Source organism: Cupressus sempervirens, chromosome 8 (genome assembly GCF_028749045.1).
Source record: "Cupressus sempervirens isolate cs-2001-9-10 chromosome 8, ASM2874904v1, whole genome shotgun sequence".
NCBI classification, from domain to species: domain Eukaryota; kingdom Viridiplantae; phylum Streptophyta; class Pinopsida; order Cupressales; family Cupressaceae; genus Cupressus; species Cupressus sempervirens.
The window spans coordinates 184,131,959-184,204,047 of record NC_143125.1 but is presented as its reverse complement, the minus strand read 5'-3'; positions in this window follow the sequence as shown (position 1 = coordinate 184,204,047).

The following is a 72,089-nucleotide window of genomic DNA, read 5'->3' as shown; positions in this document are numbered from 1 at the left end:
ACTGAGTTAAGAGAGCATTGGTCGATGGTGGGGCCGGTCTTAATATTTATATACTCAATTTAGTGAAAGCCCTTCGGTACACAAAGGATGTTTTTGACCCAAGAAAAAAGATTACCATCAAGGCTTATGAAAATGAAGAAAGATCCTCCAAAGCCATTGTCATATTACTAATTAGAGTAGGACTAGTTGTAAAAGAAACTATCCACTAGGTCTTAGACCTACAATTAACTTATAACATCCTACAAGGAAGACCATGCATTCATGACATGCAAGCTATTCCCTCCACCTACCACCAGTGCCTTAAATTTCCTTACATGGGTCAAGAGGAAACCATACCTAGAAATCAAAACATTGTCTAGTATTGTAACTCACTTGTCCCTCATAACAAAGAAGAAGCTAACACACTGATAGATGACATCAACCAATCCATAGCTACAAGCACTTCACACTCTAATAACCAAATGAGAAACCATTCATCAACATCAACTAAGGGTAAAGAGAAAGTGGTTTGTTTAGATCCTTTCACTCCTTCACCGATGCCATCATCAAAAGATCCTAAACAGCTACACTATGAAGAAATGGATAAAGTAATGAAAGAATTTTATAGAAAGTGTAAGCTACACCATAAAGGGGTAGGCGAGTACTCATTCTTCCTATTTGATCCCCAAATTTCTCTAAGTTCTCATGAAAAACCATCACCCACCAAGCCATATCATGTACATTTTATTAAAGCAAGTGGCATACCTCCAAACTCATTGGAAGACATCAGTCAATAGAACATTGACATCTCCTCCCACCTACATAAGAAATTCTTTGACCTAATGAAAAAGATGGGATACATGACAGATGGTCCCTTAGGGAAAGGTATAGGCATCATCGAACCTCTGATGGCACAGTTCAGGTCCAATAAGTCTAAAACAGGGGTAGGGTATGATGGACAAGACAAGGCACAAAGCTCTTCTGAAGCTTTCCCAAAGCATAATGATCCTTCCTCTCCTACCTTGGTGTGGGTACCCAAAAAAAAGTAGAGTTATACCCTGGCAAAAACTGATATCATAAATGTGAATTTGCTCCTCTCAAATTCACATTCTACTGAAGAACCACCCATAAATAACCCCAATAATGAAGGCGATGATGATTTTTCTAAATGGCAATTTGATTCACTATTTGAGGAATCTCTCCATGATAAAGAATGTGATGTTGTCCACATACCCACCCTAGATAGTTTGGCTACACAAAGAACAACTCATAGTTCAAGATCAACTTCCCCAAGAAATAGAGTACATCGAGGTGGCTTAGGAGATGATGAACACGTTGAAGGGTTTCAATTTCAAAACTTATTTCTTGACTTCTTTCTAGTAGAAGCTAAAGATTATTGCTATGAGCCTCTCACAAGATCTACTTTCCCTGACACTCTAGAAGAAGTTCATGTCATAGATCTAACAGATACAACATATGAGCCATCCAATGAAATTATGTCTTTAAACCCCACTAAACCCTTTCCATACTATGAATCACTTTCCTTAGTCCATCCTGAACTCATTAACTAGGATACAACTGAGCCTCATCACCTCCCTCATTTTGACACTGACCGTGAAATTATCATCTACCTTAACAAAGTTGAACCATCTCTTCAATGAAGAAAGGAAGAAGAGCATATGGTTGGGTCAAGTATCAATCACCTCAGTCACACTAGATCAAGGTAGACATCCCACAACCTTATTTACCACCAAGAAGTTGTGGCTAATCTTGATAAAAAAAATGGAAACAAACAAAAGTGATGTATCCCAAGGTGAAAACCCAACCATGGCACCCGCAGATGGGGTAATTGTTACCTTACCTAAACATTTTGAGGAGCGATCTTCTATTTTGATTGAGCTAATGGAACCGGTCAACAATAGCATAGAATGAGAATCAAAGGTCATTTATTTGGCACAGTCCTTGAACCCAGAAGAAAGGAAGGTATTCATTGAATTCTTCAAATAAAGATAGATAGACTTTGTATACTCTTATGCAGACATGCCTAGCTTAGACCCAACCTTAATCCTCCATCATCTTAACATCTCTTTGAAGGTCAAGCTAGTAAAATAAAATATCAAAAAGATGCATCCCCACATAGCCCTATTAGTCAAAGCAAAATTGGAAAAGTTAATCAATACCAATTTAATCTGGCCCCTAGTGTATGCATCATGGATATCTAACATTGTCCCCATATCAAAGAAGAATGACAAGATACACATCTATATTGACTTCTGGGATCTAAAAAAAACATGTCCTAAAGATGAATTTCCCCTCCCTAATATCAAGACCATTGTTGATCTCACGAAAGGTCATTCCATGTTTTCACTCATGGATGGGTTTTTAGGATATAATCAAATCAAAATAGCACTAGAGGATCAAGAGAAAATAACTTTTACTTGTGCATGGGGCACATTTTTTTGCAATGTAATGCCCTTTGGGTGAAAGAATGCTAGGGCTACCTATCAATAGGCCATGACCACTATCTTTCATGATATGATGCATATCTTCATGGAATATTATGTGGATGACATTCTTGCCAAATCCCATAGTCGAGAAGAACATCTTCGCATACTAGCCAAAATATACACCCGCCTAGAAGCATTCAAGGTCAAGCTCAATCCAAAGAAATGTGCTTTTTGCATCAAATGAAGCAAGCTCCTAGGATATATTGTCTCAGCCAAAGGGATAGAAGTTGACCCTAAGAAGGTACAAGCAATAATGAGTATGAAACCTCCAAAGAACCTGAATCAATTATGCTCCCTTCAAGGTAGGATTCAATCAGTTCATTGGTTCATTTCTTAGTTCACAGAAAAGTGTATACCTTTCACACTTGCTACATAAAAACATAAATTTTAAGTGGGATGATCAGTGTCAAAAGGCTTTTGAAACACATAAAACCTATTTGATGAATCTGCCTATGTTGGTACCTCCCATATGACACAAACCACTACTATTGTATATTTTTGTAATGGATAAATCAATCGGAGCCCTCCTGGTGCAAGAAAATGACCACGGAAAAGAACGAGCCATTTACTACATTAGTCAGACCTTGGTCAACTATGAGCTTAATTACTCTTTCATCGTAAAGGCTTTCCTAGCCATAGTTTTTGCTTCCCAAAAACTATGTCATTATCTCCTCACACACAAAGTCAAGCTCATATCAAAAATTGACCCTCTCAAATACCTTCTCAGCAAGACAACATTAAAAGGTAGACTGGCTACATGGGTGATGATCCTAAGCCAATTTGATATTGAGTATGTCGATACAAAGGCAGTAAAAGGATAGGCCATTGCCGATCAATTGGCAGATGCACCTATCAAAAGTTCCAATCCTATCTTAGTCAACTTCCCTTATATGCACATCTTTCAGATAGAGCTAATAACATGGAAATTTTATTTTGATGGTTCCTACACGCACCATGGGTTAGGTGCCGATATTTTGTTCATCATGCCACTTGGTGTTAAGATCCCTAAATCTTACAAAAATTTCTTCCATTGCACCAACAACATCATTGAATATGAAGTTTTGGTCTTGGGTCTCAAGCAAGCCTTAGAATGGAAACTAACAACCCTAGAGGTCTATGGAGATTCCCAATGAATCATCAATCAACTTATTGACACTTATCAAACCAGAGATGAAAAATTGTTGGCTTATAAACATATAGTTGATACACTCAAGGCATGTTTTGTTCACATTACTTTTGAACAAATTCATAGAGAAAGGAACAGAGTAGCAGATACTATGGCTACCATGGCCTCCTTACTTCAGCTTTTGGAACAACATGAGTGGTATGAGTTCCTAGTGGAGGAGCTGGTTCAACTAGTGTTTACTTAACCCAATTCCCTTATCAATTGCCACCTAACACTCCTATAGAAAAATAGATCTCCTCCTTTATTCTTAACCATATCGTTAGCCGATTTAGCATGCCTCATGACATTCTCACTAATAATGCCTTGTACTTTAAAAACCAAATAATTGATGAGTTATGTGAAAAATTTCACATCATACACCATTCTTCATCAATTTATTATCCCCAAGACAATGGCCAAGCAGAGGCTACCAACAAAACCATCATCAACATCCTCAAAAGAACTGTCAATGATATTGGTAGGGATTGGCATTTGTAGTTAAACCGAACCCTTTGGGCCTATAGGATGAGTTTTATGATGCCTACAAGTACGAAACCCTTCTCTTTGGTTTACAATTGTGAAGTTATTCTCCCTTTAGAGGTTGAGATCCCATCTTTGAGAGTTACTCTTTGAGATGTCCTCTTAGATGAGGATTATAGATAGGCCCATCTAGAATAGTTAGAGTTGTTAGAAGAACATTAGCACACATCACATGAACATCTCAAAGTGTACCAAAATAGATTGTCAAGGCATTACAAAAAAAATGTCAAACCTCATGTCTTTCAAATTGGTGACCTAGTGCTCAGAAAAAACCCTAAGAACCAAGCAGCAGGGGAAAAGAAAGGAAAATGGGAGGCCAACTAGATTGGTCCTTACCTCATCATAGAATCCTTTGGGATTGGTACTTATCAACTTTCAAATTGTGATGGTATAGAATTAGCAAAACCTATCAATAACATCCATCTCGAATGGTCTTACCAATAAAACCTTTGAGAAAAACATCACAAATACCAAAAAAAAATTAAAAAACATAAAAAAATGGTAGAAAAGAAGGGAGAATGCCACTTTTGGTTTGAAAAGGAATGTGAGATAGTGCTTTTGGACTTCCTTAAACAACACAAGTCCCTCAATGCTGAAAAATAGTCAAGATAGCCCTCAAGCAACTATGTTTGGACATATTTTGCTTGTTTCAAATACCACTGAGTTAATTTCACACATACCCAATTGAGAAACACTTATGGGTTACAATTCTGAGGTCATTTTGCATCAAATGTGGTTCATAGTAGTAGAAATAGCCAATATGATAGTAGCAATAGAGTGCGAGAAATAGAGCTCATAATAGCAATAACAAGAACAATAACAAGAGCAAATCAAAGCCCTTTTCCCTGATTGAATGTACAGCCACAATTTTTTTTATGTTCATGCAATAGCCCTTGTTCATACCAAGAAGCAAAGATTGAACTAGGACTAGAAGTGGGAGTAGTAGGATTCAAGAAACACTTGTGGGTCACAATTCCATGGTTCTTTGGCATCAAATGTAGTTCATAGTAGTTGAGACAGCCAGTATGACAACAACAATGGGGAGCACAACAAATTTAGCAAAACAGGGAGTCTGATTATGTATTGAGATACCATAGACATGAATTGCAAAAGAATCAATGCACATCTCCATTATCCACCTTGGAAAATGATCTCCAATATTTATTTTAGCCCTTAGTTAACCCATTTAACATCATAAACTCCATTCATTGTTTCTTTAGGTACCCCAGATGGTCCTGGTTACCCCTGTATTCCATCAAATCTCAATCACATCTTTCGTTTCACCCCCACAGACCAAAAAATCATCCAAAATAACCAAAAGCATTCAAAGATCATCCAAAAATTCCAAAAAAATTCAAAAATAGCCTAAAAATGTAAAAAAGATAAATTAAAAATCATCTAAAAATAGAAAGTTTTTTTTTCAAAACTAGCCTAAAGCATTCAAAAGGGGGTCAGAATTACCAAACATGATCACAAAAGCTTGAAACATTAATAACACCCCACAATTCTTGTCAATTCCTGCCTCACTTTAGCTTAATTAGGCTATACAATAGGACATTAGATTTTTTAACCCAACATGCCTCGTTGATAGTAAGAAGTAGCATAGTAATGTCCTGAAACATTTCACAGGACTTTGGAAAATCTGGCACAACATGGATAGCATAGGAGATGGCCTCATTTCCTTCCTGTTGTCAAGAGCAACAATTCCCCATGGATCATTAGTCTTATTTAAGTTGCAGTGGCCATGGTTAGTCTAGCCCCCCTCAACAAATATATCAATACTATCTCGAAAGCCTAGATATCCATTAGACTTTTTCACCCTTACCCAACTAGAGGCATAGATTAAGTAAGTGTAAGTGTGTGAGCTTGGCTTCCCCCTTTAGCGCCTTTTTAGGCCCAAAGTGCCTTTTTGGGCCCCTCTAGGACCCTTTTCAAGGCCCACACATCCTTTTTGGACCCCTCCAACACCTTTTTAGGCCCAAATCACCTTTTTAGGCCTCTCTAGTGGCTTTCTCAAGGCCTAAGTTTCCTTTCTGGACCCATCCAACACATTTTTAGGCCCAGAGCGCCTTTTTTAGGCCTTCAAATGCCTTTCTATGCCTCTCAAATAACTTTTTCAGCCCAAAGACCTTTTTATAGACCCTGTTTCACCATTTTTCAAGATCCTTGATGACTTTTGGACCCCTAACATGCCTTTCTCAAGTTAAAGTGCCTTTTCAAGGCCATATTTCACCTACTTGAGACCTAAGTATTCTCTTTTGGGCCCCAAACACCTTTTCATATGCCTCAAGAATGTTTGTCTCACCACACACCTAGAGAAACATCCTCACATTGGCCTTATTATTTTTTGTTATGGTTCTTCATATAGACACAGACATTCTCGCTTACCAGTCATGGTTATCCTCACTCTACAAATGGTATTGTTCCCATTTTTACAAAAGTCAAACTGTTCCAACATTTATCACAAAAACATAAAAATATTCAAATATTTACCAAACATCTGAAAAAAAAACATATAAATATTCAACCATCATCAATAACCTACCATCTATTCTGAATCATGATCCATCTACATTAATTATTCACATATATATACACATCTGCATCCACTACCACCATAATCATAAAATAAAACAATCACATGACAACATAAGTCCATGATATAAAAACTATAGACATCTAAAACAACAATAAGCTTGGATGTCTCATAAAAAAACATGACAATCAGATAGTTGATCAAAAGTCTAAAATCACATGAGCAATAGATAAAACACATCAACACACACATCACATGATCATATAACATGGAATACATATATCAAGGATACTCTAATTACATCTACATAAATTTCTAGTGAACATCATGAGAATAATCATACATCATGAAGAATGAGGCCACAATACAATAATACACACTCATCCATGTGGTGATACCTAATCTAATGGTCCCTGATCACTGGGGGCACTTGTATCCTCTCAGGGCACCTGCTCTGTTGCATTTGTCAATGGTGCAATTGGTCCAATAAAACTAGTCTAACTATATGATGCCCCATCTATCCTCGATGGAGGTGGTAGCAGATGTGGCCCTACAGTCATCACTGCTATAAATTTTTGTAAAGTTCTCAACACCTCACCCATCTACACCTCCAAGGTGCTCATCCAAGCCTCCAAATTGATTGATCCCCCTAACCTCCTTGATGGTGGTTGTGCCTCTGGTAGTACTGGCTCCTATACCTGCAACTATGCATCTGATACCACCTACTGCTGTCCCTATGGCTGTGCACCTGGGGATCTTTGATAGGACCATGCACTCACAGCCTCTATCAACAAACAAATTGTACATCCTCTAGCAATCTTTCCTTCACCTACTCTACTCCATCCTACTAACCAACCATCCCTCCTCTCACCTATGCACCACCTTGACCTCAACCAACAACCCTACCTCCACCCATTGGGCCTCATGCCAATTCCCTTTGTGGTAACACCATGGCTATTCGACCTTGTCTCCCTCATGCACTACCCACTCTGATCCTAGCTCATCATCTTCCTCTACCGCTCCTTAGACTACCCTATTCATCATCATCCTCTCCCCCACTCGATGGCTGATCAATCCCTACCATCGACTTGGCCAAATCGGTGTATCTAGGGAAGGGATGATCTCAAAACTACCATGCATAAGCCCCCTCCATCCCTACATCTGCTACCCCATCTCACAAGACCCGAGGCTATGGTGTATCTATCATATATAAATAGGCCTCTAGACAAGCCTAATACTCTAGAGTCAATCCCCACACTACTCTCTCTGACTAAACTTAGGCATAATGTGCATTCCCCTTTAGCATGCCTTGTCATTGACCAAACTGCGTCACCACTCGCCTGAAGCAAAACCACTCTATCATAGAAGGAATTAGACCAAGAAAATACCTCAGGTTGAAGAAATACACCATCTCATCATCATCCTCTACCCATGGCTCTATAAACCTATAAGGTTTCCATACCACCTCATCAATATCATCCATAATCTAGCACCAGTACTTAGTCTTGCCCAAATGGGGTTGCATGATCAGACCAGAATAAGTATACACATATGGCATGCCCTACCGTCACTATCATACAAAAACTAGATGTATAATGGGAAAATGCTCCCATGTCCATACCTGTAACAAAATGACCCCCGCTAATAATGACGAGGCACCATAATAGACAACCTTATGTAAATCATGATATAAATGAGCTAAAATACAACTACCTCATGCAATTCTTTGTAGCTCATCGATCATCTCCTAAATTAGTAGACCATATCCAATGGGACACCCTCATCCTCAGTGATTTGGTAATAAAAAAACTACTATCAATCCTGCCAATATTTCTAGTAATGCATCATACTGCATCATCTGAAACTAGGACATGCTATCATCAGTAATACTATCATCTCTAAACAACTCTCATAATGCAACCCCACCAATAGTTTGATCATAAAAAACCAAATCCCCTATGGGTGGGATGTAAAAAATCCTATATACATTCTCAGGAGTCACTGTCATCTCCCCCATTAGCAAATGGAATGTGTTGTGTTCCAAGTGCCACTGTTCAACTACAACTGTCAATAATCCCCTGTTCACTCAAAACTGGGGCATTTGTTATAAATATGTGAAGCCACACCTATCTATAACCTACCTATCTACATTGGAAAATCGACCCACTTCCTCCAATGGCCATGGATAGAGTCCTTGTACCATGAGATTGCACCCATGCACATATTATTCATCAAACAAACACAATTCATTAGTTTTTCTTCATGAAGTGATCATCAGTATTCAATCTCACAATTACTTCTACCTATCTAGCTATTGGTTCTATCTCAGACCTATTGCTCATCTTTCTCTATCTTGAGTCAGACTAGCTTGTCTTCCCCACCTTGTACCCTGAGTTGGGGCATTACCTATCTCTTATATGATCGATCCTACAACATCACTACATGACTCACTAACTCGTATTTTTTTCCTTATTATGAACATTCCCAGGTGATAGACTGAGAAATTAGTCTTTTGCATTATCTTCCACTCGACTGATGACCTACACCCAATTTTTTCCCTCCGATAATCTTTTGCACCATTTCCTCAACCACATGTTGTCGAACTCATTCAAATGAGTTACAAAATTCAAATGACCTACCACAACATTCAAAAGCACCATTCTATATATCATATGTGTTATCAGATTCCATATGTGCTATTATATCCTACAGATGTGCTATTATATTTGAATGCACTCCAACATTATTTACATGTGCCACAACACCTCTTGTATGTGCTATTTTCTTGTATGTGCTAGAACATTGATTACATGTGTTGTTTTCTCCGTAAGATGTGCTATTATACTAAAATGCACTAATACATTATGTTAATGTGCTATAGAATTATTCACATGCGCTATTTGGTTGATATGCATTATTATATTCTTTAGATGTGCTATGAGCCTATCACATGTACTACTATACCTGAAATCTAGGGTTTTCAAATACTCTAAAATGCCCTATGAATGTGCTATAACATTATTGAAATGTGTTAAAGAATTTCTTATGCTCTAAAAGAACTTTCAAATGCACTAAATCCCTAAAATCCCCACATTTACCCTACAAATCCACACACAACTCCCAAAACATAAGTAAAAATGCTAAATCTCAAATATAGACGATCTCAATGACTTACCAAGGCATTGTAGTCTAATGGATTCTCATATCAATGACCCTTCTTGAATTTATGCTCACGTAACAGAACCACCATCCTCGCTGAATTAGAGCTCCAAATCACCAAATACAAAAGGTAAAAGTGAAAATGACAAGAGTAAAAGGTATTTTTGACCTATTTAAACCCCCAAGTAGAATTTATATCACCTTTTTGGATTTTTTACCCCCTATTGGTACCTCTTTGCTCACCAAAGCTGAGTTGAGTATTGGATGAAACCAATCTATCTTTTTTGCCAATCTCCCACCATGTCAGAAATAAAATTGGACCCTACTCAATGTTCACACTTTCATTCTTTCTTCCAATTTTATTTCTAAGGGGGTAGCATATCTATATCAAGTTCAGGCATCCCAACTAGGACATTAGAATTTTTGAAATGTCAAAAACATCCCACCCTAGCTAAGAAAGTCCAAACATTGAGTGTACCAAAACAAAGGTATCCAAAAAAAACTATTACAACACCAAATCAACATCACAACCCAATCATCAAATCAACGATAACCAAAACATCAAATCATCAATGATTAAACATCAAGCCATCAATAGACAAAGACCAAAACAATGACAAAATGTTAGAATATCATCGAACAGACATCCAATCATCGGAATTTGGCTTAAAATTAGAAAATCAACATAGTCTTTGAACCAATATGCTTCACATATTACCTCAAAGAGGGGAATTTGTGGACACCCAAAAATTGGCAAAAAGCCAAATCACACAATTTTGATCAATCAATTCCAAATTAAAGAGAAAATCAAAAGAAACATAACATACTTTCAAATCAAAAATAACATCAGGTAATTAATCACCTATCAAATCAACAAGACCTAAATCAACTTTAAAAGAGGAAGAAAACAATTCAAATTCATAAAATGAAATTCAAAAAGGGAGAGAGAAAAAGAAAAGGTGTTGAAAATAAATCATTTATTAAATTAATAAAATCATTTACTCACAAGATTGAAAATCTCCCTTTTACCATCTAAAAGAATTTGAAAAATCCTCATTTTATCCTCAAAACCAAGTCCGTTGGACTTTTCCTCTTGGCCTCTTATGAGATATTTTCATTTTCACTTTCACCCCCAATCAAAATTGAAAATCATGATTCTTACCCCAACCCATTCTAAAATCCTATAAATAGGAGCGAAATCTAAGAGGCAAGGGACCCAAGTTTTTATGCATCTACACTATAAGCATATTTAGACTCATCATTTTAGCATTTTCACTGTAGCAAGTTCATAGCATTTTAGCATCATTTTGTATCATTTAGCATCATTTGTTGCATATTAGTTCATGGCATGATCATTTAAAGAGCATTTCTAGGAGTTTAATTTCACATATAATCTGCATTTTAGTCATAAATCTTGCATTTTTTCATTGTAGATCTACATTTTTAGCATAGTCCCCTTCTAGAACTATCACTAAGATGCTGGTCTGAGAGCTATTTTAGTAGTTGTAGTTAAGGAAACATGAGATGCTTGTAGAAATTACATCTTGATGAGGATATCTTGGGTCTAGTATAGTTTTTCGTTAGTCTATTTGCATTCTACGCTAAAGTTTCATGAATACATGTTCATACTATGTACAAATGCCTTCCTAGGCACCTCAAATATTTTTTTTGGCCCAAACGCATTTTTATAGGCCCTATTTTGCCATTTTTCAAGACCCCCAATGTCTCTTGGACCCCTAACACACCTTTCTTGAGTTAAAGCGCCTTTTCAAGGCCCTATTTCACCTACTTGAGACCTAAGTGTTCTCTTTTGGGCCCCAAATGCCTTTTCATACGCCTCAAGAATGTTTGTCTCACCACACACCTAGAGAAACATCCTCACATTGGCATTATTATTGTCTATTATGGTTCTTCATATACACACAAATATTCTTGCTTACCAGTCATAGTTATGCTTGTACATATTGTCTAATGATATGATTTTCGATAAAATGTGCATGATATGGCTGGGCAGGTGGTGGTTTTCCATGAATACCCAACCTTAATCCACCGCCATCTTAACATCTCTCTAGAGGTCAAGCTAGTAAAATAAAACCTCAGAAAGATGCATCCCCACATAGCCCTAATAATAAAAGTAGAATTGGAAAAGTTAATCAATACCAATTTCATCTAGCCCCTAGCATAGGCATTATGGATATCTAACATTGTCCCGATATGAAAGAAGAATGGCAGCATACACATTTATATGAACTTTTGGGATCTAAACAAAGCATTTCCTAAAGATAAGTAATTCCATGTTTTCACTCATGGATGGGTTTTTAGGGTATAATCAAATTAGAATAGCACCAGAAGATCAAGATAATTTTTTTTTTACTTGTGCATGGGGCACATTTTGTTGGAATGTAATGCCCTTTGGGTTAAAGAATGCTGGGGCTACCTATCAATGGGCCATGACCACTATCTTTCACGATATGATGCATATCTTCATGGAAGATTATGTGGATGACATTCTTGCCAAATCCCATAGTCAAGAAGAACATCTTTCCATACTAGCCAAAATATTAAAAAAAGAAGGGAGAACGCCACGTTTGGTTTGAAAAGGAGCAAGAGATAGTTCTTTTGGACTTCCCTAAACAACACAAGTCCTTCAATGCTAAAAAAAAGTCAAGAGAACCCTCAAGAAATCATTGTTGGACATATTTTTCTTGTTTCAAATATTGCTGAGTTAATTTCACACATACCCAATTGAGAAACACTTGTGGGTTACAATTATGAGGTCTTTTGGCATCAAATGTGTTTCATAGCAAAAGAAATAGCTAGTATGATAGCAATAGTAGAGTGCGGGAAATAAAACTCATAATAGCAATAACAATAACAATAACAAGAGCAAATCAAAGCCCTTTTCCTTGATTGAATGTACACCCATAGTATTTTTAATGTTCATGTGACAACCCCTATTCATACCAAGAAGCAAAGACTAAACTAGGACTAGAAGTGGAAGCAGTAGGATTCAAGAAACACTTGTGGGTCACAATTCCATGGTTCTTTGGCATCAAATGTAGTTCATAGTTGTAGAGATAGCCAGTATGATAATAACACTGGGGAGCACAACAAATTTATCAAAACAAGGAGTCTTATTATGTATTGAGATACTATAGACATGAACTGTAGGAAAATCAATTCACATCTCTGCTACCCACCTTGGCCAATTATTCCAATATTTATTTTAGCCATTAGTCAACCTATTTTATGTCATAAACTCCCTTCATTGTTTCTTTAGTACCTAACATGGTCCATGTTACCCCTGTATTCCACCAAATCTCACTCACATCCTCTGTTTCACCCCCACAAACCCAAAAATCATCCAAAATAATAAAAAACATTCAGAGATCACCTATAAATGCCAAAAAAATTCAAAAATTGCCTTAGAATGCCAAAAAATTCAAAAATAGCCTAAAATTATCAAAATAAATTTAAAAATTACCAAAAAATTATCAAAAAAATTCAAAAATTGCCAAAACATTATTTTAAAAATTCAAAAATTGACCAAAATTATCAAATTTTTTTTTTAAAAATCTAAAAATAGCAAAAAAGAAAATTCACAACTAGCCCAAAGCATTCAAAAGGGGGTCATAATTACCAAATATGGTCATCAAAGCTCAAAACATTAACAACACCCTGAAATTCTTATTAACTCCAATCTCACTTTAGCTTAATTAGGCTATACAATAGAATGTAAGATTTTTGAACCCAACATGCCTCATTGATATTAAGAAGCAATGCAATAATGTCATAAAAATTTTTGCAGGACTTTGGAAAATCTAGCACAAGAGGTGCCCTCATTTCCTTCCTCTTGTCAAGAGCGACAATTCCCCATGGATCATTAGTCTTATTTAAGTTGTAGTGGCCATGATTAGTCTAGCCCCCTTCAACAAATATATCAATGCTATCTCAAAAGCCCAGATATCTGTCGAACTATTTCATCCTCACTTAACCTGTAGTGCCAGCCCCTGGTTCACATTTTGTTATCGTTGCTGAACTCTTTTAGAACTAGTTTTATGTTGTTGGTTAGCAACATTCTTTTGAGATTATCAGATATTGTGCTATGAATTCAGTTTATTATGTAATGATATTACTTAGACACTACATTTCATGTATGTATGATGATTATTTTTAGTGTTCACAATTATTGATGATGATTATTACATTGCTTTCAATTATTAATGATGATTAGTAAGATGATTTATTATCATATGTTCTTTCTTATGGATACTTACCCCATACTTGCATGTGTATGGTGTGCATGTTTGCCTTGCGTGTTTGCTTTTGTATGGCGTGTCTGATGTGGTTAAAGAAGGGAGTCGTAGTCACTTGCTAGTCGAGGTCTACACGATGCACCACTTCCTACCATTGTCTATTTAGTTTAGTATATATTGTGTTTGTACATGCATGGTTTTTATGCAGGTTGCAGGTATCGAGTATCGACTTCTCTGAATTGTCAGGATGAGCGTACCCTATCACATTATCTCAATGATAAGAGAGGGGAGATAAATTCTCAAGTCCAAATCTCAACCCTTTGAGCCATTTGTCCTAATTGGAAAATTAGGACAAGTATCTGAGTTGAATACCCACCAAATGTGTCGGATGACATATTTCGTGATTTTTAACCCTTTAGATTTATTTTGTATGATTTGTTCTATGATGGGTTTTCATATTTTATATTTGAGGTCTATGGTGAATTTTTCATTAATTAAGTCTTAATAAATAGATTTAATTAATAAATTATTTATTTGAAAAAATTAATAAAATATCATGATCTTTGATATTTTGATTGTAATTAATTAAATGTGAATTATTGGGGAAAAGGAATTAGATAAAAGAAAACTAGAAATTAAAATTAATAATAATTATAAAATAATAATAAAGTAATAAATAAAATAATAATAATAAAATTTATAAAAAAGTAAAATGAAAGTTATAAAATTTAAATAGAGATTATTTAAAAAGTAAATTGGAGTTATAAGCTTGCATGGGAATTAACATGTGTCAACAACACGGGGGTTAGTGCATCAATTAAGCACAAGGTGTCTACAACTCTATGACTCATCAAAAAGGTTGGAAAAGACCCATGCTTAGTTGGTGACACTTTTCAGCGGTTTCAAAAAGCAATCCAAAGTTTTCTTGAGAGCTCTTTATATTCAGACATTCATAGAAGCTTAGGGAGGGGGGTGGAAAGCAATTGGAGCATTGGAGGACTCAAGAACTCGGAAGAAGGGAGCTTGCTTTGCAGATTTTTTGAGGAAGAGCGAATTAGCATCAGAATCTAGGTAGATTCTTGTGATTTTTTTTTATATTATTTCCACATCATGCATTCTTTTCTTCTTCGTGTCTTCCATATGTCTTCTGAGGAATTTCATATTTTTATTGTATGCATTTTCAATTTGGGCAATTAATTTTATTTGAGATTTTTATATACATGGATTTTAAAAAAAGAGAAACGAGTTTGGGTTCGAATTAGAATCAAATTGAAATAGATTTGAAAATAGTTTCAAGATTTATGGCCAAATCCATTAGTGAAATTATTGGATAAATTTAGAGAACAATTACTTTTTAAGAAGAAATCTTTTAATTGTTCTGTCGCTGCCCTTTGGATAGACCCAAATTCAGTCATTCATAACTTTTTATCATGATCAAATTTATTCAATCGCTCCTGTCAGAATTGGTGCAACTTGGCCCTCTCTAACATATTTAAATTTCAGCCCAATCCAACGGTTTATTAGGGAGATATGGCCGTCGTACTGGGACTGTTTTATTCAAGGACAGATATTTCTCCATTTCTCATAACCAAGAGTTCTTTATGCTTAAACTTCACAAAAATAATATATCAAAGCATGGAATGAATTAAAGATATTATTGAAATATTCCCTTATTAGAATCTTATTAATATGCATTAGTTTTATATGGTTTATTATCTAATCTAATTAAATCAAATTTAATTAAGATTAATTAATAGTATTAGTCAATCTAAGTAAATGGATGAGAGAAAATTAAGAGAAAAGATATTTTAATATAGTTTATATAGTGAACTTTTTATAATGTATATTGAATACTATTTAATATATATTAAAAAATTTTAGAGTTGTTTAATGAAGATGATAATGTTAAGAATTTGGAGATTATTCATGTTAAAATCTACAATGAGTCTTATTGGTTTGTGATAGGGATCTCTTTCAAACAACATTTATATAGACAAAATATTATTAGAACAATTAGACAATGGAGTCTAATAGTTGATTTTAATATTGATTAAATAATTGTAAGATGATAATTTATATTATGTTGATTTAAATTTAGAAACTCTGAATGATATTGGATTAAGACTGAATTATTATGTTATTGGTTAATACGTTTGAATACCTTAATGGAGTTAAGAGTTAGCCAAATATGAACTAATGAGTTTATGGAAGGATTCTATAGATCGAGTATGTATAGTTTGAGGAGTTTATTATTTATTAATGTTTGTAAGGACTAGAAAACTATTAATAAATAATGGTTTAAATAGATATCAACAAATTTGATTAGAGTTAATCTAGTGGAGATTATTTATTGATTGAAGTTTGGTGAAAGATAATAAATTTTGGAGTTGGATTATAATTAATTTTTAATCAATTGATATTTATTGAGTTGATATTATAACTATGATATTAATAATTAAGTTGTGCAATAGAGTCTTATTTGAAAAGATTAATGATAATACGAATTTGTTAAGGGAATGTTGGTATTCTTTGAAAGATGACGAATATGGTCATTTAAAATTTTCAATAATTATTATTGAATTATTAATATGATCTTTTGAGTATTAAATTATAGTTGACTTTTATCATATAGAATTATAGTTAGTTATTAGTCAACTTATATTAATTGGAACATTGCTATGATTATGTAATTATTAATTAAATCAATCAATGAGAGTTAATTAGATTTAATTAACAATTAAGTTAAGTAATGAAGATTTAATTGATATAATTCTTTTAATAAGATTGTAGAAATATTGATATCAAGTTGATAGGTCTTATTCTTATGACTGAATGATGACCTTAGATATTTGATGGTGAAGACTTAGTAATATTTAATTGAGGACTATTAGAATATGGACCTATGTTTGATGTAATTGATCATTTTAATAAAGTTATAATTCTTAATAGTTTGATAATTGGTCCTTATAATATAACGAATAATGATCCTAAAAAATTTGAAAGGTTAATCAATTAGAATATGGATCATGGTTAAATATAAAAGACAATTTAATTAAGGTCAATGATGATCAGTTTAGTGAATATTTATCCTTAAGTTATTCTTAGAATGTAATTCTTAATAATGGAAGGGTAATGCTATCGGAGAACAATTGGGTTGACTTGTAGGTCAAATGATAAAACTTAAAACACTTGAAGTATACTTGCAAATAGAAAATAGAAAACCCCTACACATTATTCAACTATGTGAAATTTACTAAACCAAAACATGTGTTTGCATCGCGTATTCTATATGCTTCTTGTTTTGAGTTTTGGGTTGACTAGTGTTGACCAGTCCTAGGATGTTACCAGAGGCTCAGGGGTTATGAGATATGATGGCATGTTGATCTTATTTGATCTCGATCTTTATAAGCCCCAACTATGGTAATGTGATCGTATGCTCTGTGAAATGTTTGTATTTACTGATTGTTATTGTTCATCAGTCTTCATGTGTGAAGCTGAGAGGTATGTGTATGAGACACTTGAGCTAATCATTTTTGAGTCATCGATCAGTTATCCTTGGATTATTTTCTAGTCGCCATGATGGAACTGAAATATGGATTTATTTTTTTGATGATGTCATGTTGTGACATGTTTGACTCAACCATTTTGGAGTCTTCGATCAGTATGATTTTGATATATTCTTGGTTGCTTGTTGAGAACCATTTATCTTGAGATATATTTTGGTTATTGAGAACCAATTGATACTTATTATTATCAGTGATGCCTTCAGTTGCCAATAGAGAACTGTTGTGGTCATGATTTTCTAAGGATATTTTTTCAGATGCTCATGGGGATTTGATGATTCTTATCTTAGAGATTTGATGATTCTTATTATGGATATTTGATGCTTTTATGCATATTTGATGATTTAATTATGAATTATCTTTTATGATTTTGAGATTTATGATTCCATGAGCTTAGGGTAGGTAATCTACTTGTAGTGTCGAGAAGTGGCTTGCAATGGGGGTCGGGGCCCTAAGTGGCTGCCAGGGTAACTCATTGTAAGTTTGGTTAATAAGTGATAACATTTACACACTAAATGGGGATTAAATGAACCTAAAAAGATAATTTTTTTGATGTTCTCACCCATGCCTTGAGTGCTTGTACAGGCTAGGATGGGAGTAGTGAGAACACATGGTTGCAACCATGCATTCCGTAGTATGCCTTGTCAGTATGAGAGGATACTAGTGGCCGCATGAGATCAGTATGGACCTATGGAGTTTAGCTAACTGCCAGGGTAACTTGTATGTGATAAATGTGATAACACTTTTTCACTTGCAAAGTAGGTTTCCTACATGTCTTTGTGTGCCTCTGGGAATTAGATGTCGATTTTGTATGATGTAACCTTTGAGTTAGTATACTTTTAGTATTTCTGAACTTTTTATGCTATGTGTATTGATATCTTGTTTGGGACTTGAGATTATCTCCTCAGCATGGTGGGAGTGGACCACTTAGGTTCCACGCGATCGGGTGGTAGTCTATTTTCACTCTTATCATTTGAGATCCATTCGAGATACCATGGCTGGAGTATCCTTGGTTGGTAATTATTCTTCATTATGTTCTTTGAGCATTATGATAGATAATATACCTTATGATGGATGTATGTACTGGTATGTTTTTTATATCGATGATCTCTTCGGTGCTTTGGAATGTTACGCACGGAGGGATGGCTAGGATCCACAATGGTCTAATGATGCTATTTACGGTTGGGAGGAACCGTGCACTTAGTTATTTATGTTTGTGATATATGATTATATTTTATGATGATGTATCATGTATGATATGTGGTTTCATTTATGTTATTGCATCATGGATTAATATTAGATGATGATGATGTACTTTATTTACTTGGATGTTTATTCTTTTAATCTTTTCATACCCTGTGATATGTATAGTGGATGATTGAGCTAAACTAAAATATAATTACAAAAGGACACTTGTATATTGTTTAAGTACATTGGATGTATCATTGTTATTTCATAAGGATGGGATGTTAGATGAATAGTTAATTTAGATGTGATACAATGTTAAAGGATCTTTAAAGAATGTATCCTGTTATGTATATATGTTATGTTTAGTTTCATTTGAATTGTTGCTATTGCTTCTGCAAATATTATGAATGGTTTTATCTTTCATGTTTAAAAAAAAATTGTTTGGCAAACTTAGTAAAATTATTTGGATCCCTTGGCGGGGCATTACATAACCAGAGGCACATAATAAGTAAGTGTAAGCGTGTGAGCTTGGCTTCCCCCTTTAGCACCTTTTTAGGCCCAATGCGCCTTTTTGGGCCCCTCTAGCACCTTTTTCAAGGCCCATGTGTCCTTTTTGGACCCCTCCAGCATCTTTTTAGGCCTAAAGTGCCTTTTTAGGACCCTTTAGTACCTTTTTCAAGCCCCATGTGTCCTTTTTGGACCCCTCTAGTGCCTTTTTCAAGGCCCACACATCCTTTTCAAACCCCTCCAACACCTTTTTAGGAACAAAGCATCTTTTTTGGGCCCCTCAAGCACCTTTTTCAAAGCCCATGTATCCTTCTTGGACCCCTCAAGCACCTATTTAGGCCCAAAGTACCTTTTTTAGGCCTTTCAAATGCCTTTCTAGGCCCCTCAAATAACTCTTTCAGCCCAAACACCTTTTTATAGGCCTCGTTTCACCATTTTTCAAAACCTTGATGTCTCTTAGACCCCCAACATGCCTTCCTGTAGTTAAAGTGCCTTTTCAAGGCCATATTTCACCTATGTGAGACCCAAGTGTTCTCTTTTGGGCCCCAAACACCTTCTCATATGCCTCAAGAATGTTTGTCTTGCCACACACCTAGAGAAATGTCCTCACATTGGCATTACTATTATCTATTTGGTTCTTCATATATATTAAAGTAATGCATTACAATCAACATTAACTATGTTTTTGATTGCCACAACAACAAGCACAAACTTTTTATTCTCCTATGATGGCAATGACAATATTACATCCCAAAAATGTCTAGTGGATTATTTCTTTTGGCCTCCTAGGGGAGGTGGCACAACACAATTTTCGGTCAATGGTGTTTCTTTTGGGCTAGCGCTTGATGAAGAAGTGCCTAGATTCAACACCATACATGTCCACACTGCATCCATACGAATTGAAAACGTTCTGCCACATAGTTGTGTGTTCAACAGATGTGTAAATTCCCTATCTATGAACCACATCTCTCGTGGATCCTCATTTTGGAATGCCTGATAATAATGTCCCATCTAATAAGTGGCTTCTCAATGTACCTTTTCTATTTGGTGCATTTCCATGAACACATTCTCCACCAACTTGCTTACCCCTTATGCAGTGATCGCTCATTGGGTTGCGTCCCACTCCTATTGTATTTGATCAGTCATCATTCGCCAACACTCCATGCCCACTTTTTGCTCAACCAAATGCATCTTTAGTTGCCTCACCTTCCCCTTACTTAATGATAATGGCTCCTAGAACTTCAATGCCAAGGAGTTTTCCTTCTCAATCACTTCCCTAAATGACTCAGACTATGACTATAATAACACTAGCTTATTCTATGTGCTCTCCAAACCCACCTACACAATCTTCATCAATTCTTGCAATTGCTTAGCCCTTGATTGTTTGGCTTGTATTCCTACATCACTTTCTTCTACTTGTGCATGTTCCACATGTAACTCCATCTCTAGCCAATGCACCGGCACTCACTCTGCATCTACCATCACCTGCAGACATTTTGCCTCTATTTGTGCCCATTCCTCCCGAGCCTTCTCCATCAATCCTAGAAAAAATGTGACCTCCTATTCTTAATTCTCTACTCACACTCTCTCTATAGATAACAGATTCCATAATCCTTCCACATCCTATGCTGATTGATTTATGTCTCCCATCTCTAGTTGTGGCTCCCCCACATTTACACCACTTGTTCCCCCTTCTATTGAACCTTGTCCCGACATCCCAAGGCTAATCCCCTAACATGTCCCATTCATTACTTTGCCACCACTACCACCCCCACATCCTTCATAGTTTCTCCCACAAAATTTTAGAAGATTTTATTTCCCCCACTTCCTCCTCTGCTTCCAACATACTCTTTTTCTTCTCAAATAGACTATCCTCCACCTGCATCATCAGCCTGTCACCTGCTACCACATGCAATTCCTGTTGCACTATAGTCCTAGATGACATTATTAAAGTTGACAAAAGCATTTCTTCTACCTCCATCCCCACCTCTTCAGGTTTTGCTAGCCCTTGTCCTGGCTGGCTTGTCTCATCTGAACCTAAAGCTAACACTTGGAGTTATGATTGATCGACCCACTCTTTGAACATTCACCTAATGTGTTTCACTCTCTACCCTTTCCCCCTCCACCTTCCTTGGCTAGCATCACCCTCCTACTATGACTAATCTGGTGAACCTAACATACTTTCATTTGCATCATTCCTACAACTTCTCACTATCTCCAATAATTGCATTCTACTCCTCACTTCACCTTGATTCATTAACATACTACTCACCTGCTTATAGCCATCATTTTATTCTAGTCTTTGATTTATCCACTCTTCACATCCTACTACACTGGTACCAATTACACTTGACCCTTAGCTCTGACATTACCTCAACCAAATTTTTGCCAATGCACACCAACCACTAGATTCAACTGCTAAATCACCATTGACACATCCCACACCTTCCCATCTACCTGGTACAACAAATTACTCCCTAGAAGACCTGAACAAAAAAAAAAAGCAACTCGATACTATCACACACAACTGGAAGCACACCTGGTTTGCACATAATTGTTTTCTATCTATGATACACTTTTAGTACCTCAATGATGTGTCTGATTGGAGGTACCAAGATGAAGTCATGATATATATATATATATATATATATATATATATATATATAGGTTCTTCACTATTTAACTCTTGTGATCCTTTGGTTTTGCACATTACTGGTGTCCACTTATAAGAGCCTTCTCTTAGATGGAATGCCATGTGTACCTCAACCAATTTTGTGTGCTACCTTAGGTGAGGTCTTTTATCTGACTTATTACTAGGAGGCGTGCCTATTTTTATTATCCTGTAGCTATAACTTATGTTTCTTAGTGTTTGTCATGTTTTCTTGTACATTATTCCTATTTTTTTGTACTTCATGGCATGCCATAGTATTCATATCACTATAGCTGAGCTAGTGGTGGTTGTACTTAGTCACTTTTATCACATGCTCTATGATCACAATTAGTTTGCATCTCTTTAAAAAAAGGTGATAGTTAGTTGCACTCATCTAGTTTGCATTTTTCATCTTGGGTTCCTTGCAAAATGAATGGTTGGCACATAAGTTAGGATATAATTCACCAACATTAATCAATAATTTCATGACCGGTTATCACCGAAACAAACAACAACATCAACATAAACCTCAAAGTGAGCTTATGAGCACTCATGGACTTTGTTTCTTCATCCCATTCACACCAGCATTACACTTCATGAATTCACCATTTCATTCCCCTCATTGTGTTATGTGGCCTCTGAGTCTCTGACACTTTTATCACTATCAGATTGGACCACCTCATCTACTTCCATGTGTGGCTTTTGAATCACAAACAATATAATTTAATCACCTTCCATTTTATCTGATTCATTGCATCATCCCTTCTCGTCATCCATCTCCTTCATTTCACCATTTCATCCATTCATTTAGTGGCTTTTGAATATCAAAAGTTGACACTCTAACTCAAAGCCTTTGAATCTCAAACAATTTCATCACATTTCCTTCACATTTCACCATTTCTCTGATCATTTAGTGTAGAATGCATCTCATCATCCATCTCCTTCATTTCACCATTTCATCCATTCATTTAGTGGCTTTTGAATCTCAAAAGTTGACACTCCAACTTAGAGCCTTCGAATCTCAAACAATTTCATCACATTTTCATTTTGTTGCATACATCATATCATTTCCTTTCATTTCCTTACATTTCATATTGTATTGTTCCATTTCATTATATTTTCATTCCATTTCATATTTCATTTCATTACTCATCTTATTTCATTTCATATCGTATCATTTCTTTTCATCACATATTCCATATCATTTCATTTCATTCTATATTCCATCTTGCTTTAATTTTGTTACCTATCTTATTTCATTTCATTTCATAACATATTCCTTTTCATTTTCATTTCATATCATATCACTTATTTTTATCACATATTTCATTTCATTACATATTCCATCTCCCTTCATTTCGTTACCTATCTTATTTCATTTCATTTCATATCATATCATTTCTTTTCATGACATATTTCATATCATTTCATTTCATTCCATATTCCATCTTGCTTCATTTCGTTACCTATCTTATTTGACTTCATTTCGTATTCCATTTCATTTTAATTTCATTACTCATCTCATTTCAATTTGTTACATAGTCCATTTCATTTTCATTTCATTACATATTATTCCATTTCATTTCATTTCGCTACATATTACATTTCATTCCACTTCATTTCATTTTGTTACATGTTACATTTCATTTAACTCCATTACTTATTTCATTTCATGACATATTACATTTCATTTCACTTCATTACTCACTTCATTGCATCTTCATTACTCATTTCATTACATTTTCATTACATTCCCTATTTCATTTTATTAAATCACATTGTATTTCATGATATATCATTTCTTTTCAACACGTTTGATCACATTTCATTCCATTACCATGACACTCACCTCATTACATTGTATTACAAATCATTTTCATTACCTCATGCTCTAATTTAGTATATCACATTCTATTTTCCCATTTCATTCAATTTCATTACATCTAATTTTTCTATTCATTTTATTGCATTACATTACATATCTTGTTATCACATTTCATGTCATTAGATTCATATTACCACATCACACTTTCATTACATCATTAGTAACCTACCATATATTCTAAATCATGATTCATCTACATTAATCATTCACATATATATACACATCTGCATCCACTGCCACCATAATCATCAAATCAAACAATCACATGGCAACATAATTCCATGATATAACAAGTGTGCGCATCTAAAACATCAATAAGCTTGGATATCTTATAAAGCAACATGATAATCAAATAGTCGATCATTAGGCTAAAATCACATGAACAACAGATAAAACACATCAACACACACATCACATAATTATATAACATGAAAGTACATATATCAAAGATCAACTAAGTACATCCACATAAATGTCTAGTGAACATCATGAAGAATGAGGCCACAATACAATAATACACACTCATCTATGTAACGGTGCCTGATCTGATGGTCCCTGATCCTTGGGGACACCTGTATCCTCTCGGGGCACTTGCTTTGTTACATCTATAAGTGGTGCAACCACACCAATCACACCAGTCTGATTGATGATGCTCCATCTATACTTGGTGGTTGTGGTGCTGAATATGGCCCTAGAGTCATCATTGCATAAATCTCTATAAAGTACTCAACACCTCACCCACCCGTGCCTCCATGGCATTCATCTGATCCTTCAAATTGGTTGATCCCCCTAACCTCCCTAGTGGTAGTTGTGCTTTTGGTAGTACTGGCTATTATACCTATGTTTGTGCATTTGATACCACCTACTAGTGTCCCTACCCGTGCATCATCTTGACCTTTACCAACAACCCTACCTCCACTTATTGGTCCCCACACTAAGCCTCATGCCACTCCCCTCTTTTGTAACCCCATAGCTATTTGGCCTCATCTCCCCCATGCTCTACCTGCTCTAACCTTGGCTCATCATCTCCCTCTACCTCTCCCCCATTCGATGACTCATCAATCCCTGGCATTAGCTTGACTAGATTGATGTACCTAGGGAAGGGATGATCCTAAAACCACCATGCATAGTCCCCCTCCATCCCTACATCTTCTACCCCATCTCACAAGGCCCAAGGTTGTGGTGTATCTATCATTTGTAAATAGCCCTCCAGACAAGCATCATATTCTAGAGTCGATACCCACACTGCTCTCTCTGATTGAACCTAGAGATAATGTACAATCCCCTGTGGCATCGCATGCTACCAACCAAATTGCCTCATCACTCACTTGAAGAAAAATTGCTCTATCATAGAAGGAATCTGACCAAGAAAATACCTTGGGCTGAAGAAATACACCATCTCATCATCATTCTTTGCCCATGGTTCTATAAACCTATAAGGTCTCCATATGACTTTATCAATATCATCTAGAATCTGGTGCCAGTACTCTGTCTTGCCCAAATGGGGCTGCATGATCAAACTAGAATAATTATACATATATGGCATACACTGCAGTCATTGTTGCACATACACTAAATAGTTAATGGGTAGATGATCCCATGTCCATACCTGTAACAAAATGATCGATACTAATAATGATGAGGCCCTAGAATAGACAACCTAATGTAAATCATGATAGAAATGAGCCAAAATATAGCTACCTCATGCAAATCTTCATGGCTCATCGATCATCTCCTAAATCAGCCTACCCCATCCAATGGGACACCCTCACCTTTGGTGATCTAGCAATAGAAACCCTCTTATTAATCTTGCCAATACTACTAGTAATGCATCATACTACAAAATCTAAAACCAGGAAACAATATCATCACTCATACTGTCATCTCCAAACAAGTCCTTAAATGTAGCCCCACCAGTAGTCTAATCATAATAAACTAAATCCCCAAAAAATCCTATATATGTCCTTAGGAGTCAATGTCATATCCCCCATCAGCAAATGGAATGTGGTGTGGTTCAAGTCCCACCACTCAGCCATAGCTGTCAGTAATCCCCTGTTCACTCAGAACTAGGGCATCTGTAATAAATATGTGAAGCAACACCTATCCATCACGTGCCAATTTGCATTAGACAATTAGCCTACTACTTCTAATGGCCACAAATAGAGTCCTCATACCATGAGCTTGCACCCATGCACGTGTTATTCATCAAAAAAACACAATGCATTAGTTTTTCATCATAAAGTGGTCATTAGAAATCAATCTCATAATTATATCTAGCTATCTAGCTACTAGTTCTATCTCCAATCTATTGCTCATCTTTCTTTATCCTGAGTTAGATTGGCTTGTCTTCCCTACTCTATATGCTGAGTTGGGGCATTGCCTATCTCTTATTTGATCTATCCTACAACATGATTGTAGGACTTACTCACTCCTATTTGTTTCCTCATTATGATGTTCCCTGGGTGATAGATTGAGAAATTAGTCTTTTGCATTATCTTTTGCTTGACTGAGGATCTACACTCAATTTTTTCCCTCTAATACTCTTTTGTGCCATTTCCTAAACCATATGTTTTAACAAATCACTTGAATGTGTCAAAAATTGCAAATGCACTCTTACAAAATTTGGAAGTGCTATCTCACATTTCACATGCACTATAATAGGTATAAGCACTACTACAATATGCACAAGTGCTATTTCAACACTCGGAAGTGCCATTATTTTCATATGTACTAAAAAAAAGTGGAAAAGCACTAAAAAAGCACATAGACACTATAAAATGCATAGGCACTAATAGAATAACCAAATATATTGTACTATCAATCAAATGTGCTATTTTAGTCAAATGCGCTTAAAATTTTGCTATATGCACTATAATATTTCTTGTATGGGCTAATTTAGTCATATGCACTAGTATATTTGGTGTATGTGCTATTTTACATGCAAACTAGGGTTTGTAAATGTGCTAAAACACCCTGTGCATGTGCTAAAACAACATTTCTATGTGCTTGAAGAATTTTCAAATGTGCTAAACTACTAAAATCACCACATTCACCCTACAAGTCTATGCAAAACTTCAAACATATAGGTAAAAATGCTAAATCTCAAACATAGAGGATCTCAATGACTTATCGGGGCATTGTAGTCTACTAGACATTCAAACTGATGACCCCTCTCAAATCTATGGTTGCATAATGGAACCACCATCCTCGCTGAATCAGAGCTCCAAATCACCAAATGCAAAAGGCAAAAGTGAAAATGACAAGGGTAAAAGGGATTTATGACCTATTTAACCCCCCAAGTGGCATTTATATCACCTCTTTGAATTATTTACCCCCTCTCAGCACCTTTTTGCTCACCAAAGCTGACTTGGGTATTGTATCAAACCAATCTAACTATCTTTTTCGCTAATCTCCCACCATGTCAAAAATAAAATTTGAACCTACTCAACTCTTGCACTTTCATAGTTTCTTCCAATTTTATATTTGAGGGGGTAGTATATCTGTATCAAATCAGGGCATCCAAGTTGGGGCATTAAATTTTTTCAAACAACAAAAATATCCTACCCTGGCAAAAAAAATTCAAACATCAAGCCTACGAAAACCAAGGTATCCAAACAAAACTATTGCAACACCAAATCAACATTGCAATCCAATCATCAAATCAACAACAATCAAAACATCAAATCATCAATGATCAAACATAAAGCCATCAACAAATAGAGACCAAGACAACAATGAAATGTCAAAATATCATCGAACAGACATCCAATCATCAGAATTTAGCTTAAAATCAAAAAGTCAAGATGGTCTTTAAACTAGTATGCTTCACATATTAGCTCAAAGAGGGGCATTTGTAGACACCCAAAAATTGGCAAAAACCTAAATCACACAATTCTGATCAATCAAGTCCAAATTAAAGAGAAAATCTGAAGAAACATAACAGAATTTCAAAACTAAAATCACATCAAGTCATTAATCACCTATCAAATCAACAAGGCCTAAATCAACTTTATAAGAGGAAGAAAATAATTCAAATTCATAAAATGAAATTCAAAAATGGAGGAAGAAAAAGAAAAAGTGTTGAAAATAAATCATTTATTAAATCAATAAAATCATTTATCCTCACAAGATTGAAAATCTCCCTTTTAGCATTTAAAAGAATTTGAAAAATCCTCATATTATCCTCAAAACCAAGTCTTTTGGACTCTTCCTCCTTGCCTCTTATGAGATATTTTCATTTTCACTTTCACCCCCAAGAAAAAGTGAAAATCATGATTCTTACCCCAACCCCTTCCAAAATCCTATAAATAGGAGGGAAATCTAAGAGGCAAGGGACCCAAGTTTTTATGCATCTACGCTATAGGCATATTTAGACTCGTCATTTTAGAATTTTCATTGTAGCAGGTTAATAGCATTTTAGCATCATTTTGTATCATTTATCACCATTTATTGCATATTAGTTCATGGAATGATCATTTCAAGAGCATTTCTAGGAGTTGTATTTCACATATAATCTACATTTTAGTCATAGATCTTGCATGTTTTCTTTGCAGATCTGCATTTTTAGCATAGTCCCATTCTAGAATTGTCACTAAGATATTGGTCTAAGAGCTATTTTAGTAGTTGTAGTTAGGGAAACATGAGATGCTTGTAGAAATTACATTCTAATGATGATATCTTGGGTCTAGTATAGTTCATTGTTAGTCCATTTGCATTCTACGCTAAAGTTTCATGAATACACTAAAGGGAGATTTTCAATCTTGTGAGGATAAATGATTTTATTGATTTAATAAATGATTTATTTTCAACACCTTTTCTTTTTCTCCCTCCCTTTTTGAATTTCATTTTATGAATTTAAATTGTTTTCTTCCTCTTTTAAAGTTGATCTAGGTCTTGTCGATTTGATAGGTGATTAATGACCTGATGTGATTTTTGATTTGAAAGTTTGTTATGTTTCTTCTGATTTTCTCTTTAATTTGGACTTGATTGATTAGAATTGCATGATTTAGATTTTTGCCAATTTTTGGGTGTCTACAGTGTCTTAGAAGTTTTCACTTCATTAGAACAAAAACTGATTTTTGGGTATTCAAAGAGACATCATGTTGTCTACATCTGTCTAGATATTGTTGAAGATGAAAGAAATGACCTTAACATTTTTTGGAATAAATAGTCAAATCATCCAAGTCTACAACAATACTGTCATTGATCAAACCATCAAAAATGAGATCCATTGCTCATTGAAAAGTTGATAGCCATCATTTCTGGGAACTAATCCTATGTGAGGTCCACCATTCTAGATGCAAAGATGTGGGTCACCTCTTTGCTCCCCTTATTCTTACCACCCAAGCTTGACATAGAGGAGTATGAAATATCCACCTTCTTATCCTCCTCATTGCCCATTCTATAATTTGACATCTCCTATTTCATTCCTTTTTTTGGGTGGGTCATGTCCTAAGAATTTGAACCCTCCTCCTACGAGGCAATGGTCTTATTTTCCTTTTGGCATTCATTTTTTCTAGTCTCCCATACCTTCATCTTCCACCTCTAGCCTCCTCATCTGACTCCTCCATATCCTTGTCCTTCTCTTTCTCCATTTCACCCTTTTCCCTAGTGGAGTTTCTTGCTTAGGGGACCCACTTAGAGAGGGTTGGGGGTACGGGCCCTAGGGCTAGTAATTATCATAGGGAAATAATAAGGGTTGGGGTTATAACAAGTTGGAATATCAACCTCTACAATCCTAGGAGGTAACAGGGCCAGACGAAATTGGTATAGATGGAACATCAAACCCTAGTGAAGGATTGTATAGTTAAAACCCTTTCTTATTTTTTCCTTAACATCTGAAACAATGTTGACTAATTCATGTAATAGAAAGGAAGGAATGCAAAGACTATCATGATGGTAGAAATGGTTTAGGAGAGGAAAATGGTAATAGTTCTGATTTGTATGTTGAACACTAGGCAAAACTTTTATATAGCAACTATGATGTAATTAGTTTGAATAAATAAAATAATTATTTATCCATAACATTTTAACTTTATGTTATAAAACAATCTATACAAACCTTAAAATAGATTATTTTGAAAACATCACATTAACCCTTCAAATAAATTCTATATATGAATAGTACATAGTTCCTCCAAAAATTCTATTTATCTATTTTTGTACTAATAATTTCTACAAACAAGTATCTCAACACCTTTGTTAAAGTGTGCACATTGTTACTTCCCTCCTTATCTAAATTAAGGAGGGCAACAAATTAGACTCACTTGAATTAAAAACAATTAAAGAGAAAAAAAACATTATATGCATTTTTGGACAGCTCAAATAACTCCCGTATGATGTACACTTAATTTTCAACAATGCGTAGATTCAAAAATCTACAGGGATTTTCTTTAATAATTTGAGCAGTTTGGAAATCCATTATAATCTGCAAGATGATAGAAAATTCACAAATAACTATCTACACAAAAAATTTGAACAACTGGTCCATGCATATGAAACATGCATCACTATTAAATGAAAAAAATGGAAAATTAAAGCATATTACATTGACATTTTCTAATGCAGGAGCATCTTGGGTGCAAGGGCAATTTTGCATCACCCAAAAGAATAAATTTATTTTCATTCTTTTCTATTTTAATAAGGACTAGTAAACAAGGTGATTACTATTTATGGCAACTTTCTATTTTTTGTAAGTTTGTCATATGAGCTCAGAATGTTCTCATTTTATACAAGAGGGTTCATTTTAGAGTTGTAAGCCTACCATAAAGATCTCATTTCTCAAGCATAAGTATCAGAGAAGTTATTACAGATTTTTGGTGGAAAAATTTGTAGAAAAATCTTTAGGCTCATCACTAGAGGCCTTAGAGTGCCTACATGAGGTCCAAAAGCTTGATGGAAGGGTGCTAGTGTGGTTTTGGGCCTATAGATTAGGAGCTGGCATTTTTTAGAAGTGGTTATAATAGCCAATCAAAGCAATGGTTTGTGAGTTATGGATTTTCAAATTTGGGCTACCTAAAATATCTAAAATAATTGTCAAAGATGTATTTGGTTGAATCTATATGTATTGTTAGGGTTTGTCATCCCTAGGTATTAAGTTTCAATGTCAAGAACCTTTCGGGGCGGCATAAAATTACCTATTTAAGAAAGGCTCAATTATTGTCTAGGGGAGCTCTGGGTGATAGTTCACAGCTTGTCTTGCAAATTATTGTAATGAAGGCAACCATTTGGGTTAGCATATTATAATTGAGAATTCTATAATTTTGCATTTGTGGCAATAATAGGAAGTTCATATTTTGTTCTCAAATTTGTTGTTGTTTCTTTATTTCTATTATGAGTTTATGGTATTAAGGGAAGCACACTGCATCATTTTCATTGTCCATTGAATGTCATGAAAGACATGAATTACTAAACCTATTTAGCTATAATACTAATCATAATCTATATTGTTTGTCATTACTTATGGGATTCAAAAAAATTATTTAAAAAAATACAGTTACCATTGCACTAAAACATGATTTCCCATTTTGAGTTCATCAATCTCACATTATTCATTTGAATTGAAGGAGACTACAAAAGCTTCAAGCAAAGAATAAAATTGTTTCAAACCCTTTCTCACAAGCTACATGTACATCACAAAGAAAAATAGGAAACAATGACCATTAAACCTTTGTGAGGTGATATAGAAAAAATTCAGCCATGAAAACCTTGCCGACTAATAGAGGAAAATAAAATTTTAGAATATCTAAAGAATTACTAAAGAGATAATTTGATCATGTAAAATGAATATGAAAAATCTCAAAAGATCTAGAATAGTGGAGTTTTTGTTGTAGAGGCTAAATACTTACTAGATGAAACCACAATAAATAAATAATTTATATTTAGAAAAGAAAAAAAATCTACATGAGGAGAGGAAAATAAAAATTGGCGACAAAGTTAGAAATATAGAAAATATATGTGATAATTAGAAAGTGAACAATTAAAGGTAAGTTTCATAATGAAAAACATATCAAAAAAATATTTAAAAAGGATATGGGCTAACAAATTTCTAGCAAGAAATTGTAAAATCTTGAAGCAAAGCTCCTATGTATAAGCCTATCAGGGTAAAATTAGAAATGAGCCCAAACAAGCCCACTAGAGACTAAGTCTTATTAAGACTACAACATCGAAAGAACATCATAAGAGAAGATGAGGTTGTGATCATATTTACTTGATTTAGAAATACTTTAAAATTAATATTATAAATATATATTTGTTGATTGACATATTAGACCACAAAGATGTATTAATTCTCTTTGAAGTGTCTTATATAATTAATTCCATACATATAATATTTTATAATATAAAATTATTTTACATATAACTAATATTATAATCATATGTGGTATTTAATAGTTTAATTATAATCCTCTCTCCATCCATTTTCCATTAGTGAAATCAATAATACTTTTCTCATTTAAAAACCCCATTTCAACTACTTTAACAAAGTACCCCAAAATTATTAATTGACAAATTGACTAGCTATAAAGACTAAAGAAAACTAATAACCACAACCTAATACTTGTAACATGCATTCTATGTTCAAAAAAATCCCATTTTGAATATTCTTAATTAATGACAATTTCTAGATCAAAAGTTTTAAGATCTTCAACATAAGTACTTACAACCATGAAGTTTGCTCATGCAAAAGAGAAGTATAAATTGCACCAAGAATCAACCTTGAAAACTCATCAAATGACCATGTGAAGAACTAAAACATGGCATACTAATTAATTTGGGCTTGTGACAAAAAAAGAAGCACATTTGGCAAGCATGCAAATTGGACTTAAATTTGTATAACTTGACAACCTAGTGGAACAAATATTCTTGCAAATGGAAAGGGACAAGAAAAGTGAGCAAATAGATTGGTCAAGTTCAAAAAACTTACATATGGAAAGTATGTCAAGTATAGAATGGAGGGGTATAACCATTTCAAGATAATCCATCATATTTCTCATGTTAGAACATCTCAAACATGGCTTCAAGAAATCTCCAAAACTGGTTAGTATAAGAATTAAATAAAATGCATTTGGAATAAGATTGGGAAACTGATCAAATGTATTCATCATGTGCCCAAATATGAAACATAACAAGTATCTAACATTTAGAATGTAATAGTGATGGATTTATTTTTTCTTGAATCAATATCAAAAAAGCTATTCAAATTCAAAAAGGGCTATTGGGGTTTCTGAACAAAGTGGAATAGTAGGACAACAATCAACACCCAACTTTGAGAAATTCAAAAAGCTATAAACATTTCATAATGACTTGAAAATTGAAACATAGGTTGTCTAGTATGCATAATAAACAATCCAAAAGAATAAATCTATGAAACTTAATAAGACATAAGATATTCAAATGAAAAGTATGCCTTTTTCGCATTGTTTAACACTTACACAAAAAGTGCATGTCTCAAGTGCTCAAAATGAAATCTCACCAAATACCTCAAATATTTAAACTAATGATCTAAAATACATTGGCATATTAAAAGAAAGGTGTGGAGCACTTGAAATACCTCAATACATAACGAAGACACATATGTGTAGACACCTAAATTTGATTACACTACTTTGGTAATCTAATTTAGCCATCTCTAAAGGCATCATTAATTAAATTCTTATTTAATTAATCCTTTGTCATCCCCTAGTTGATTAATTTAATTAATCATCTATAGTCCTAATTGATAAATCAAATAATCTATTATTTATCAATTAAATCCTTTTCTCCTATCTAATTCCAAAAATCCCCATTTATTAAATAAATCTATTTGATAAATGAAATCCTCAAATTCAAAAAAACCCTAACCTATCTCTAATCCTCCATTTAGCCTAATCCACCCCATCCACCCATACTAACCAAGCTTAGCCACTAACTCACCCACCCTCATTAATGCCATCCACTTGCACATCTCTAACATCCCTAATCTAATCCTAAACCCAAGCCTAATCCACCCCCTAATGTTGTCACATTCCTTAAACAAGTTTAAGACTTTCCTAATCCAAACCAAAGTCTCCCCTCAAAAAAACCCAACCACTAAGTCATGAGTGCTCTTACAAAACATAAAGACTCTTACAAGCCCACTCATGACTCTTACACCCATCTTCCACACTCTTCCCTCTTCCACACTCATTCCTCTTACATCCCTCTTACATACTCAACCCCACTCATCATGCCCTTAACCAACCCTTAACCCTACCCTCTCACACTCATCCTCCTTGTGACAAGTGTCACCTTCCCATTGGTGCTAAACAAGCACAATCCATGTGCTCCCCTTTGAGTGCATCTTAGCCCTCCTTAAGCCTTCATCCATCCTTGCATCTAAGCCCTCCATCCCTCTACCCCTTAGCCTATAAATTGAATCCCATCCCAAGCCATTTCATCAACAATCTTTGAGCTAAAGTTACCATGCTATTTTGAGAACCAAAGCCATCAACCATACCCTTATAATGCCAAATTGAGAGCTCACAAAGCTACCAATTTGCCATTACCCATCTCCATTGAAGCAACTTTTGAGCATCTTGAGCATACATCCACAGCAAAAGGACACATCTACAGAATCAAGAAAGCATGGAGTGTTTTCTCTCGTGAGGTTTGCACTTCTTATTTTCTTTCTTAGTCTAAGCATATATGTGAATTTAGTTTTTGGTTTGTGAATGTTTACTTTATTTGTTAATGTTCTTTGCATACTGATTCTGGTTCTACATTTTGGTACGCCCGGTGGGACCCCACTATGGGTCATTTAATCATCTATTTTCATCTATATGTCATTTTTCTAACCATCTAATGTTTGCTGTTGTTTGAGTGTGTTGTGAGGGTGTTTTGCTTATTTTTGCAGGTTAAAGAATGCACTTAGGAAGAAGAAATACCATCTTAAAAAAAAAAAAAAATTGCATTTTTCAGCTTTTTTTGGTGCGGTTTTGGCGTCTGCAACCTGTTCTGTCTGCGAAAATCGACTTCTGCGAAAATCCGCGTCTGCGCAAATCAACATCTGCGAAAATTTGCGTCTGCGAAAATCGACGTTTGCGAAAATCTGCGTCTGCGAAAATCGACATCTCTGCTTGTCACCTGGGTTCTGTGTTGCAAATCTATTTTGTCCTCTTCATATTTTGGCGCCTCTGTAGTTCAGCATCTTCGTATTTTGGCAGACTGTGTTCTCTGCTTGCTTATGTTCCATTTCTGCTTTACTATTTCCGTAGGATTTAGACCGTTTTAAGCATTTTTACGCGTAGAAAAAACAACAAAAAAAGTTAAAAAAAATTTTCCCATAGTTAAGCTCTCATTTTTGAAGATTTTGGCTAACTAACTAAATTGCTTTTTTTTGTCTCATTGCAGGTTGGAGCACATATGGAACCACTAACCATGCTTCTTGCAAGTTTTCATGTTGCTAAAAAAATGAACTTGAATGTTTAACCATTTGTCTTTGAATGCATGTTGCTAAAAAAAAATGAACTTGAATGGTTAAACACATTTTTCATTGAATGAATGTTGCTCAAAAACACACTTTTGAATGTCATGGATTAAAATCAACTTTCTTTGGAATGCATGCTTAAAACAAAAAAATCCAATCTTGAATGCCAAGGATCAATTAACCATTACAAATCTCTTTTTCACATGCAATCTAGGTAAAGTTGGATTTTTGGACATTTAAGAAACTTTGTTAAGTTAAAATACAAATCTACAAAAATCAATTTGAGTAGTTCCTTGGACTCACCTCTTTTCTAATCACCCATCAAATATTAACCATTGGTTGCAATCTCAGCACTATTTATGGGGATGGGTCTACTTGAAAAAGGTGTTAAATGTTCCACAATCTAACTCACTCACTTGGTCTTTGAACGTTTGCTTTAACTTTATCAAAATTCTTAAATGGTCAAAACTCTAGATTAAATCGATCACACTTCAAGTTTGGGCACTAAAATTGAACAACAACTAACGTGGAGAGCCTCCGGGCGCGCGCTTGAAATCGAATCTCACACACTTTTGTTTTGGGCTTAAAACAAACTCACACTCAATCTTGAATGCCTTAAAGAAAATTAATCGATACTTGACGTGGAGGGCCTCCGGGCGCGCGAGTTTGCTTTTGTTGACCCTAACTCTTCTTATTGTGTGCATTCTTCGATCGATTTACTTTTGTTGGCGCTTCAAGTTGGAATTGAACATTGTCTCTTAAACATGAGTGCTTGCAAAGTCTAGATTAGCACACATAAGAGTCAGTTGGTAAAAGAACAAGCGTGTTTTTTAGCCCAAGGTCATCCGAGTCTTCTCTCCCCTTGTCGTCTTTCGAGGCCATCTTGGGTGCATAAGATTAGGATCCAAAACCTTGTTTCTTTTTTAGGAGGCCTGCTTGGGGATTTCATCACCCCTTGGATGACCTCAACTCCAGCGTTCCGGCAGAGTATAAGAATCGGGAGGTGAATCGAAAGACACCTCTCTTGGGATCAAGATTTTGTCATTCGGGCTAAGCCTCAAGGAACTTTATACCCTTGAGAAGTGAAAGAGGAGAAGTGGGTTACCGCTCCTCTCGACTGTGTGACATCCTTTTGGTCTCATCTACGGATTTGGGCCTCACGTACCTTGCGTATATCAAGGACCCCCTAGCTAAACCAATTTTCTGCCTTGCAAAAAACCATCTAGGATGTTAATGTGTTTGGAGTGACTGATCGAAACATTTGTAGAACATACACACTCTTTGGCGCAAGTACCACATTCTGAGAACCACAAACTTCTATCTGGGTGTTCCTATCTATTGCTTGTTTTTATTTTACTTGTTGAATGAATGTTTGCCAAACTTGGTCAATCCTAGCTTAGGGCACACTTAGCGTAGTCACTGCCTATTTTGGAAGTTGAACAAGTTGAAGCAAAGCAACTGAGATTTTTCCCAAAGCCAAGCAGATTCAGGAATTTATGTCGGAACAACCCAAACCCAAACAAAAGTTTCACAAGGTCAAACTCAAGCCATCTCTAGCATACCAAGAACTTTCAGCCAAGAGAAAAGCAATAACACCAAGCCCACGAATTTCCAAACTCCACAAAGCAGAGGACAAAGCTACCGACGAAGCACTTCAAGAGGCCTGGTTAGAGCGCACCATCAAATTTAGCCAACATCCAGGAGTTAATCCTGCTTATGCCTTACCAACTAGGCATGATTTCTATGATTAGACACCCTTGTTTCTCCAAATCTTCTTGGATAAGCTTCACTCTAGAGTCATCTTTGTAGAAAAGCCAGCCATCTTAGGTTATCCCCTTAAGCATTATTAGCTCATACATCTCATTTAGAATCATACCATCTAGCCAGTAATTGAAATTCTGCATATCTAATCTTTCAAAATTGTTGTCACCTTACTAAAAGTTTGCCATTCCTAAAATCTTCCAAATCCACCAATCTCACCAAGGTTATCCCTTTGACATAGCTTTGTCTAGGGTAATCTAGCTTTGTCACTTGTTATCCCTCATCACCTTGAGCTAAAGGTTGGGATTCACAAGTGGTCAATCTCGTGTTCTTCCTAAAGGATCATCAGTCTATCCTTAAGTTGACACAATCACCACCAAGCTTCCACATAGGAAAGCAGACCTTTTGTACTTTGACAACATATCTTTGAAGTTAGAATCCCCAACCCAATCCTCCTTAGGTTTTGTCATATAGCTTTGCCTCAACCTAGGAAATCATTTGCATAGAAAAGCCTTCCCTCTTTTGCATCCATCAGCATTATTGCATCTCATCCCTAGGAGCATTTTTTCATGCCACCCGTCACTCGCTTAGCCAAGAAGAAAGAAACAATGGAGCCCTATCATTTAGATCGAACAGCCTCACCCCCCTTGAGCACTCAGCCATCCTTCAGCCCAGAGCCAGCTATGCCATCACCTACTGACATTGAAGCTTTCATGAACCAACCAGGAAATGCAGTATTGGTAAACGCCATTATAGACAAAAACAAAGAGATAATCATGGGTAATTTTTGAAGGGACAATGTAGGAACCTTTGACTTTGGAAGACCCCCTCCATTATCAGATCCATCTCACCCATTGTTTGGGCAGCTACCACCACCCATAGGCTCTTATGATCCAAATTATCCTCAATATATTCCAAAAGAAGAGCCTCCAGCCAATCCATATGACCCAACTGACCCAAACATACCATCATCCACCCAAGTTGAAATCTCCATGCCGCAAGCCAACCCAGCCACCACCACTCCATCCTTGGTTCATACCTCTCCACTCCAAACCCCCTTTACCCAAAACATCTCACCGTTCACCCCCTTCACTATTGCTACTGCTCCCACACCTAGCCTTCCAAATCCACCCATCTCCCAAATTAGTGCTAGCATCTTTGGCCAACCTCAACAATATACAACAGGGATGCCACCCATGGGGCCAAGTAATCAACCTTTTATCGCCCCCAGCTTTTTCACCACAGCCCAAAGCACAATCCCATCATTTCCATTAGGTCTCAGGAGCTCAATACCACCAGCCACAAATCCACAAGCTACTACCTTCACTCCACAAAGCTATCAAATCCCACAAGCTACTGCCAATCTTCTACCAAGCTCCCAAGTGACCCTAGCTCCCACCACCACTCTACCAAGCTTCCAAATCCAGCCACAAAGCTATCAAACCCCATCAGTTCCATTCCCAAGCTTTCAATTCCCACCACCTCCACCACCAACTAATCCATTACCTCCACTTACCAACTACTTTTCAATGCCACTTCTAGGAGGTAATCCACCACCCCAGCCAACCACCAATTATTTGCAGATGCCATCCCAAATGGGGGCACAACCCACATATATTGGTCAAACCCCACAAGCCCTTCGATCCTTTCCCCAAGCCTCACAACCATCTTATACCTTACCTCCACAAAGCAATCCATTTAACCCACAGCCAGCTTATGTTCCTCAATCCCAACCTCAAATCCCATATCAACAGCAAGCCTCGCAGCACATGCAGCAATATGTGCCACCTCCCCCTCAACAACCCGTCATCCACCATGCAGCTGCCCAAACAATGTACAATCCCTATCAGCAAATCCCTCATAACCATCCATATTCAATGGCCCCATCCAGCACATACCTACCTCAAGGCACTCCTACATTGGGGGCACCCCAACCATCACCTATCAATTCAGAGTGGGAGCAAATGAAGACAACCCTGAAAGCCATCCAAGAAGGGAATGATCCAAAGACATTCAAGTTTGATAATGTGTGTCCTTACCCATTTGACAGAGCCATTACCACAACACCATTTGCCAAACACTTTGAGGTACCTAAATTTGACAAATTCAGAGGAAAAGGAGACCCTGTCACACATATCAAAGAATTTTACATGCATTGCCAGGACGTGGCATACAATGATGTCTTCCTCTTGCGCCTTTTTCCCAAAAGCTTGGCTGGACCAGCTCTTGAATGGTTTTATAGAATCCCCTATGGCACAATTAAGAACTTTGCTGAATTATCTGAGGCATTTGTAGCCCAATATGCCCATCTTGTTGAAACAGAGCTATCAATAGTTGATCTTGTCCACACCAAGCAAAAAGGTAGAGAAAGCCTTGCCGAATACCTGCAAAGATGGCAAACCCTTACCACCCGCATATCCTGCACCTTGCCAGAATGCCATGTGGTGAAAATGTTTATTGATAATGCACATCCCAGCTTGGCTCACCACATGACCATGAACTGTTTGCAGACCTATAAAGATATCAAAGAGAAAGGAATGATCCTTGAGCAAGGACTCATCAAAGATGGTGTGGTAAAGATTTACAAAGAGGCCAACCAAAATCAATCACATTCCAATGACAAGTCTAGGTATTGGAACAAAAACAAGCATGTTGCAACAGATGGGGTTACTGGCACCAGACATGTGAATATCATTGGTCCTTCTCAAAACCAGTCTAACCCACCATATCAAACAAACAACCAACAAGCTACCAATTACCAACAATGAAATAACCAAAGCTATCAAAACCACAATACAAGACCCAACTTTCAAGGGTCTAACAATCAAGCTAATGCCATCAATGTAGCTGCAGGGCAAAAGCCCAGATTCCAACCTACACCTAGAAACTATACACCCCTTGGTGAGCCATTGGATGTTATTTTTGAGAAATTGGCTAAGGAAAACCTTATCAAATTTCCTCCTACCCAGCAAATTGATCCAAGCCAATCCAAAGCTGCATGGTACAAGGACAATGAGTATTGCAAGTTCCATAGGGTAAATGGTCACACCACCCTCAGATGCATGAAACTGAAAGACTATGTGCAAGACCTCATCGATCAGAAGGAAATCACTGTTGGTGCCCAAAACTCTCCCAATGCAGGCTTACAAATTTATCAAAATGCTTTTCCTCCACACAACAACCAAAATCTTGGAAAAGCACCTATCCAAAAGAACACCAACAACTGCCAGCCAAACAAACAACATGGGAAGAACAATGACCACACTTCATCCTATATAGACTATGGTAGCCTTATAGGTTGTATATCTGAGAAAGAGCCTTCAGTCAATGTTATCAATATCCGAGGACCAGACAATGAGTGTGCGGTCACCACTCGAAGAGCGCAATTTAACATTGCAGGCCCACCAGTTTCATCAACACCATCAGCTCCATCAAAAAGCCTGTATAATATCTTGGAACACCTTGGGAACATGCCAGCCCAAATATCCATTTTAGACCTTCTCCGCACTAGTCCTGTGTACAAAGACATCCTTGATAGTGCTCTCATAGAATCCCGTGTCCCTTCTGATATGAATGCTACTAATTTTCATAATCTTGTTGGACACCTTTCATCCTCATGTGCCCTATCTTTCAAACCCACCGACATACCCGCGGTTGAGCCAGATCACACCCTTCCACTTCGCATAGCCATCATGGTATCCAATTTTGCCGTAAAAAGAGTAATGATAGATAATGGATCATCCTTGAACATTTGCACCCTAAAATTCATAAAACAAGCTAGGTATACTGAGGCAGATATGATCAGTGAGGTTATCACCATCAAAGCTTATGACAACTTGGAAAGGACCACAGAAGGGACTATTTTGCTACCAATCAAGGTTGGGCCAGTCATTCAAGAGACAGTTTGCCATGTTGTTGATCTAAACCTACCATTTAACATCCTCCTCGGTTGCCCATGGATTCATGCTATGAAGGCTGTTCCATCCACCTACCATCAGTGCATCAAATTTCCGCATCAAGGCACTGAGGTAACCATCCATGCCAATCCAGAACCCTTTGCTTACTGCAATGCAGTTGAAGCTTCATATACAAACCATTGCCCTGGAATAGACATTGGCACAGCCATCGCCAGCTCATCCCACACTTGTAATGACGCAGAAACCATCCTTGCCTCTACCCTATCTACTGTAAAGATCAACAACAAAGGATGTGGAGAATATAGTCTATCAGATGCATTTACTGTCGGAGCAATCCCACTTGATCCACATACCCATGGACGGCCAACATATCACAAAGCTAAGGAGATTCCACCTCCTCGATACAAACAGTTTGGCCCAACCACCTTTGTGTCCTCAAAAACCCCTCTTCATGAGGAGCTCACTCCAGATATCAACAATTGGCTACATAAGGATGCACCTCCAAGAAATCAAGCACGCCTTGATCACTTCAGCCAAAAGTATCCCCAACAACATAAGCTCGTCACTGAAAAATGGAACTATCAAGGAGGTGGACTAGGACCAGAAGAAAGGGGCATGCAATGTCCCATCGAAGCACATGATTGGGAAATAAAGTCAGGTCTTGGCTTTGGCATACCCACAACTGGGGGCACCAACGAGAATGGTCACGCTTTTTCGAACATCCACCGTGACCTTGTTGAAATCAAAGACATTCCTGAGGAAGTTGAAAAGAGAGCCTACGATGATATCCCAGACCAAATCTTCCTAGGAGACTCTGTTCTCCGAGAACTATCCATCCATCTCATTGACCTACCACTTGCTCATCCACAACTCATAGATTGGGACCAACCAAGTGTCATACATATTGATGAGTTCGCATTAGAGGAAGTGCTTCTAAGATTCATGGGAGCTGAAACTCCTCATAAGAAGACAAAGCCAGATTCTGCCTACATCTACAAGCTAGATCCCAAGGGGTATTTTGGAGAAAATCCCCAACCTAGTTTTGATACACCCAAAAATGGAACTAAGGTAAATCTGGGACTAGCTAAGGCAACGAAGAGAACCCCTCAGCAAGAAAATCTAGAGCCACAAGCAGAACATGAGGATTTAGTATTGCCTCCTCAAGATAATCGACCAGAGGTGTCTTCTATTCTAATAGAGGATACTAGAGAAGTCAACATTGGTTCTTCAGAGATCCCTAGAATTGTTCACATTGCTGCATCCCTATCACAAGACCAAGCTGACCTCCTCTTTGAGGTTTTACGAGAGAACATTGGCCGATTTGCATGGTCATATTAGGACATGCCAGGACTCGATCCAAAGCTTGTAGTTCATCATCTTGCAGTCGATCCAAAGATCAAGCTCGTCAGACAAAAGCTTAGGAAAATGCACCCCAAGGTGGCATTACTAGTCAAAGCTGAACTAGAAAGAATGTTAGCTGCTAAGGTTATCCGACCTATCGACTACTCAGAATGGATCTCCAACATGGTCCCTGTCACTAAGCCTTCCAGTGACATCAGAATCTATACTGATTTTAGAGATGTTAACAAAGCTTGTCCAAAGGATGATTTTCCCTTGCCCAACATAGATATGATTGTAGATCTTACAGCTGGACATGAAATCCTGTCCCTTATGGATGGATTTTCTGGGTATAATCAGATCAAGATTGCAGAAGAGGACTAGCATAAGACAGCATTCAGTACCCCTTGGGGAACCTTTTGCTACACCATGATGCCTTTTGGCCTAAAGAATGCTGGGGCTACCTATCAAAGAGCTATGACAGCCATTTTCCATGATCTTATCCATAGCATTTTGGAGGATTATGTGGATGATATCTTAGTCAAATCTCACACCTTCATGGATCATCTTGCTGACCTGGAGAAAGTCTTTGATAGGTTGGCCCAATATCATCTCATGCTAAATCCCAAGAAGTGTGTCTTTGGGGTCACATCTGGCAAGCTTGTAGGCTTCATAGTTTCTAAATGAGGTATAGAGATCGACCCCAAAAAGGTCAAGGCTATCTTAAACATGCCTCCTCCCCAGACACTGCGACAGCTTCGCTCTCTTCAGGGAAAACTTCAATCTGTCTGACGCTTCATCTCCCAACTTGCAGATAAGTGTACACCGTTTTCACGCTTGCTAAAGAAGAATGAGAACTTCAAGTGGGATCTTTTATGTCAGTGCAGCTTCAATCAGCTCAAGCAGTATCTCACCAATCCCCCTATCTTGGTTCCACCAGTTCCTGGTCATCCCTTGATCTTGTATATATCAGCAACACCTACTGCTCTAGGGGCACTTCTAGCACAACATGATGATTATAGCAGAGAGAGAGCCATCTACTATATCAGTAGAACCCTAGTTGGTTATGAAATCAATTACACTCCTATGGAAAAAGCTTGTTTGGCAGTTGTTTTCTCAACTCAAAAGCTTCACCACTACATGCTAAGTCATACCATCCAACTAGTCTCCAAGATTGACCCTCTCAAGTATATGCTCTCCAGAACAGCACTTACAGGCCGTTTGGCCAAATGGGTTATGCTACTAAGTGAGTTTGACATCCAGTATGTGGACAGAAAGGCAATCAAAGGGCAAGCTATAGCAGATCACCTAGCTGATGCACCTCTAGTAGATGCATATCTTTTGCTCACAGAATTTCCAGATGAGAATATTTGCCTAATTGAAGAACAGCCCCCATGGAAGCTTTATTTTGATGGCTCATACACCTCTCATGGATCAGGGGCAGGAATATTATTAGTTACACCTCAAGGAGATTACATTCCAAAAGCCTTCAAGCTACAATTCCCTAGCACCAACAATATAGCAGAATATGAAGCTCTTGTAGCAGGATTAAAGATAGCTGCAGAATGGAATATCACCAAGTTACAAGTCTTTGGTGATTCCCAACTCATCATCAAAAAAGTCTTAAATGAATATCAAACCAAAGATGAAAAGCTATTACCCTACAAAGAGCTAGTTGATCAGCTGACCCAGCATTTTACAAAGCTTCAGTTTACACAAGTGCCTCGAATGCAGAACAAGGCAGAAGATGCCATGGCCACTATCGGCTCGCTCTTGGAAATTCCCCAAGAAGCTACACAGTATGAGTTTTTAGTTGAGCAGCTCCTCACACCTGCCTATGCGAATGAGGATTCAAACCGTGTTTGTATCTTGGTTGGTCCCCAATCCCCTTGGTACCATGAAATTCATGCTTACCTTAACGATGGTATCATATCCCCTCACCTCACACGTACCCAATGCCAGAACCTCATCCGAAAATCATCCCGCTATGTTATCATAGCCAATACCCTATATCGTCGGGGTTATCACGATACTCTCTCTCGATGTTTAGATGAAAATGAGGCCGCGATGGCATTAAAAGAAGTACATTCCAAACTTTGCGGTGCCCACATGAGTGGTATTGTCCTAGCACAACAAATCCTTAGAGCAGGCTACTATTGGCCTACCATTGAAGAAGACTCTTGTGACTTTGTCAGAAAGTGTCTCCCATGTCAGCAGCATGCAAATCTTGTGCACGCTCCAGCACAGGATCTACAGCCTATTGCACCACCTTGGCCTTTCGCTTGTTGGGGCCTTGATCTAGTTGGAACTATCACCCCTCTCTCATCTGATGGACATAAATGGATAATAACAGCAACAAACTATTTCAATAAGTTGGTGGAAGCAGTCCCCCTAGTCTCAACTACAGGAGTTCAAGTCTCCAAGTTCATCTTGTACCACATTGTTTGCCGCTTCGGCATCCCATCCACCATCTTCACTGACCATGGAGGTAATTTTGAAAATCTCAACATGGAAGAATTATGCACTTCCCTCCGCATCCATCACCACTTTTCTAGCCCATATTTCCCACAAGGTAACGGCCAGGCAGAGGCAACTAATAAAACCCTCCTCAAAATCCTAAAGAAAGTTGTCAATGATTCCGGCCGTGATTGACACCTTGAAATAAATCCGACTCTATGGGCCTATCGAACTTCCTTCCGTACATCCACAGGAACAACTCCATACTCCCTAGTCTATGGTGCCGAAGTGGTATTACCTATAGAAGTTGAACTTCCCTCACTACGCATATCTTTGCGAGGGCAAATCTCAGATGAAGAATACAGAGTAGCTCGACTCACCCTGCTAGATCTCTTAGACGAGAAGAGACAACAAGCCTATGACCATCTCATAGTCTATCAAACTCGTCTCAAAAGGAATTTCAACAAGAAGGTTCTCCCATGACACTTTCAGCCAGGTGACATGGTCCTCAAAGAAAATATGAAAGTCCAAGCAGATCGAGAAAAGAAAGGCAAGTTTGAACCTACATGGCTTGGTCCCTATGTGGTTACTGCCTCCTTTGGCTCTGGAGCCTATCAATTATCTACACCAGAAGGAGAACTCTCGAATGATCCCACTAACATCATTCACCTCAAGAAGTTCTATGCTTGAAGATCCTTGGTATACCCAGCTTTTGAAAAAATACAAAAAAAATAGTGAAAACTTGGCAATTCAAGGCGCCTTGGATAGGTACCTTGGTAAAAACCTGGTAATTTAGGTGCCTTGTGTGCTAAAGACTAATCCATTATCTATCACTATCCTATCCCTCATCCATCCACCCACCATCCCATAAAACACCTACTTGTTCCCTTGGTGTTCCAATCAAATATCCAAAATCTGATGGAGCTTGTCAATACCTCCTGTACAGCTTGTAAATCTTGTACCAAAGCTTGTATTATACCTTGTAAATCTTGTACCATACCTTGTATATATCCAAATCTTGTCCAAAGCTTGTACCATATTCCAGCTTGTAAATAATCTTGTACCCTAGCCCGTATCCTATCACATGCACACACAGAATCCCGTTTTCCTTAAGCTTTTCACAAACCATCCACCTGTCCACCTATCAACTATTATAGACATCCCATCCTTCACAAAAATTTCCATCTCACAAAAAACCAAAACATGAACAAACTTGTACATTTGTAACATATCTTGGTCTGTCAGCTTATACATCCTCTTTAGCTTAGTATCATTGTATCTATTCGGCTTTCATGTTAGTTCATCCTTGGTCAACATCTTGCACACATTGCACACCTTGGTTAGATATTCCAATGCATCCTTTAGCTAGATCTCCTATCACCAAAGTGCTATCCTTCTTAATTCAGCTTGCCAGACACATCACTCATCCAGATCCATCAGCTTAGGTTCTCTCTGATAGATTTTTGCAGGATATAGCTTTTCTCATGTCTGATCTTGGTCCGTTAGTACCTCGTCTTACCCATCTCGTTGGCAAATAGTTCTCTTTTGGATTTTCACTTTCTTTTGATTTGGGATCTTCCCTTTTGGGTCTTGAAATATCTTTTCCAAGAAATCTCCTTGTTCCCTCCTCAAGGTTGCCATGATCTTCCATATCATGGTATGCTGCGAATGGGGCAATTAGAGCGTAAGGTCTTGATCAGGTCTTTTGCTTGTTTTCTTTTTCTGCTTGTGGGTTACCTAGTGTCATTTCTACGCTGCCTCCTCTGGGATTCATGTGTGATACTAGGGATATCCTTGTGTGTTTGTTTTGAGTTAGTTCGTCAGTCCTCTAAACGGTTGGTGAAAAGGCCTTGATGTTCTTGGTAACCTTGGCAATTAACCAACAGTCCTATAGCAAATCTAGTGCTCAACTACATGGTGGTACTTCTCTTTGAAGTATCCCCCCGCTCAAAAAGCTTCAATGGATTCCTTTTATAGCGCTCTGCTCCTCCATCTCCCCCCCAATCTTGGAAAGTCTTAAGCTTGCTTTACTATTGTGCCTCTGATTTCCCTTTATCATTCTCCCGTAGTGAGAGTTTGAGCTAATTCAGCCCCTTCTCTTCGCCAACCAGCGTCTCAGCTCATCTCAATTTCTTGTACTTTTCAAGAAGTCGTCAAGCCTCATTTCTCTCCCCGCCGCCTTCTTGAGGGGGCATCATCTAAGTCTAGTCTATCCTCTTCTTATCTGAGACTGGGGCAACATTGTTGCTAAAACATCTTCCTCATGTTGTCTTCATTCAAACTTCTTTGAAATAGTGTTGTCTCGACACTATGTCAAAGAGGGGCAAAATGTAGACACCTAAATTTGATTACACTACTTTGGTAATCTAATTTAGCCATCTCTAAAGGCATCATTAATTAAATTCTTATTTAATTAATCCTTTGTCATCCCCTAGTTGATTAATTTAATTAATAATCTATAGTCCTAATTGATAAATCAAATAATCTATTATTTATCAATTAAATCCTTTTCTCCTATCTAATTCCAAAAATCCCCATTTATTAAATAAATCTATTTGATAAATGAAATCCTCAAATTCAAAAAAACCCTAACCTATCTCTAATCCTCCATTTAGCCTAATCCATCCCATCCACCCATACTAACCAAGCTTAGCCACTAACTCACCCACCCTCATTAATGCCATCCACTTGCACATCTCTAACATCCCTAATCTAATCCTAAACCCAAGCCTAATCCACCCCCTAATGTTGTCACATTCCTTAAACAAGTTTAAGACTTTCCTAATCCATACCAAAGTCTCCCCTCAAAAAAACCCAACCACTAAGTCATGAGTGCTCTTACAAAACATAAAGACTCTTACAAGCCCACTCATGACTCTTACACCCATCTTCCACACTCTTCCCTCTTCCACACTCATTCCTCTTACATCCCTCTTACATACTCAACCCCACTCATCATGCCCTTAACCAACCCTTAACCCTAACCTCTCACACTCATCCTCCTTGTGACAAGTGTCACCTTCCCATTGGTGCTAAACAAGCACAATCCATGTGCTCCCCTTTGAGTGCATCTTAGCCCTCCTTAAGCCTTCATCCATCCTTGCATCTAAGCCCTCCATCCCTCTACCCCTTAGCCTATAAATTGAATCCCATCCCAAGCCATTTCATCAACAATCTTTGAGCTAAAGTTACCATGCTATTTTGAGAACCAAAGCCATCAACCATACCCTTATAATGCCAAATTGAGAGCTCACAAAGCTACCAATTTGCCATTACCCATCTCCATTGAAGCAACTTTTGAGCATCTTGAGCATACATCCACAGCAAAAGGACACATCTACAGAATCAAGAAAGCATGGAGTGTTTTCTCTCATGAGGTTTGCACTTCTTATTTTCTTTCTTAGTCTAAGCATATATGTGAATTTAGTTTTTGGTTTGTGAATGTTTACTTTATTTGTTAATGTTCTTTGCATACTGATTCTAGTTCTACAATATGCACTAAAATCTTACATGGATGTTAAATTGCAAAGTCCAACGTGCTAGTCCAAAATCCTCATTATTTTGAGAGTTCGAATAGGAGAAAATTGCATTATGATCATTAAAAGTCCATATGAAAAGATTATTTTTATTACAACATAGCTTGAGTGGATTCTTGTTTCTATTTTGTAGTAGCATTTTGTTCTTATAGTGATTGAGTGGTACTTTTGAAGTGGAAAAAATTGGAAGTCTATCATTCTTATTGCATCTTATTAGAGGCAAAAAGTTGGTCAATGGTTGTAGAGATAGTTATTAGTTTTGTTTCAATGGAGATTTTAGTTTTTGGTTTGTATTCACACCCTTTGATTCATGTATGTATATGGATACCAAAATCAACATGAGGGTTTTGACCATTGAAAGGTCTTGTGTATGAGGAATTAGTAGATTGGTTTAGGGAACTATACATTGTTAGTTTCATTAAAATTAAGAAAAAATATTTATAAACCAATTTATTATTTATAATTTTTAAGAATATTTTAAAAAAATTACCTCGGGTGTTCCTTCTCCAAGCCTCACACATTTATCAATATGAGTATTGTGTGGTGTTCTCATACCACCTACTACATCCTGCATTATATATTGTTCACATATCAATCTAAATTTTTCTATAAATAAGAAATTATTTGTTATTATGATATTTAGTTGATTAATTAATAACATGTGAAAGCTGAAATAAATAAACTTATTTCTCCTTTGCACCAAAGATGATTGTCATCAAATCATCTATGGGTATGAAATCCTTAGGTATGGATGTATAACAACTCATCCCACAATGTATACATGGATAGGATGTCAATACATCCTTACTCACCTCAATATCAACCCCATCACATCTATGGTGACAACCAAAATACATATGTTGAATGGGCTTCAATGACTCTAATGATGCATGTGATGACTATGTAGGTGGCACAAATAGGGATCACATTGGTGGTGCAGGTGATGATGATGGTGTTAGGATAGGTTGCAATGACCAAAATGGAACATCTAATGGTGGTGGAAGTGTTGTAGGTGATGATTCATCCAATCTCCTAGCTAACTATGTGCAATGTTGAATGATGACATTGGTCAATGATGTAGCTACATAAAGGTGTTGATCTCTAAGCCTGTCTTGTTGGTCAGTTTCCAAACACTTAGTCATTTACTAGGAATGATTACAAGGTCATCATTATGACTAAGTTATCTAGTAAATGTCAAGAATACAATGCTTATACCAAGTAGGATAGTGATTGTTGTGTATTTAGTAGAAATCAAGGAGATGTACATGTCAAACAATATAGTTGAGATCAAGCATGTTGATAAGTATACATGATCGAGTGTCAGAGAATTCAAGTGCCAAGTAGTTCAATTTTGACATATAAGTTTGTAATGGAACAAACACATATTTAAACGATTTTGGCTGACTTTTCTATGATATTTAATATTTGTAGAGCCATCTAAGGAGATGATCACATGCCATTTTAGAAGGTAATGATCCCAAGGCATCCAAATCAACCAATGGGAAAGAGATGACAATGTGTAAGACGTAGATCAATATCTAGAATCTTTACCAAACATCTATTTAAGGAGGATTATAATCCTAGATTTGTAAGGGAGAGAGATGAAGTATCCTTATTTTTGTAAGGAGATTTGTATTAATGTATGTGCATGTAAAGGATTAAAGATGAAGTTTGAAAGAAGATTAGACAGAGAGATAGAGAGCAATCAGAACAGTGAAGGATTGAACAGAGTTATCAGATTAGGAGATCAGATTAGAGATATAGTAAAGAGGAGGCCTAAGATTATCTTACAAATAAAATGTAGCATCAGGTGTTGAATCATTTATTGTTAATTGAGACAGGGTAAATATCTTAACATAGTGGTCTTAATAGACCTATGCAAACCTCTTAACAAAGTACTTACTTCATTGTGAATGGAAAAACCTTTAACAAGGTGAGATGTAACAATCTCTTAAGATATTAACAAGGAAGACCCCTCATAGGGTAGATCATATCTTATGATAAAAATTGTAACCCTAACATGTTAACTTTATTTTTGCAATAATGAAGATTTATGGGTTTCATCCCCACCTAGTTTTACCTTCATCTTGAAGTGTTTCTAGATAACCAAATTATTGTGTTATGTGTTGAACTCTTTATGGATGTGATACATTTTATTTATCTTTCAACATTATAGTTTTAATAGTAAATCTATTGAATGAGATGAATTAGGTATGGATTTAGGAAAATTTATTGTGAAGATAAAATTTTAAGAACCTGATTCAACCCCCCCGCCCCACCCCCTCCTCAATATCTTGTTTCCTATATACTCATTCCTAAAATTGATATCAGAGCTCAATTCTCTTATCATGAAATCTAATAGATTGAGAGGATTAGATCATGGAGATGAAAGTGTATAAGATGGTAAAAATCATTGAGAATTAGATGATTCAATTCTAGATCGTATTCCAACAATTAGAAGCAACAAAAGAGGAGTTAAGGAAAACTCTAAAAAGAAGAAAAGAGATAATTGTTTGGCTAAATGAGACTCAATACAAATAATTTGACATAGAAGGACTACTTAATAGTGGAAATACTAGTAACAATGATGAATCGTTGACATAATTGCTAGAGAAGAATAGTGCCCTAGTAAAAGAAGCATATGACCTCAAGATAGAACAAGAAAATTAATTAGTTACACTATGTGAAGCAATCAAACAAAAGAAGAAAGAAATGGAAGACAAGATCATAGATAAAGAAGAAAAAGGACAAATAGCTAGTGTTGGGACTGAAAATTGAACCCTTGATCTTGAGTACCATTCTAAATTTTGAATACTATTGAGCCCCTATAAGAAATTTTCATACATGTGTACCTGACTATCATTTTGAGGCCTATGAAGTGTTTTGTGTTTCTAAAATCTTGCATTCAATATGTGCATCCATCCTATAATGATAAATTTCCATCCTAAGTCATTCCACGAAGTTTCATTGAGCATTGTTCAAATTGACATTTTTGCCTACGTGTCAAACAGAGGTAGGGAGCCTAGTTTACAATTGAATATCTTGCACCTAGTAAATTTTCATGACTCATTGCTTTGGAATTTTTTATTATTCATACCAAAGAACCTATGTTTCATATTTCAAGTCATTTTGATATGTTTTGACTAAGTTTTGAATCCCTTGAAGTTGGTTGTTTACTGTTGTTATGTTGATGCATTTTTCTCAGAATTCTAAGAAGCCCTATTTGACTAGTTATAATTTTGACCCAGTTAACCCTATTAAAGAATTTCCTTTTGCACTTCATTTTAGGGGTCATACACTTACTATGTTTCATATTTGACTCTATGATGAATTTTTTTGACTAGTTTTTAAACATTGTTCCAAATGCAATTTATGAAGTTTTACTAGTGCCTAAAAGTGTAGATTGATTGGTAGCCCTATTCGGGATGTCATAACTTTGAATCTATAATTTTTTGAACCAAATGGATTATACCATTATATTCTACTCTAAAATTAATTTAAGTGTGTCAATTTTCAAGTCTTAAAAAATTTGTCTGCACACTTTCCCAGGTCCATTTCGTTTGTGAAAATTATTGTTTTGCAAATGTTCCCAGTTATACAATTTTGAGTACCTAACTTTGCATGCTTTCTAGATGCACCCAGTTATTTTTCATGATCCAAAATCATAGATGTATACTCTCCTCATGATAGTGAACTAATGCCCTAGTTTTTGTACCCCCAAGTGTTTGTTTGACTTGTTTTCAAAGCCAAAACCAAACACACTTTATTGTTTTCTTACATGTTTACTTGCAAGCAGTTTCAAGTGAGCAACTTTGATGGTCAATATATTTTGAAACAGATGTCTTCATGAGGTGAAATCTAACAAGGTAGGATAATGTGAACCAGAGAATATATATGTAAGATCTCAGGGCCCATTATTTGTCAATTTTTAAAGCTAACTCATAGGCCTTCCTGTCAGAAAGTTACAGTTTGCAAAACGAGGTAAAACAAGTTTTAAATGATGATTCAATAATTGAATTTGAATCTAATTAGTGTTAGGTGATTAATTGATCTTTTTGAAGGATCAGGTGTTTCAATTTGAATTTTTTTTTAGCTAGACCCACTTTGGGGCTCGACTAATTTTAGCTGGAATCATTGACATGGACAAATAGAGGAGGGAGTTGAATGCAGGTCTCAATGCTCACATTTGATCAAACTATTATACAAAATATTTCTTATAATATAATATGTTATGGGATCTTCATCATAGAATTGGAACTAAAAAGATTTCAAGAACAATATATTATCCATATAATGGAAAAGGAAGAGAAATATGGTTTCAAAGAGAAGATGAAGCTCCATTGGCATAGTGGTAGGGATTTCATTGATGCAAAAGAGGTCATTTAAAGTTGTTAGTTAGAAGCTATTTGGACAATTTTAAGGCTAGAAATGGAGATAAAACTTCTTTTTATCTAACATTGCATTGTAAATGAATGGATCGTTACAATAATCCTATAATATGCTTGGGCGACAAAGACAAAAGAATAGCATCCTGCAAGAACTAATAATATCATCATTACAATTCTTTATATAGGAAAATATTTTTTCTACAATTATCATGATTAGAAGTTCATTAACAATTTGAATCCTATAGTTTCGAGAAAATATGGGCTGAACTATGCTAGAGAAATTAGAAATACTGGCAAGCCACTTCAATAATCAAAGACCATTAAAGTTATAGTTGCATGTTTAGTTTCAATTCGATTTGATATGTGGGAAACAAAGGAAAAATAAGGGGATAATGTCCCAAGAAGATTGTTCCTCTTATTTGCTTACTTTCTTCCTCCTTTCTACCATCTCATCCACTTAAAATTCTCATCTTTTTCTTTGCATATAGACCAAAATGAATAGGGGTGATTGCCTTTGCTAGTGTGAATGGTGGAGAAGGGATTTGGTTGCTGCTCAAGTTAGGAGTCTCTATTATTACTTCAATCCCAGTCTTCTCAAAAGAAAATAGGAAAATATTGAATTTTTGCAAGCCATATTTAGCTAGAGTCATCTTCAAATAGAATCAATGTTTCTTTAACTTGTCTTGCTCATATGCAGAGATGTTAAAGCACATAGAAATGACACAAAAAATTTATGGAGCAAGATGATCATTGATAATGGTTTTAAAGTCTCATAATGGGTAGATGTGTTGTGCGTGTGCTTGGAAGAGTCACTCCCCACTCTAGCCCCCATACTTTCTATAATGAAAGACATGAGACACATAGGTCATTGAAAGCCTAATAATTATCTTCTACAATGAGGAAGTAACTAGTTGGAAACAACAAACATTCCAACATAACACTCAATCTATGATGCTAATCCTCATGAATATGCAAATCCCTTCATCAATTTATGTAAAAACAAACTTGCAATATGTGCTAGCAGTAGACATCAATGCATTTGCAGAAGGATTTCAAAAGGGGACAACTTTTATGCATCTTTTAGGGGATTCATCAAAAGAGGTATTGAAGTGTTTTCTCACACATTGGTGACATGAAAGCCTTTTTGGTTCTTTTTATACCCAAATACACACTAACCTAGTGTCTCAAATGCATGAGCCTTTTGAGATATAAGGCTCACGCATGGAGCCCACTACTACTTGAATGGATAGCTAGCATTGATGATGTAGTTGTAATTTTGTCTGATAAATCTAACAGTATAACTAATGATGTGGTGCTAAGCTAAAAACTTAGAGTTACGAAGCTATGAAGTTGTAAAATTCATGAGATCAAGAGGAAAATTTTCAATCTTTTGAAATTACTCCTAAGCTATGTGGGTCCTGCTCAAGTGTGTCATCTATGAGGTGGTAGATTCAATGATTGATATTGCACATTTTGGTGACTAGGTAGTTGGCTCACAAAGAGTTAGAGGAATAAGGTAAATTTTGAATTTCTAAAATATTAAAATCAAATATCTCTGTAATTCGAGTGCATAATACACATTCTCATGAGCTGAAATTTTAAATGGGTTAAAAGTATGAAGTTTTGACTTTATTAAAAAGTTAAATATTTGGATTGTTTTAAGACTATTCATGACCAAGGGCTAGAATTTTCAAACAAGCACCAAGGGCCTCAGTTTTTGCCAAAATATGAAGTTTCATATATCAACGGAAAGGGGAGAAGATGAAATTTCTAATTATATAGTTAGAATATGTCTAGCTTCAACTAGGAAGAAGTTATAGGTAGATTTGTGAAAATAGGGGCATTCTCAGCAAAACAAGTGTTTTTCACGATGGAGCTTCAGATTTAGTTGGAAAGAAAATAGAGACGTTTGTTCGCTCTAGATTTGGGGAAAATATTCCTAGGTGTATTTTTATGCCTTTAAAGATATTTGGCATGTGTTCGACATTATATTCAACATCTTTTGCAATTGGTTATTTCTTCATAATTTGGGCTATTTCAAGCATTCTTCAACAAGAATAATGGAGATCTAATTTTTAGTTGATTTAAGAGAGAAGAGAGAAGTTCAACAACTGATGGAATTTCTTCAAGTGGACAAATGGTAGCATCATAGAAAATCAGGATTGCTTTCATTCTATTTATTATCTTTTCTTCTCTTTCTTTGGTTGTTGATGGCTGGTTGTTTTCTAGACTATTAAGTAGAGCTCTAACTATGATCCCACCATTTATGCCTAGCATTTCTTTCTTGTATGAACAATAGTAATGAAATTATAGAGATAGTTCTAATCTATTCAGTTGTTTCATATATACTTTCATGCATCCTTTATGTATTTGTTTCAAGGAAATAAATAAAATATAGCAATGAGTTTTATATCCTCAATCTGATTCTTGTCTCATGTTATGTTGTTTGTAATCTTTTGTGGTTTGTGAACAAAGAGCACACATCTAGTTGCAATCTATTTTAGGTTATATGTTATGGTATATTTTTCTTGTTGGAAGTATAAGAGGAGTAACTGAGAGCGGAGAGGTGAACCAATTAATTCTAAAATAAATCCCAAATCCCGTAGATCTCAATGCAAACTAAAATATTAAATACCTGTTGAAACTCAACAAAACACATACAGAATGTTGTAACTCGGTAATAACTGAATTAGCTCAATAAATGTTTAACATATAAATCTTTAGATGTTATTTTTGATTAACATTACTTTAACTAAGTTGCAAACAAATAACATAAAATAGCATGAATATAGTAGACACTAGTATTTAATGTGGAAAACTAATTTGGGAAAATGAAAAATTGCAACTAGTTATTATTTTTACTCTTTTGAAGTGAGCCCTATTAGGAGCCACCCCCGTAAAAGGTTACAAAACACACTATTAGGTGTGACCCTATTAGAGGATTTAATCACCTTGTTAGGAGTGGCCTTGTTATAGGTCTTGAGAATAATTCAATGGAATTGTCACCTTGTTAGAGGATTTACAAATAGTTGTTAAGCCAACTTTGTTAGGAGATTTAGATCACTGCTATAATGGTTAGAGAGTAACAATGAGATGACCTAATTTGAATGCAACGGAATTTCTGATTATAGATCTCTATTATGGCTTGTATTTGATCCTTCCTGATTGAATATAGCTTTGCTTCTCCACAATGATATTTTTCTTATCCTTCAAATTTGCTTCCTCTTATCATCACTAAATCTTCAATAACATCTTCATACTTGCACACTTTCAAATCACAACTTAACTTTATACTTATATCTTTCACTTTGTCAAGTTAGCTCAAATACAACTTAGAATAATCAATATTCATCACCTTAATTGGTTGAAGTCAATAGATATATCAATTAAGCTTAATATGCCAAAATAAGAAAATCCTTTGTTAGCTGACCCAACTCGGTAGAAACTAACTTAGAAATGATTTCCTTTGATAACCAATAGAAGCTTAGTTAACACAACAAAATCAAAAAAATCCTTTGGAAACCAAGTGAGCTTAGTTAGCACTAGTTTCATCTGACTTTCCTTCATTAACTGAGTGAGCTCAGTTAACACTCACTTTTTGCAACTTTTCCTATGATGCCCAAGTGAACTCAGTAGACATTTCCTTCTGAACTAGGAAAACATAGGAACACTCAATAGACATTGAGAACTATCTTCATTACCCGAGTGAGCTCGGCATATACTGACTAATAATGATATGATATTTGTGTAACATCAAAGACAACACACAATTAATCAATTGTATCCAACCACTAGTAAATTTGAACCCAATTTTTGACAAATTTTGGTTGAATTTCAACCAAGGTTCATCGCTATTTTTCTCGTCGAGATTTCAATCCAATTGCAGATTGGTCAAAATTTTGACAAAATAAATTGCATGTTGGTTGAAATTTTGATGAATGTATTCATCAAAATTTTGACTAACCTGCGATTTGGTTGAAATGTTGTCAAGAAAAATAGCGATGAACCTTGGTCAAAAATGGGTTCCAAATGTACTAGTGAACAATCTCCCTCTTTGGCATTGATGGCAACACAATATGTCATAGTATAATGAAATTTTGGATTTTAGACTTTAGAAATCTCTCTATCAGTATGAGCTCTTCCTTTCACTAGATTTTGTTTGCAACTGCTACCAACTTCATTCAAAACTTTCTCCTTCTTTCAACAAACTTCTTCTTTGAAAAAAACTTTTCCCTCTTCGATTTATTACTTTTTTCCAGTTCCAAAAATTTCTCAGAGATATGACAATAAACTTCTCACTCTTTGAAAATACATGCCAAAGAAAATGATTTTGTAAATACCAATGTACCTTAAGTACTAATTCATTTGCAATATGCCCTTGCCAATTTTGCACCAACTTATTGATCTTCAACAGATTCTCATTGATGCCTTCACTAAACTTCATTTAGTGAATTTTAGATAGGGAATGACCCCTAGCTTACCTCTTAGATGCAAAAATGAATCCTTATGTAATGTCTTGGTGAATATGTCTACAATCTATTCTTTTGTATTTACATATTCCAATCTAACTTCTTTATCCTAGACTAATTTTCTTTAAAAATGATATTTTATGGCAATATTCTTTGTTTTGGAATGCATTACTGGATTCTTTGATATGTTTATTGCATTGGTTTTATTGCAATATATGACTAATGGATCTTTGATCTCTGCCTTCATTCCTTCAATTAGTTGTTTGAACTAAACAATGCTAGAACAATTGATTGTCACTACTACATATTCTACCTCTATTGTGGATTTCAGATGTACTATTTTGTTTCTTGCTTGACCAAGATACTAGTCTCTTACCAAGAAAGAATGCTCCACTGCTAGTGTTCTTTCTATCATCAATACTTCTTGCCTAATTGTCATTAGTAAACACCTTCAAGTCCAAATTGCCTCCAAATTTTTACCATAAGCCATATTCTTTAGTACCTTTTAGATATCTCATGATTCTCTTGATTTCCATCATGTTATTTTCTCTAAGATATACTTAGAATCTTGCCACCATACCAATTGCTAATGCAATATTGGGCCTTGTATGCACTACATACTACAGTTTTCTAATCATTTATTTGTATGTGGTCTAATCTACTACCTTGGAATCATCATTTTTTGAAAGCTTATGTCCAGTAGACATAGGGGTTCCAATAGGTTTTGAATCTTCCATTCCAAATTTCTTTAGTATCTCCTTGATATACATGGATTGAGTGATGTAGATACCATCTTTATTTTTCTATATCTACTACCTAACACAGAATTTTATTTCACCAAACATGGACATCGATCTCAAATTCTTTACTCATTTCTTTTGATAATGCTTTGCACAAGTCATCATTTCCTATGAATAGAGTATCATGAACAAATATTTCTACCAACACAACCTGTCCTTCTTTGATATATAGACTACTATTATCATTTGTTCTTTGAAAGCCAATCTATACCAAGTAATTATGAAGTTTTCATACCAAGCTCTAGGAGCTTGCTTGAGACCATATAATGCTTTTTGTAACTTGTAAACCATGTCTCTTTTGCTAGGATCTACAAATCCTTATGGTTGTTCAATGTAGACTTCTTCATCAAGAATTCCATTCAAGAATGTAGATTTAACATCCATTTGATATACTTTAAATCTTCTATGTGTTGTATATGCTAGTAAAGTTCTAACACCTTCTAGTCCTTCCATAGGAGCAAAAGTCTCACCATAATCAATACCTTCTTCTTGAGAATAACCTTTGAACACTAATCTTGATTTGTTTCTTGATACTTTTCCATCTTCATTCAGCTTATTTCTAAATACCCACTTTGTACCAATTACATTTTTATCCTTGGGTCTAGGAACAAGAGTCCAAGTTTTTTTCTTTTATATTTGTTCTATCTCTTCATTCATTGCTTCAATCCAACTTTCATTTTTTAGAGAATCTGTAAGACTTCTAGGTTCAAATTCAACAAGTAAACATGTACCTTTTAATTTTCTTCTTGTCATTGTTCCATCATATTTCTCTCCAATCATCTGATCAAGTGCATGATGTCTTCTAATATAACTGGCTAACACAGGCTCTTTGATCTTTGAATGAATTCCACCATATTTTTGAATTTTAGTTTCAAGCTTAGGTCCTTCTATTTCTAACTTAGGTCCATCAGGCTCAGTTTGAACTAGCTCAGTAGCCTCTAATTGTGACTCAGGTCCTTGTAGCTCAAGTTGCACTATTTGAAACTTGGTAACTATTGGAGTTTCTAGGGATTCAAGAGATGAAGCTTCTTTTCTCTCAGATAGATTTGGTAGGGTATTAGGTTCATAGTAAAAAAATCTTCTATAATATTTAGGTTCCTTGTTGTTTTCTTCTTCACTCTTTTCTTCAAATTCATCAATTCTAACATGTGCACTTTCTATAATTTTGTAAGTAGAAAAATTCAAACATTTGTTTGCTTTATGCTTGTTAATTTTATTCTCATCCTTGATTTCCTATTTTGGACACCTAGTAGAATGTGACCAACTTCTTCACAAGAAAAGTAGATCAAAGTAACTCTTCCTTTGGAATACTTCCTTGCAAGCAGGGCTTCAACAACTTCTAGATCACTATCTAAACTTTCTTCTGATGTTCCATCTTCTTCACTTCCTGATTGACTAGACTTTGGCCTTTTACTATTTTCTTTGAGTGTGAGTTTAGCTTTAAATGAATATTCAATATTCTTTGAAGTAGGAACATAGTTATAATAGTTAACTAATTCAAAAGTTGTCAATCTTCCAACTACAACATCCAAGCCTAATTTGTTATTTGGATCACATCTCTTTTCTTGAAAAGTAGACACTCTAATTCCATAAATAGGAAGAAGAGTTCTAAGCACTTTATTTACAATAGTTTCCCCTTTAATGTCTCCTTCAGATGTTTTGATTGCACTTACACTAGCCTTGATTCTTTTCACATATTTTGCAATGTTTTCATCTGTTCTCATTCTCATTTGATCAAATTTTCCTCTAAGGCTTTCTGCTTTGGCTCTTCTTACATTGTCATCTCCTCCATAGATATATTTTAGTTTGTTGCACATTTCATAAGTATTTTTGAGAGTAGATGCAATATCTATCATCATGATATTATGATTCTTCTTTTCAACATTATCTTCAACTAATAAAGTTCCAATGGGAGTCTTCTATTTAGCATCAAGATACTTGCAACTTGAATCACTGATAGTAGCTGGATGTAATCTCATAAGTCCTTGTCATGCTACAAAATTGTCTCTATTCATTTTGAGAATCTCTTTTCTAAGACATCCTGATCTTTAGCTTAGGTCCTTGAAACCTTCTCTACAAGCACCAAAATTTATGATACCAATTGTTGGAAATATAAGAGGAGTAACTCAAAGAGGAGGGGTGAATTAGATACTTCTAAAATAAATTGCATATCCCTTAGATGTCAATACAAACTAAATGATTAAATATTGTTGAAGCTCAGTAAACACATAAATAATGTCGTAACTTGGTAATAATTGAATTAGCTTGGTAAATGCTTAACATATAAATCTTTAGATTTTATCTATGATTAACATTACTTTAACTAAGTTGTAAAAACATAACATAAAATAGCATGAAGACAGTAGACACTACGATTTAATGTGGAAACCCAATTTGAGAAAAACACCAATTGCAACTAGTTATTGTTTTCACTCTTCTAAAGTGAGCCCTATTAGGAGCCAACCCTATTAAAGGTTACAAAACACATTCTTAGGTGTGACCTTGTTAGAGGATTTAATCACCCTATATGGAGTGGCCTTGTTAGAGGTCTTGAAAATAATTCAATGGAATTTCCACCTTGTTAGAGGATTTTCAAATAGTTGTTAAGCCAACTCTGTTAGGAGATTTAGATGATTGCTACAATGGTTAGAGAGTAACAATGACATGACCTTATTTGAATGCAATTGAATTGCTAATTACAGATCTCTATTCTGGATTGTACTTGATCCTTTTTGATCAAATATAGCATTGCTTCTCCACAAGGATATTCTACTTCTTCAAATTAGCTTCCTCTTCTCATCATTAAAACTTCAATAACATCTTCATACTTTCACACTTTAAAATCACAACTTGACCTTATACTTATGTCTTTCACTTTGACAAGTTGGCTCAAATACAACTTAAAATAATCAATATTCATCACCTTAGTCGGCTGAAATCAACAGATAAATCAATTAAGCTTCATATACCAAAATAAGAAAATACTTCATTAGCCAATCTAGCTTGGTAGAAACTAACTTATAAATGATTTCCTTTGTTAACCAATAGAAGCTCAATTAACACTGCAAACTTGCAAAAATCCTTTAGCAACCAATTGAACTCGGTTGACACTAATTCCATCTAACTTTCCTTCATTAACCAAGTAAGCTTGGTTAACACTCACCTTTTGCATCTTTTCTTTTGACACCCAAGTGAACTCAGTAGACACTACCTTTTGAACTAGGGAAACATAGGAATGCTTGGTTAATACTAAGAACTATCTTCACTACCTGAGTGAGCTTGACATATGCTGACTGATAATTATATGAAATTTGTGTAACATCAAAGACAACACACAATTAATCAATTGTATCCAACATTTCTTGTTATTCAAGGAGTCATGTAAATGCTTGATTTATCATTATAGGGTTGCAAATTTCCTGAAGGAATTGGTTGAGTATGAGATTCAGCCTTGATGCAGATGTTGATTCACAAAGTGATATGATAGATCTAGAGTCACTGATATCCAAGGATGTATGTTTTTGGTTTGTGGACTTTCCCAATAGATAAAGTATTGATTAGTTACAAGATCTATACATTTTTTTGCTAATATCTTCATTACATTGAAATTCAATCAATATTAATCAAAATCTTTTCCCTTTTATGTTGAAGAGTTGAAAGGAGTTTTCCTCACTTAACTTGTCAAGTTCATAAGTCATGTTATTGGATATTTCATGCCTATTTTGTTTGAAAAAGTATAGAATATTCAGGGGTTTTTGACTACCAAATATAGATTCAAATTTATGGTTTTAGCAACTCATCACATAATAGAATCTATAGGTCCACCTGCCTAGGTCTTGTAGAGCCTGAAGAAGAAGAAGTATAGCCTTATAGTTGGCCTTGATGTTTGAATAGATATGTTGAACATGGGAATTAGCTACCCCTAGATGTACTTGTTTTATTGGGTTATTGAAAATTTGTTAATTCATAAGCCAACAACTAGCACACTTGAAGAGAGATCATTTAAAGTAAAAAAAATTTACAAAAATCAACTGGATATGATAAATCAATTAGTAATCATGAATTAGGAAGCAAATAGAGAGGATTTGGAAATCTAAGGCTATAGAATGAGTAATTGAAAAATGAGTTAAGACATGAAAATGAACTCATGGAGAGATTGAACAAATCAAACATTTTGAAGAAGTAATGAGGTCACATAGAACTAAAGACACCTCTGAACTAGGATACAACAAACACTCTTCATCTACTTTAGAAGGAAAATCATTTGAATGCAGAGAAAAAACAACTACAAAATCCAAAAGAAAACCTACATGTCAACATTGTATGAAAATTACTCACATGACCAACATTTGTAGGAGTAGAAATGGTAAGTAAAATCCTAACCCTAAACCAAGTGGTAATTGTTTTAATTGGAAGAAAGCATAACATAGAGCACATGAAAGTAGATCAAAGAAAAATGGCTCAACCAGAAAGGTATCAAAATTCCAAGATCATTTCTACAATTGTCAAAAGTATGAACATATAGCTCATGAGTGCAGACTCAAGAAAAAGTCAAAATAGTCACTTGAAAAACAAACTCATACACCAAGGAAAGAAAATTCCTACAATTGGGATTATAATACATGGTACAGTTGTCACTATTGTGGAGAATATGGACACATTATAGATAATTGCATAAAAACACATTTGAAAGGAAATTACAAGAAATGGCTAAATGGAGAGATAGTATGTTTTGGTTGTCTCAAAGTTGGACACTTTAGTAGAAACTACAAAACTAGAATGTCATCACCAACACTAAGTAATGGAAGAGACAAACCTGGAGGAATTAAAACATGGATAGAGATAGTAAGAGTTGGAAGCAGTAAAGTAGATGAAATTTTGATCACTCAATCTGATGGATCAGGTGATCTCACCACATCTCAATAAAGAAAGAAGGTATGTAGGAACTATATAATAAGCATTATATCTTAAATTAGTTCCTAGCATAAAAGTGATAAAAATTTATATCTACATAAGTAAAGATGCATTAATAACTGTTAGAAAAAGAAAATTATAAAGTACCAAGCATAAGTAGTACAATCTATGCTGATCAAGCTTTATAGTATAGACCGAGTGATCAAGGAAGGTAACATATTGATTGAATGAATTGGTTATGACTGAGTGAGTAACCTTGACTAGGCCAAAATAGAGACTAAGCTAGTTTTCATACACCAAGTATGAAGACATTAATTACACACCTAAAATGAAATATTGAATTAGGCATTTATCAAATTTGGACATTTATTTTCATTCACCAAGTGATCAAAGAGCTTACAAGAAGATTTCAAGGTGATCAAAGTAATTTCAGCAACTAGAGCAAAATAATTATAGTAGTTTATTAGTAAATTTGTGGAACAAAGTAAGTATTAATCTTAGTGTCAACTTAAATATTAAGCCAAGATATTTGCAAAATGTTTTTGTTTCAAACCCTAGTTCAAATTGGTATTTGGAAGTGGAATGATGAAGGAAAATAGTGCAAAAATCATTAGAAATGATCAAAGTCCTCCACCCAACTTCAAAAATTCAATTATCATAAAAACCATTGTTGATGATATTGGAGCTTTATTATAAATTTTTCCTAGTCTTGACTATTCAAGATTTAAGATCATGTTATCAATGCAAAGTTTTTATAAATTGGAGATTTTTGAGATTAGAGTAGCTTATGACAAGCTATGCAATGATAGAATCCAGAAGGATGAATACAAGATCATTTCCAATAAAAGGCTTACCCATGCCCTAGGATTTCCAAAGGTTTTCATAGTTGAATGGATAAATATTGTTCTTAGAAATATTCATGATATGAAAATGTGGTTCAAAGGTAGGAGAATTAATGCAGGGGCATCCTTGGTTTCTTATCTTTTCAGTCAAAGGTTGCCAAGTAACATTTCTTACCAAGTTGCAGTAGCTACTAAATGGATGTGGTGGCCAAGTGGAAGACTTGACCGAGTTCATGAGTTTACTAAATTGATAGTTCTAACCAAGTTCCTATTGATGCTGAGAGATCCTTTGGTTGCCGAGTGAGGTCAAGTGATCCTTTGGTTGCCGAGTTCCTATTGATGTCAAGTGATCCTTTGGTTGTCAATTTCCTATTGATGCTGAGTGATCCTTTGGTTGTCAAGTTCCTAATGATGTCAAGTGATCTTTTGGTTGATGAGTTCCTGTTAATGCCAAGGGATCCTTTGGTTTCCAAGTTCTTGTTGATGCCAAGTGATCCTTTGGGTGTCAAGTGCCAATATTTCATTGAGCCTTCATTTTTCAAGTTATCTATTGTTCTAATTTGGCTGACCTCACATGCATTTAATATAGTTATGGGTATTTAATATTTATTGAGAGAAAACTTCTGGCTTGGTTATGTATTCAATGTAAGGATTTATTAGTTGGTATTTCCATCAGGCTAACTTGTGGCCTTTCTATGTTCTAGAATCCTCTATATGTCATTTTGGTAAGTATTTAACGAGGTCTTGGGTAGAGTCTTAGGCATGACCATTCGTGAAAGGATATTTGCGAAAGCTGGAGCTGTAGATTTTTGAGGTATGGAGTCTTAGTCTGGAATAGTTTGGAGATAGAAGTCACATTTGAGCCTTGAGATCTATTCTTCTTTGAAAGATGTATTTTTCTTTGTAATGGTCATAAACTGGAAGGTCATATAATAGGGCATGTTGGATGTAAACTTATTTATTTGAAGATAAGAAATATTCTCTCCTTGGATTTGAATCTCACTCCTCTTGTTCATTTTCCATTGTGTGTTGGTTTGCTAGTTTCTGGATCACCACATTTTTGGGCACATCTAGATTCATACTGCATCAAGAATGAAGATTAACAAGCCTATCATTTATAGGGTAATTGGATGCCCTACCTTGGATTGACTAAAGAATATTAGAAGTAGAATGAAGAATGAAATTAAAAATCTGACAAAGGAAAAGTGGAATGGTTGGGGTATCTCAATTGATGAAATTGAGGACTCATTAATTGAATTTGTTGTTCACATGATTGCACACAAATTTTTATCAATCTAGTAGATTGAATAATGTACCCTATGTGGCAGTGGATTTGGCCTATAAAATGAAGAAGGATCATTCATATGATCTTGCCAAGGTGCAACTTCACCAACTTACAGAGAACCTAGAGGAGGTGAGGAAAGAAAATAGAACCTCTTGTAAGTTCAGATCTCTATTAGTTTGTATATTTTTCTATCTGCAAAATTATTCTCCTACCATTGGATCAATTTCTTGGCATAGGAATATAATAGCTATGGACCAACTAAGTGATTTAATAAAAAGTTTTGGAGAAAAATTTGAAGTAATATTGGATGACTACTTTGAAGAATTTAAGGTTAAGATGAGGAATAGAATGAGAATTCCTAAGTCAATTTTAGACAAATACTATGATGAAGTATGGGTATGTGCAGGATCATGGTGTGCCAAAAAGTGGCAATGTGAAAAAAATAGAGTTTGAACACGTCTAAAAGCACTTCAAAATCCACTTTGACTTTTTTTCACCTATCTAGGTACCAAACCTAGAAAGTAAGACCCAAGCCTTATCAGATATCCGATTTGAGATCGGATATCCGATATGAGATCAGATATCGGATCTCATATCGGATATCCGATATGAGATCTGAAATCTGATAGCGACGACATAAAAATTGGAGGGAAAAGGCACAAAAATTAGAGGGAAAAATAAATTTGTAAGTGATATAATTAATTTGAGTTATGAAATGTGTAAAGATATAATATATAACCTATAAATATATAATATAATAACATAACTATTATATATAAAATAATATATAATCTATATATTATATATATATATATATATGTAAAGATATAATATATAATCTATTAATATATAATGATATATTATGTTATTATTATTATTATTATTATTATTATTATTATTATCATATGTAAATTATAATATATAATATATTATGTTATTATTATTATAATCTATAAATTTTATATATATATATATATATATATATGATTGTTATACTATATTATTGTTATTTTTACTATATTATTTCTAGTGGAGTCATTTATATGGGTCAAAAGGGCTCACAAGATGACTTATGACCCCTTTCGACACATTCCATGACGACATATGTCCCTAAGGGATCCTAGGACCCCAAGGGACATATTAGAATAGTTTATATGGGTCGAAGGGGGTCACAGGATGACCTATGAACTCTTTCGACATATTACAAGATGACATTTGTCCCTAGGGGTCCTAGGACACTTAGGGACATATTAGAATCATTCATATGGGTCGAAAGGGGTAATAGGGTGACCAATGACCACCTTCGACACATTCCATGATGACATATGTCCTTAGGGGTCCTAAGACCCCTAGGGACATATTAGAATCATTCATATGGGTCAAAGGGGATCATAGAGTGACATATGACCCCCTTCGACACATTCCATGATGACATATGTCCCTAAGAGTCCTAAGACCCCTAGGGACATAATAGAATCTTTCATATGGTTTGAAAGGGGTCATAGGACACATTACATGATGACATATGTCCCTAGGCGTCCTAGGACACCTAGGGACATATTAGAATGCTTCATATGGGTCAAAGGGGGTCATAGGTTGACCTATGATCCCCTTTGACCCATTAAATGATGACATATGTCTCTAGGGGTCCTAGGACCCCTAGGGACATATTAGAATCATTCTTATCGATCAAAAGCGCTCATAGGGTGACCTATGACCCCCTTTGACCAATTAGATGACGACATATGTCCCTAGGGGTCCTAAGACCCCTAAGGACATATTAGAATCATTCTTATGGGTCAAAGGGGGTCATAGGTTGACTTATGACCCTCTTCGACACATTACATGATGACATATGTCCCTAGGGGTCTTAGGACACCTAGGGACATATTAGAATGCTTCATATGGGTCAAACGGTGTCATAGGTTGACCTATGACCCCCTTAGACCCATTAAATGATGACATATATAGCTAGGGGTCCTAGGAACCCTAGGGACCTATTAAAATCGTTCTTATGGGTCAAAGGGGGTCATAGGTTGACCTATAACCCCCTCTGACCCATTACATGACAACATATGCCCCTAGGGGTCCTAGGAACCTTAGGGACATATTAGAATGTTTCATATGGGTCAAAGGGGGTCATAGGTTGACCTATGACCCTCTTCGAACCATTAAATGACAACATATATCCATAGGGGTCCTAGGACCCCTAGGGACATATTAGAATCTTCGACCCATTACATGACGATATATGTCCCCAGGGGTCCTAAGATCCTTAGGGACATATTAGAATCATTCATATGGGTTAAAGGGGGTCGTAGATTGACCTATGACCCCGTTCGACCCATTACATGATGACATATGTCCCCAGGGGTCCTAGGATCCCTCAAGACATATTATAATCAATCATATGAGTCAAAGGAGGTCATAGGTTTACCAATGACCCTCTTTGACACATTAAATGACTACATATGTCCCTATCGGTCCTAGGACCCCTAGGGACATATTAAAATTGTTCTTATGGATCACCTATGACCCCCTTCAACCCATTAAATGATGACATTTGTCCCTAGGGATGCTAAGACCCCTAAGGACATATTAGAATCATTTTTATGGGTCAAAGGGGGTCATAGGTTGACCTATAACCCCCTTCAACCCATTACATGATGAAATATGTCCCTATGGGTCCTAAGACCCCTGGGGACATATTAGAATCCTTCTAATCGATCAAAGGGGGTCATACCCTATGACCCCCATCGACACATTACTTGACGACATATGTCCCTAGGGGTGCTAAGACACCTAGGGACATATTAGAATGCTTCATATGGGTCAAAGTGGGTCATAGGTTGACATATGACCCCCTTCAACCCATTAAATGACGACATATCTCCCTAGGGGTCCTAGGACCCGTAGGGACATATTAGAATCATTTTTATGGCTCAAAGGGGTTCACAGGTTAACCTTTAACCCACTTCAACCTATTACATGATGAGATATGTCCCTAGAGGTCCTCGGACCCCTAGGAACATATTAGATTCATTCATATGAGTCAAAGGGGGTCAGAGGTTGACCTATGACCCGCTTTGACCCATTAAATGATGACATATGTCCCTAAGGGTCCTAGGAGCCCTAGGGACAAATTAAAATCATTCTTCTGGGTCAAAGGGGGTCATAGGTTGACCTATGACCACCTTTGACCAATTACATAATGACATATTTCCCTAGGGGTCCTAGGACCCCTAGGAATGTCTTAAAAATTTTCATGACCCATTACATGATGACATGTGTCCCTAAGATTCCTAAGACCCCTAGGGACATATTAGAATCTTTCATATGGGTTTAAGGGGGTCATAGGTTGAGCTATGACCCCCTTCGATGCATTATGTGATGACATATGTCCCTAAGGGTCCTAGGACCCATAGGGACATATTATAATTATTTATATACATCAAAGGGGGTCATAGGTTGACTTATGACCCGCTTTGACCTATTAAATGATGAAATATGTTCTTAGGGGTCTTAGGACCCCTAGGATGTATTAGAATCGTTCATATGGGTCAAAGGGAGTCATAGGTTGACCTATGACTACCTTCGACACATTACATGATGACATATGTCTCTAGGGGTCCTAGGACCCTTAGGGACATATTAGAATGCTTCATATGGGTCAAACGGGGTCATATGATGACCTATGACCCCCTTTTACCCATTAAAGGACAAGATATGTCCCTTGGGGTCCAAGGACCCCTAGAGACAAATTAGAACTGTTCTTATGGGTCAAAGGGGGTCCTAGGTCAAACCATTACATGATGACATATGTCCTTAGGAATCCTAGGACCCCTACGGACATATTAGAATGCTTCATATGGGTCAAAAGGGTTCATAGGTTGACCTATGACCCCCTTCGACCCTTTAAATGACATATTATAACTGTTCTTATGGGTCAAAGGGGGTCATAGGTCAAACCATTACATGACGACATATGTTCTTAGGAACCTTAGGACCCCTACAGACATATTAGAATGCTTCATATGGGTCAAAAGGGTTCATAGGTTGACCTATGACCCCCTTCGACCCATTAAATGATGACATATATCCGTAGGTGTCCTAGGACATCTAAGGACATATTAGAATGCTTCATATGGGTCAAAAGGTGTCATAGGTTGACCTATGACCCCTTTCAACCCATTAAATGATGACATATATCCCTAGGGGTCCTAGGATCCCTAGGGACATATTAGAATCATTCTTATCAGTCAAAGGGGGTAATAGGTTGACCTATGACCCCCTTCGACCTATTACATGATGATATATGTCCCTAGGGGTCCTAAGACCCCTAGGGACATATTATAATCATTTTTATGGTTCAAAGGGGGTTATAGGGTGACGTATGACCCCATTTGACCCATTAAATGATGACATATGTCCCTAGGTGTCCTAGGACCCCTAGAGACATATTAGAATCGTTCTTATGTGTCAAAGGGGGTCATAGGTTGACCTATGACCCCCTTTGACTCATTAAATGATGACATATATCCCTAAGGGTCCTAGGGACATATTAGAATCATTCTTAAGGGTCAAAGGTGGTCATAGGTTGACTTATGATCTCCTTCGACCCATTACATGACGACATATGTCCCTAGGGGTCCTAAGACCCCAAGGGTCATATTAAAATCCTTTTAATAGGTCAAAAGGGGTCATAGGGTGACCTATCACCTCCTTTGACCCATTACATAATGACATATGTCCATAGGGGTCCTAAGACCCCTAGGGACATATTAGAATGCTTCGTATGTGTCAAAGGAGGTCATAGGTTGATCTATGACCTCCTTCAACCCATTAAATGATGACATAGGACCCCTAGGGACATATTAGAATTATTTTTATGGCTCAAAAGGGGTCATATCTTAGCCTATGACACCCTTTGACATATTACATGATGACATATTTCCATAGGGGTCCTAGGACCCCTAAGAACATATTAGATTCATTCATATGGGTCTAAGGGGGGTCATAGGTTGACCTATGACCCCATTCGACCCATTAAATGATGACATATGTCCATATGGGTCCTACTACCTATAGGGACATATTATAATCATTCTTATAGGTCAAAGGAGGTAATAGGGTGACTTATGACCCACTTCGACACATTACATGACGACATATGTCCCTAGGGGTCCTAAAACACTTAGGGACATATTAGAATGCTTCATATAGGTCAAAGGATGTCATAGGTTGACCTATGACCCCCTTTGACCCATTAAATGATGTCATATATAGCTAGGGGTCTTAGGACCCCTAGGGACATATTACAATCATTCTTATGGGTCAAAGGGGGTCATAGGTTGACTTATAACCCCCTCTAACCCATTACATGATGACATTTGTTCCTAGGGGTCCTAGGACCTCTAGGGACATATTAGAATGCTTCATATGGGTCAAAGGGAGTCATAGGTCAAGCTATGACCCCCTTCAACTCATTAAATGACAACATATATCCCTAGGGATCCTAGGAGCTTTAGGGACATTAGAATCTTCGACCCATTACATGACAACATATGTCCCCAGGGGTTCTAGGATCCCTCGGGACATATTAGAATCATTCATATGAGTTAAAAAGGGTCATAGGTTGACCTATGACCCCGTTTGACCCATTAAATGATGACATATGTCCCCAGGGATCCTAGGATCCTTGGGGACATATAAGAATTGTATATATGGGTCAAAGGGGGTCCTATTATGTCCCTAGGGGTCATAGGGACTTATTGGAATCGTTCTTATGGGTCAAAGGGGGTCATAGGTTGACTTATAACCCCCTCTAACCCATTACATGATGACATTTGTTCCTAGGGGTCCTAGGACCTCTAGGGACATATTAGAATGCTTCATATGGGTCAAAGGGAGTCATAGGTCAAGCTATGACCCCCTTCAACTCATTAAATGACAACATATATCCCTAGGGATCCTAGGAGCTTTAGGGACATTAGAATCTTCGACCCATTACATGACAACATATGTCCCCAGGGGTTCTAGGATCCCTCAGGACATATTAGAATCATTCATATGAGTTAAAAAGGGTCATAGGTTGACCTATGACCCCGTTTGACCCATTAAATGATGACATATGTCCCCAGGGATCCTAGGATCCTTGGGGACATATAAGAATTGTATATATGGGTCAAAGGGGGTCCTATTATGTCCCTAGGGGTCATAGGGACTTATTGGAATCGTTCTTATGGGTCAAAGGGGGTCATAGCTTGACCTATGACCCCCTTGGACACATTACATGACGACATATGTCCCTAGGGGTCTTAGAACCCCTAGGGACTTATTAGAATAGTTCTTATGGGTCAAAGGGGCTAATAGGGTGACCTATGACCCCCTTCGACCCATTACATGATGACATATGTCCTAGAGATATATTAGAAACATTTTTATGGGTGTAAGGGGGTCATAGGTTGACTTATGACGCACTTCGACACATTACATGATGGCATATGTCCCTAGAGGTCCTAAGACCCTTAGGGACATAATAGAATGCTTCATATGAGTTAAAGGTTCTCATAGGTTAAACTATGACCCCCTTCAGTCCATTAAATGATGACATATGTACCTAACGGTCTCAGGACCCCTAGGGACATATTAGAATCATTTTTATGGGTCAAAGGGGGTCATAGGTTGTGCTATGACCCCCTTTGACCCTATAAATGATGACATATGTCCCTAGGGGTGCTAGGACCCCTAGAGACATATTTTAATCATTCTATTGAGTTCAAGGGGGTCATAGGTTGAACTATATTCCCTATGACCCCCTTCGACATATTACATGATGAAATATGTCCCTAGGTGTCTTAAGACCTCTAGGAACATATTCAAATTATTCATATGAGTCAAATGAAGTCATAGTTTGACCTATGACCCACTTCGACCTTTTACATGATGACATATGTCCCTAAGGGTCCTAGGATCCCTACAGACATATTAGAATCATTCAT